Source organism: Helianthus annuus, chromosome 6, assembly GCF_002127325.2.
Source record: "Helianthus annuus cultivar XRQ/B chromosome 6, HanXRQr2.0-SUNRISE, whole genome shotgun sequence".
Taxonomy (NCBI): domain Eukaryota; kingdom Viridiplantae; phylum Streptophyta; class Magnoliopsida; order Asterales; family Asteraceae; genus Helianthus; species Helianthus annuus.
In genome coordinates, this window is record NC_035438.2 from 136,283,637 (window position 1) to 136,355,725 (window position 72,089).

General features: G+C 38.3%; 5 protein-coding genes and 1 long non-coding RNA gene across 10 annotated transcripts; 4 read left to right on the forward strand and 2 right to left on the reverse strand.

Moving 5' to 3' along the window:
• Positions 1-15,211: 15,211 nt before the first annotated feature.
• On the forward strand, positions 15,212-17,735 carry LOC110864205. Of its 3 annotated transcripts, none has more exons than XR_004861004.1 (5): positions 15,212-15,763; positions 16,042-16,213; positions 16,361-16,500; positions 16,635-16,694; positions 17,015-17,735. It is a non-coding gene; the product is annotated as an uncharacterized LOC110864205 (long non-coding RNA). The 3 variants fall into 3 exon arrangements; XR_002549720.2 differs by having other exon boundaries at positions 15,214-15,749; XR_004861003.1 differs by lacking the exon at positions 16,635-16,694 and having other exon boundaries at positions 15,217-15,749.
• Positions 17,736-24,820: 7,085 nt separating this feature from the next.
• LOC118479633 (extensin-like) lies at positions 24,821-25,737 on the reverse strand. Its single transcript, XM_035974267.1, has 2 exons — positions 25,722-25,737; positions 24,821-25,239 (listed from the first exon to the last, which is right to left on the reverse strand). The coding sequence occupies exons 1-2, from the start codon at positions 25,735-25,737 to the stop codon at positions 24,821-24,823; spliced, it is 435 nt and encodes a 144-aa protein (XP_035830160.1).
• A 1,443-nt stretch (positions 25,738-27,180) lies between these two features.
• On the forward strand, positions 27,181-33,966 carry LOC110865966. Of its 3 annotated transcripts, none has more exons than XR_004861005.1 (3): positions 27,181-27,931; positions 30,525-32,956; positions 33,531-33,966. XR_004861005.1 is itself a non-coding variant. In XM_022115312.2 (2 exons), exons 1-2 carry the CDS (start codon positions 27,785-27,787, stop codon positions 28,349-28,351), a joined length of 429 nt encoding a protein of 142 aa, XP_021971004.1. In that variant the 5' UTR covers positions 27,249-27,784; the 3' UTR covers positions 28,352-28,532. The 3 variants fall into 3 exon arrangements, 1 of the variants encoding a protein (XP_021971004.1); XR_004861006.1 differs by lacking the exon at positions 27,181-27,931 and adding an exon at positions 28,905-29,537; XM_022115312.2 differs by lacking the exons at positions 30,525-32,956; positions 33,531-33,966 and adding an exon at positions 28,070-28,532 and having other exon boundaries at positions 27,249-27,931.
• A 10,773-nt stretch (positions 33,967-44,739) lies between these two features.
• On the forward strand, positions 44,740-45,921 carry LOC110945089 (F-box protein At5g18160). Its single transcript, XM_022186725.1, has one exon. It carries the CDS (start codon positions 44,740-44,742, stop codon positions 45,919-45,921), a length of 1,182 nt encoding a protein of 393 aa, XP_022042417.1.
• A 10,102-nt stretch (positions 45,922-56,023) lies between these two features.
• Positions 56,024-56,965, reverse strand: LOC110945088. The gene has a single exon (XM_022186723.1). It carries the CDS (start codon positions 56,963-56,965, stop codon positions 56,024-56,026), a length of 942 nt encoding a protein of 313 aa, XP_022042415.1.
• A 14,349-nt stretch (positions 56,966-71,314) lies between these two features.
• LOC110945087 lies at positions 71,315-71,944 on the forward strand. Its single transcript, XM_022186722.1, has one exon. The coding sequence runs from the start codon at positions 71,315-71,317 to the stop codon at positions 71,942-71,944; it is 630 nt and encodes a 209-aa protein (XP_022042414.1).
• The last annotated feature ends 145 nt before the right edge of the window (positions 71,945-72,089 follow it).

Below are 72,089 nucleotides of genomic sequence, written 5' to 3' on the forward strand. Positions count from 1 at the left end.
ACTAAAGGAAATGGTAGTCAATGCACGTATCATGATAGCGCCTGATTGGAAACTACCTTTCGAAATCATGTGTGATGCAAGTGACTTTGCAGTTGGAGCCATCTTGGGACAAAGAAAAGATAAGCATTTTCATCCAATATATTACGCTAGTAAAACACTTAATGATGCACAAGAAAATTACACAACAACAGATTAGGAATTACTAGCCGTGGTATTTGCTTTTGATAAATTTCGTTCTTATCTTGTTCTTTCTAAAACAATAGTTTATATAGACCATGCAGCCATTCGATATCTCTTTAAAAAACAGGATGCTAAACCGCATTTGATTCGGTGGATTCTACTCCTCCAAGAATTTGACATTGAAATAAAATACAAAAGAGGAGCAGAAAACACCGCAGCAGATCATCTTTCCCGCTTGGAAGACCCAGCTTTGGAGGCAAGCAGGGACGAGCTAATCAATAAATAGTTCCCAATGGAGTCCCTGGAAATGGTGGATTACCGAGAAGAGCCATGGTACGCCGACTATGCTAACTACCTAGCTAGCGGTATAGTCGCAAAAGGATGGCCACATTATCAAAGAAAGAAATTATTTGCCGATGTAAAGCATTATTTTTTGGGAAGATCCTTATCTTTTCAAAATGTGTGCCGATAACTCATCCGTCGATGCGTACATGGTAGTGAAGCGAGAAGAATTCTCCGCCATTGTCATGAAGGTCCATACGGAGGACATCATGGTGCCGGTAGTACTGCACGAAAGGTATTTGATTCAGGATTTTATTGGCCAACCATTTACAAAGACACCCGAAGTCTTATCAAGACATGTGACGCTTGCCAAAGATCAGGTAATATTTCTTCCAAAAACGAAATGCCACAAAATGGCATTCTTGTTTGTGAAATTTTTAATGTGTGGGGACTCGACTTTATGGAACCTTTCCAACCGTCAAAAGGAAACAAATATATACTTGTGGCGGTAGATTACTTGTCAAAATGGGCCGAGGCTGAGGTACTTCCAACAAACGATGGAAGAGTCGTGGTAAGATCTCTGAAAAGATTATTCTCTCATTTTGAAACACCAAAAGCATTAATAAGTGATAGAGGTACCCAATTTTGTAACCATCAACTTGAAAATTTTTTAACAAGGTACGGGGTCTATCACCGGGTCTCAACAGCATATCACCCTCAAACAAACGGACAAGCCGAAGTGACTAATAGAGGTTTAAAAAGAATACTTGAAAAAAAAACCGTAGGGTTAAATAAAAAAGAATGGGCCAACAAATTAGACGATCCTTTATGGGCTTTTCGAACTGCATATAAAACAACAATAGGTACAACCCCATATAAGCTTGTCTATGGAAAAAGTTGTCACTTGCCGGTAGAAATAGCACACAAGGCCTACTGGGCAATTAAAAACGTAAACTTAGACTTAGAAATTGCCGGTAAAAATCGATTTTGTCAATTAAATGAATTAGACGAATTAAGGAATTACGTATACTCTAACTCTGAAATTTATAAGGAAAGAATGAAAAATTTGCATGATAAACACATTAAACCTAATGAATTTCGGATAGGAGATCAAGTTCTATTGTTTAATTCACGACTTCAATTATTTCCTGGTAAATTAAAGTCTAGGTGGTCGGGACCTTTTTCCGTCACTCATATTTTCCCACACGGTGCAATCGAAATTAAATCTCGGAATGGAATTCCATTCAAAGTCAATGGCCAACGGCTAAAGCTCTATCAAGGATTTATTGAGGATGGGGAGAAATAAATCTCGCTACAAGCAGCCAAAGAATGAAACGAAGGTTCAAGCATCAACATCATACCTTGTAAGTTACAAACATCGGGAAAACATCTAAATCGGTAAGATTTCTAAAACCAAGTTTCGGGAAACAGGGGCACTCACACGAGCACTAAAAAAAATTAAAAATTGCCCGCCCACGTGGCCGTGTCCGTCCGTGCAACTGTCGGGGATAAAACCCCTTTTCTTTCATTCTTTCATTTCAACACGCCCCGTTTCCCCAAAAACTCTCTGGTTCTGGCGAAATTTTCTGCAGATTTCAACGTTCCCCCATCTTCTAACAACATCAAGGTATGATTCTATCATTATAATTAGTTAGTTTAGGCACTTGCATGTAGTTTAACATCAAAAAAATTTGGGGAAAATCTAGGGTTCTTGAACTTGAACCAAATCAAACCTCAAATTTTTGCATAGATATGTTAGCATTAGTATAGATACATGTTATAGGAAGTAAATCAACTTGTATTGTTTGAAGATTTGCCCAATTTCTCACAAAAACCTCAAACCCTTGTTTTTTAACCGAAAAATATGAAATTGAAGGGGTAAACGGTTTGTTTTGAGAAAAACGGCACTTGGGTTTTCATTTTCGGGGAAAACCGCCCCTACTGGACCAAAAATTTTCAAGTTTTCAGGACCGGATCGAAAAATGAGATTTTTGGGGAACAGACACCTGGACACGGGGTCGTGCTCAGCGAGCACGGGGGCGTGTCCAGCTGATTTCAGGCAAACATCGGGTGTGTCCGTTGAACACGGGGTCGTGTTCAGCTGACTGTTTTCAGTTTTCTTCGAAAATTTCACTGTTTTGTGCTAATTGTTTGGTGTTTTCTTTCAGATGGGCAAGAAATTTACCAGACTCAACGCAAGTGAGTTGGCTGCTCTTGCACGGTATGAGGTGCTAAGAACTAGGCCTGAGGAAAATCCCCGACAGGTGTGCATGGACACTCTTGAAGCAGTGAACCAAATAGACCGCTTCAACAACATTGTTACCGGCCCACTACGAGCGGCTCTTTGCACTCGGCTTCACTCCGTGCATGAATACAACATGGAATTTTACAGCACGTTTGTCTTCAAGACATCCGTTTGACAATAAGGGGGTAGAGTTCCTATGTGCAGGGGTCCTGTACTCGATCCCAATCGCACAGTTTGGGGCAATTGTCGGGTTGTAATCGGAAGAGGATGCTGGAGAGGAAGAGAACACCGGTGGTCTCTACGAGCTTCTAGAAAATCAACGCCAAGCTGCTTTGGCTCAGATCGGAGAGGGCCACTATAGACCATGCAGCCATTCGATATCTCTTTAAAAAACAGGATGCTAAACCGCATTTGATTCGGTGGATTCTACTCCTCCAAGAATTTGACATTGAAATAAAATACAAAAGAGGAGCAGAAAACACCGCAGCAGATCATCTTTCCCGCTTGGAAGACCCAGCTTTGGAGGCAAGCAGGGACGAGCTAATCAATAAATAGTTCCCAATGGAGTCCCTGGAAATGGTGGATTACCGAGAAGAGCCATGGTACGCCGACTATGCTAACTACCTAGCTAGCGGTATAGTCGCAAAAGGATGGCCACATTATCAAAGAAAGAAATTATTTGCCGACGTAAAGCATTATTTTTTGGGAAGATCCTTATCTTTTCAAAATGTGTGCCGATAACTCATCCGTCGATGCGTACATGGTAGTGAAGCGAGAAGAATTCTCCGCCATTGTCATGAAGGTCCATACGGAGGACATCATGGTGCCGGTAGTACTGCACGAAAGGTATTTGATTCAGGATTTTATTGGCCAACCATTTACAAAGACACCCGAAGTCTTATCAAGACATGTGACGCTTGCCAAAGATCAGGTAATATTTCTTCCAAAAACGAAATGCCACAAAATGGCATTCTTGTTTGTGAAATTTTTAATGTGTGGGGACTCGACTTTATGGAACCTTTCCAACCGTCAAAAGGAAACAAATATATACTTGTGGCGGTAGATTACTTGTCAAAATGGGCCGAGGCCGAGGTACTTCCAACAAACGATGGAAGAGTCGTGGTAAGATCTCTGAAAAGATTATTCTCTCATTTTGAAACACCAAAAGCATTAATAAGTGATAGAGGTACCCATTTTTGTAACCATCAACTTGAAAATTTTTTAACAAGGTACGGGGTCTATCACCGGGTCTCAACAGCATATCACCCTCAAACAAACGGACAAGCCGAAGTGACTAATAGAGGTTTAAAAAGAATACTTGAAAAAAAAACCGTAGGGTTAAATAAAAAAGAATGGGCCAACAAATTAGACGATCCTTTATGGGCTTTTCGAACTGCATATAAAACAACAATAGGTACAACCCCATATAAGCTTGTCTATGGAAAAAGTTGTCACTTGCCGGTAGAAATAGCACACAAGGCCTACTGGGCAATTAAAAACGTAAACTTAGACTTAGAAATTGCCGGTAAAAATCGATTTTGTCAATTAAATGAATTAGACGAATTAAGGAATTACGTATACTCTAACTCTGAAATTTATAAGGAAAGAATGAAAAATTTGCATGATAAACACATTAAACCTAATGAATTTCGGATAGGAGATCAAGTTCTATTGTTTAATTCACGACTTCAATTATTTCCTGGTAAATTAAAGTCTAGGTGGTCGGGACCTTTTTCCGTCACTCATATTTTCCCACACGGTGCAATCGAAATTAAATCTCGGAATGGAATTCCATTCAAAGTCAATGGCCAACGGCTAAAGCTCTATCAAGGATTTATTGAGGATGGGGAGAAATAAATCTCGCTACAAGCAGCCAAAGAATGAAACGAAGGTTCAAGCATCAACATCATACCTTGTAAGTTACAAACATCGGGAAAACATCTAAATCGGTAAGATTTCTAAAACCAAGTTTCGGGAAACAGGGGCACTCACACGAGCACTAAAAAAAATTAAAAATTGCCCGCCCACGTGGCCGTGTCCGTCCGTGCAACTGTCGGGGATAAAACCCCTTTTCTTTCATTCTTTCATTTCAACACGCCCCGTTTCCCCAAAAACTCTCTGGTTCTGGCGAAATTTTCTGCAGATTTCAACGTTCCCCCATCTTCTAACAACATCAAGGTATGATTCTATCATTATAATTAGTTAGTTTAGGCACTTGCATGTAGTTTAACATCAAAAAAATTTGGGGAAAATCTAGGGTTCTTGAACTTGAACCAAATCAAACCTCAAATTTTTGCATAGATATGTTAGCATTAGTATAGATACATGTTATAGGAAGTAAATCAACTTGTATTGTTTGAAGATTTGCCCAATTTCTCACAAAAACCTCAAACCCTTGTTTTTTAACCGAAAAATATGAAATTGAAGGGGTAAACGGTTTGTTTTGAGAAAAACGGCACTTGGGTTTTCATTTTCGGGGAAAACCGCCCCTACTGGACCAAAAATTTTCAAGTTTTCAGGACCGGATCGAAAAATGAGATTTTTGGGGAACAGACACCTGGACACGGGGTCGTGCTCAGCGAGCACGGGGGCGTGTCCAGCTGATTTCAGGCAAACATCGGGTGTGTCCGTTGAACACGGGGTCGTGTTCAGCTGACTGTTTTCAGTTTTCTTCGAAAATTTCACTGTTTTGTGCTAATTGTTTGGTGTTTTCTTTCAGATGGGCAAGAAATTTACCAGACTCAACGCAAGTGAGTTGGCTGCTCTTGCACGGTATGAGGTGCTAAGAACTAGGCCTGAGGAAAATCCCCGACAGGTGTGCATGGACACTCTTGAAGCAGTGAACCAAATAGACCGCTTCAACAACATTGTTACCGGCCCACTACGAGCGGCTCTTTGCACTCGGCTTCACTCCGTGCATGAATACAACATGGAATTTTACAGCACGTTTGTCTTCAAGACATCCGTTTGACAATAAGGGGGTAGAGTTCCTATGTGCAGGGGTCCTGTACTCGATCCCAATCGCACAGTTTGGGGCAATTGTCGGGTTGTAATCGGAAGAGGATGCTGGAGAGGAAGAGAACACCGGTGGTCTCTACGAGCTTCTAGAAAATCAACGCCAAGCTGCTTTGGCTCAGATCGGAGAGGGCCACTATAACCCGAGCCGAACTAAGAGCACAATTGAGGGACCCTCTCTACCGCTACATCCACAGGGTCCTCAGCTACTCTCTCTGCTAGAGACACGACAGTGGTGGTGTTGTAGGGTTGCGTGATCTGCTAGTCCTCCATTGCATTCTCAACCGTATCAACCTCGATGTTCCATACCTGCTACTCCGTAACATGCACTTGAACCAACTTGCTACTCCTCCGACTCCTATCCTTTTTGGAGGGTGGATCTACCGCCTTTTCAAATACTTTGTGCCAAGGATGCCGAGGTCCTTTCAAAAGGGCCCGTGGTCGGGAAAAGTGGACCTTGTCATTTGCCGCTCCATGAACTTAATCAACGAAGCAGATGACGGGACGATCCGATTTCAAACATTTCAAGGGCATGCATGGAACCCTCAAGAAGCTCCCGTCCTGCACACTCCACATATCCGTCCTCCTCCCTAGTACCACTACCAGCCCCATGGTGATCCGGGTCAATCCTCCTCTCAAGGTGGTGGTTTTCCTAACTTTCAAAGCTTACATGATTTATTGCAGGAAAATATTATGTGCACCACGAACACTTAAAACATGGCCAGCAACACATATGCCCGGGTCGAAGTAATAGAAAGAAATATTTCCGACATGCAGGATGATATTGGGAACATCCGAGAGTATATGGCAGGCCATGGAGGGGATGGTGATGATGAAGATGAGGACATGGATTAAGCGGGAGGAGTTGGAGGTAGCATCACACGGTTGAAGGTCTAACAGGTTAACCCTTTTATCTCTCAAAAACAATTTCATGGCCTGCGTGCCACTTGTTGAACAATTTACTTCTCTTAACACTTTTTAATTTCCTGCATTTCTTTTCTTTTTAACTTGTGATGTGGATGATGAAACTTTGATAAATTAGGATGTTTTTTATTGTTTGGTGTTGTGTTTATTAGTAAAACAGGTACCTACAAGGATTAAAGCAATTAATATTAGTGCTACTAAAGCTGGCACAGCAGAACCGAAAGCCGAAACCTGTTTTAAATGATTGCAGATGGTCCACACGGGGTCGTGCCCAGCCAGCACGCCCCCGTGTCCACCACTCAGACCTGCTGTTTATTCAATTTCTGCAGATTACTGTTTAAGTTATGCTCAACACGGGGTCGTGTTCACCAGACACGCCCCCATGTCCACTTTCTATAAGTTCTCGTTACTGGCAATCTGACCACGGGGCCGTGCTCATCCGACACGGGGCCGTGTCCAGATGCCCAGTAACATAAATTTTTGTTTTTAACACACCTTTTTGCACATTCAATCAAACTAAAAACTTATTTTTGAGACACATTGAGGACATTGTGTAATTTAAGTGTGGGGGGATGCTAAAACCTTGAATTTTGCAAGTCCTAATTACAAGCGTTACACAAAACTCTATTGGAACCGCTAAACACCCCAATTTTTTTCAAAAACTTTTCATTTTTTTACTTGTCTTGGTTTAAGTTGGGAATAACAAGTTCTAAAAAGGTTATATTTTTACAAATTTACAACCGATAGCGTCGTGATAAAAAGAACCAACATAAGAAAATTATGAAACGACATGACAAATCTAGTTAAAATTTGATTATATATACTTGATCACATTAAAAAACTCATTCCCACAAAAAGTGAGTTTTGAGTCTTTAATTGAGCAAATAAATACACATCTTTAAACTAAATGCTCATCTTTCGTTTCTTGTGTGAATAGCCGCTTGGTTTCTTACGACTCTAGAACTTGCCATAACGATGCATTCCCGGTCCTTATCAACTTAAACCCAAGTAAGTAAATGATGGAGGCATTAGGACTAACCTTTTTTTCTTTTCAACACCATTATTTTTCATTTTTTTACCACCTACCCAAAATCCCCCTAGTTAACCCCTTTGAGCCTAAACCTTTTCATTTCTAAACCCACAAAACAAACACCCTTTACCCACCAAAAACCCTTTTTCATTTTAAACCCTTTATTTTAGTAAAAAGCTCGGTCTTCATGTGACATTCCTTATAAAAAAATGAAGTCTAGCAATAAACGAACAAGTTCCTCAAAAGAAACTTTTGTTTGAAAATGCTTTGTTTGAATAAAAAGTCACAAAAACAAAAAAGTTTTACGAAAACCGACGCTTTTTACGCCTTTCGCCCTTTTCTACTAACCACTAACCCAAACCACCTACCTTTAACCCAAGCCTAACCCTTCCCTAAGTCCTCTTGATATTTACAAAGGTTTTTAGTTAAAAAGGAGGAGGATTGATTGCTTGGCAAGCATATGGTAGAAGTAAGTTCCATGCCAGTCTCGAGTGTTACACAAAAATACATCTTCGGCCGAGTGTTGAGTGATCTCCCGTGAGGTATGTGAACTTGTATATAAATGGAATTTTAAAGAGGCATGTTATGCCCAAATAAGTAATTTCTCTTATGAATCGTTCTAAATAAATCATAACGAATAGGATTGTAAATAACATAAAAATAAAGCCTAAATAAAGATCTTGGAATCCCGACACTCAAGATAAGCCCAACAACTTCTCTTCTACCTATACCATTTGGGTGTGTAAGCCACATTAAAAAGAGTTTTGCTTGAGGACAAGCAAAGATTCAAGTGTGGGGGTATTTGATGTGTGTAAAATGCAACATATAAATTACATCAAATGAGGCATAAAACTAACCCTTTTTAGTACTAATGTTGGAAAAAGTGTGCTTTTGTCTTCCTTTTGTATTTTCAAGATTAAATGAGCGTAAATGAACAAAAGAAGCAAATATGCAGCAAAATCTAACATAATTACAAGAAAAGGAATAAACGTGGCATGTCCGAACCCTCGACAGCATCTTCCCAAGCAAAAACAAGAGACAAGAAGGCTGAACATGCCTCGTGCCCAGCGGACACGGGGCGTGCTCAGGTGTCTGCAGAAAAGACAAAATTGTAGAAGCTTCTATTTCCCAACATGTGGGCGTGCCCAGCTCAACACGGTCGTTGTCAACTCTAAGATTCGCAGAATCCAAGCAAATCTTGATAGTACAGATACGCTTCCGCACACGAGGTCGTGCCCAGCGGACACGGGGGTGTGTGGAGCTAATACAGACAAACTGCAATTAATGAAGAAAGAGAAAGTGGATGGACACGGGGCCGTGTCTGGGCTTCTGTGCAGGCTATAAATAGAGGTGCTTGGTTCACTTCAAAGGCGTCCCTTGGCAAACCACCTCTCTCCCACTTCACCCAAACTCCACCACCATCACAACACCCACATCCACCACCATCATCCATCATAGAGTGTGTGTAGTTGTCTCGGGATCCAAGATTGATAGTAAGAGTTCTTGACAATCAAAGGCCATGTTTGCCTAAGTCTCTTACATCACTTGGTGAAGACAAGCATTTAGTGTAATAGTTTTGTTTTTTTAATCTTTTCGCACTTTTTATTTGGTTTTGTATTAATTACTTTAATAACTAGTTTCTTATGTTAAAGGTGAAACTTCCTTAGCATTTGTCCATGGTGTCTTGGCGTTATTTTACTGTCTATAAAAAATAAAAGATTTACACCATTCATATCTCTACGGTCTATATAGAGATATGTTGGCTACCTGGTCAGGGGTTAAGGGAATGGTTTGGTAAGGTTCTTGCCTTGTTCAGTGTATAGATCCTGCAAGGACCTGGGTCAAGCTTACTAGGACCTCCTTCAATACCCACTGGTATTGGATGGCAGGTGTGCGAATGGCTTGATCCCCTCATATGTAAACTACTATTAATACATTAACTCGGCTAGTTGGGATTGTATCCCTGCTGACTCAAACCACTTAGCCGAGGGTAACGTCACCTTCAAAAGAGGGGCCTACCACATTACGCATTAATAACTTAATTAATTATCTTTCAATATTCCAACCCTTTAGGATTGTATCCTTGCTGACTTAAACTACTGGGTTGAGGGTAACGTCACCTTCAAAAGAGGGGCCTACTACTATAACTAAGGGGCTGTTTGGTAGCCTCTGAATGGTCATTAAGAGGCTACCTCTTAATGGAACCATTAAGAATTTTACCAATGAGAAGGTAGAAGAATGTCACATGTGATGATTTACCATTAAGAGGTTACCTCTTAACCATTCAGACTTGAGGTTACCTCTTATTCATTCAGATGTTTTAAACCATTAAGAGGTAACATCTGAATGGTCATTAAGAGGCTACCAAACAGCCCCTAAGATAATCTCTTAAAAAGTGCAAAAGTGCGGAAAACATCAAAGTTTACACTAAAGGCGAGTCGGATCCAAGTGATTCATCTTATCTATCTGTTTTAATTTTATTTTTATTTTCAGCATTTTTAGTTTTTATTTTCATGTTAAAACCTTTTTTCCAAAATTTTGATTTGCTTAGACGTTGAGGATAAACCGGTATTAAAAGCTCTTGTGTCATTGGACGACCTCGGTATCTTACCAACGCTATACTACGCTCATCATGGGTGCACTTGCCCATATGTGTGTTTAGTGTTAGTAGAATATCGTGTTTATAAATTTAAAACTTGACTAAAGTGTTAAAAAGGACTAAAAATTATATAACACACCGCACACATCAACGGGGGCTCGGCGAGTCGTGTTAATCCTCCTTCTTTGTATTTATGTTGGGTTCTGCTGTTTATTTGCTTGTTTTGTGCGTTAAGCTCTTTTGATCCTGTAAATTAAAAAGGAACAAAGAAACATGTTTTTTCCAACATTAGTACCGAAAATGGTTGATTTTACACCTTGTTTGATGTAATTTATATGTTGTATTTTACGCACATCAGTTGTGCTTTGGTGGAGATGCCGGTGTGGGGAGAAGTTAAACGAATATTACTAGATGAGGGTGTCGGCCCTCCGACAACCATTGATTTAGAGAATGTGGAAGGTCAGTTGTGGCTATTGGGGAGTCCAACCACCATCATCGTTATGGTCTCCAATGATCAGAAACCCGACTGAAGAGGTATGGTCCCAATCCTTTGCCTACATGGCAAGGACCACACCACTTTTCATCCAACATGGCGCTCACATCAGCAACAATATCCAGAAGCTTCTACAAGCTTCTGAAAGACGTCAAGGTGGCACCAAAAGATGCACCTCCCGACAGGAAGGACAACACGTGTCACCAGTTGTCACGACCCCCGACCCCCTCTAGCCGGAATCGGTGCCGTGAGCAGTCCAGTGGTACCGGTGATTATTTTTTTTAAAACATTGCAGCGGAAATTTCATCAGGACCGTGAGTTAGGAAAAATATCAGAGTTTAGAAACACCGGATTTTATTTAAAAAGATGGAATAAATTCCATGTTTTACAAAGGTAGCTTTTAAATAAAAACAATATTTCTTAATTTGAAAATAAGCCACTTCTTGAAGTCCTTCAGTGTCGGATCCAATCCTTACTCCAATCTATTGTAATTACCTGAAACGCGTTTTAAAAAGATTTTGTCAGCGGGAAATACTGAGTGAATTATTCATTTTACTGAAAACGACACATTTGTTATAATTCACAGTGTTAAGATCTTTTACAATGTTTCTGATATCAACCAATCTACCCACAGTACTTTACCACTCGACCCATTGGCCCATACGTCCAATGGTGTCTGTGATTATGGTCATATCACCCAATGGCTGCCCCAATGGTGAAGATTATCAAGTAATGTATACAATACCCCACATACCGGCTGTAATTTGGTGATTCACATAAACTTAATCACTGTAAGTTATAATTCTGAAAATAATTTGGAGTATTGTAAACAGTTAACAACTCACAAACGGTGAGAAAAGTTTATAAAAGAAGAATAACTCACAAATCAGCATGCAGGATTGAGTTAACAAACTTCCTGATTCTACTTCTTCCGATAATTAAGCATGTACTTTATTATTCTGGATCTTCTAATGATTTAATAGTTTGTTTGATTGTAAGGGTGTAGTTGGGAGTGTTTTTGGTAGTTTAACAGAATAGAATACGTATTGGTGTAAAACCCAAATCAAACCTTAACGGTAGTCATGAGATTCGAACCTTAACGAATTTCACAAAAACCGGGTTAATGATCAATACAGCTTTTACGATAACTCACGAGATCAAATTCTCACAATGAATGACAAAGTGCAATACTTCAACTCATTTATCGAATTGACGACAAACGACAAAGTATAGTACTTCAACTCATTATCGAATTATCGACAACGACAAAGTACAATGCTTCAACTCATTATCGAATTATCGACAACGACAAAGCATAACCCAATGTGGGCGGCACTTAAACATTCTTTGGATATATTGATCGCTCGGAAACTGAATCGTAATAGCGATCGAGTGATTATTGGTTAGAACACCAACGTATAGAGAGAAGAAGAAGAGAAATGAGCAAAGAAAAATGAATCCTAAGCTTCTTATTTATAGCAAGCAAGCAGGCAGCTCAATTCCTTTTCTGTTCGATGTGGGATTCAAGTGACGTGCTTGCTAGCTAGCTTGACGTGCTAGCTAGCTAGCTTAGTTATTTTATTTCAGCTGCTTAACTCGTTTTTCTTGTATAACTTTTAAAATATAACGTTTTATAAAACGACGAATATGTCTTTAGAACGAGCATATTTTTATCTACGTTTTAACCTAAGTTTCATTAAAAACGGAGTAAGGAAAAAAAATAATATATTTTATTATTAATATTAAACGTTCTTATACGACCTCATATATATCTATTTTTAATAGACCTTACTTAGCTTAATTAATCTTGTTAGCTTAATTAATATTGATTAACTAATTAATTAATCATACTAAACTTAATTAGGGTTTCCTTATTGCATAATTATCATACTAAATATTAATTTTTTTGTGAGGGTTGTTACACCAGTCACCAAGCGCCATGTGGACCTGCAACAAATCTAAGGAGTAGACCGACAGCAGCAGTACGACGTCTCCAGCATGGGCGAATATAGGCGCGCCACGTGTACCACCGCCCTGACCACAACAGAGGAGACCAAAGGGATATTCCCCTTGGTCGGACAGCTGGCGCCCTATAGCAGCTGGCAAGGTTGCTCCTCCCTCCTTCACCCTCCGGCTATAAATAGGACCCTTCATCATTCAGGTTAATTCCATTCTACTCTTTATACCCTCACACTCAACACACACTGTTTTACCCCTCAGAACAGTACTTATTCTCACGCCGGAGCCTGGTTAAGAGGGAAACCCCCATATTCCCCTCTTAACGAGCTAACGGTGTTGCTGTTTTGCAGGATCATAGTCGTTCGACGAGTAGAGAATGAGATTGAACCCACAGAAGAGACAATCCTACCGATTAACCTTGGTGTTAACCTGTGTTTCGTCATTGGCACCATCCGTGGGACTCGAATCCACGACCACGTGTCACCAGTCACCAAGCGCCATGTGGACCTGCAACAAATCTAAGGAGCAGACCGACAGCAGCAGTACGACGTCTCCAGCATGGGCGAATATAGGCGCGCCACGTGTACCACCGCCCTGACCACAACAGAGGAGACCAAAGGGATATTCCCCTTGGTCGGACAGCTGGCGCCCTATAGCAGCTGGCAAGGTTGCTCCTCCCTCCTTCACCCTCCGGCTATAAATAGGACCCTTCATCATTCAGGTTAATTCCATTCTACTCTCTATACCCTCACACTCAACACACACTGTTTTACCCCTCAGAACAGTACTTATTCTCACGCCGGAGCCTGGTTAAGAGGGAAACCTCCATATTCCCCTCTTAACGAGCTAACGGTGTTGCTGTTTTGCAGGATCATAGCCGTTCGACGAGTAGAGAAGGAGATTGAACCCACGGAAGAGACAATCCTACCGATTAACCTTGGTGTTAACCTGTGTTTCATCACCGACGAAAAAGGGTAGGATTTTTCTTACCCTCCGATCTTCAGCTTTGGTTAGTTTACCTTGTCGTCGCTCCGATGTGTCTCTTTCGGATGCCATGGCCCGCTCCACATCCTCTAGAACCTCCCTCTAGAACGTTCTCTCTCTAAGTCATCTATACTATACTATAATGCATGAGGCAAAGACATTTTAAGATACCCAAAAAATAAAAATTTTTCCCCCTCTTTATTTATAGAAAGACCCCTAAAATGAGGGTAGTTTGATCTTTTAAACACTATTTATTTTTTAGCCACTAAACTTATTACATTTAAATACTTAAGGTTTTAACAAATTTATAGATAATTAGTTACAATTCACCCCTCCACAACAAACTTATAATTTTTTTTACTTATTCTTGACATATCTTATAAACTATATTGTTTAAAAAAATTCCAAAGATAGCATGACGACCTACACATTTTTGTCGACGTTTCGGTAGTTGCCTTGTTCAATATCAACACACAGATTAAAAGGTACAAGTAGATAATCCTTTAATGTACAAGTGATTAAAGAAGAAAATAACAACTAATAATCTTTTTCGTACAATAATATGTAAATAGAAATAGCCACACGTTATCAAAACATAAATTATACTTATACAATTAGCAACTTGAATAATGACTTATTTATTTCAAAGTCACACTCTTTAGGAACCTTCTTTGGAACACACCGTTTCATTCAAGAAGAAAAACCATCCCAGTTCAAAATTAATGTACCCTCTCTGTTAAATATAATAATTCGTGGCTTTTTGTTTTCAAACATTGCGTTTATAAATCTGATGAAGTTGACTTATAACGGGTTCAATGATGATGATGAAGTCATCAAAATTAGAAAAACAAAATAACAATATTACACAGGTCCATTTTTTGTTTGATTTTGAAGGATTTTTAATAATCAGTGGGTCATAACTTTTCATACATTAACATCTTTTCAAAAAAAATTACATTATAAAAAGAGCATTGTATTCTCTGTAGTTTGAGTATAGTATTGCTATTTTTATAATGTAAAAAATTGGCATGTTACGTGATCAACAATATATAGGGGTGAGCAATAACTGAACCGTTGACCGAAGCCAAACAAAAAAACAAGCTAAACCGAATCAAAATCAATCGAGAAAACTAAATTAACTTAAAATCGGTTATTAGTTTTTTTGTACCGTTAGTTAACTGAAATTAACCAAACCGAAACTAAACCGTTCATATATTTTTAGATTTTATACCTTTATCTCATGTTCTTTTAAGCAGAAATTTAGCTAAAGTTTGGTTTTGAATATTAACCAAAATTTGCCGAAACAAACTAAAAACCGATAATTTAACTAAATAAAGCAAACCAATTAACCAAAATTCTTGGATTTAGTTTTCAAATTTCAAAATTCCCAAATAAACTGAACGAACCGAAAATCTACTATTTAACCAAATAAACCATACCATTTAATCAATATTCTCGGATTCGGTTTTCAAATTTCAAAATTCCCAGATTCAAATATTTAGCCAAAGCAGATTCATTGTGCACTTGCACTCTTCTACACTTCGTTCTCTCTTACTCTCATATTCAAATTTCAAAAATCATCTTAGCTCTCCCTCTCAATTTCTTTACATGCTCAACCAGCAACAACCGCATCAGCAACAGTTCCCTGGAGAAGTGTTTTGTTTTGAAATCATTCGTACCAGCACACAAAGAGAGAGAAAGGGAGAGAGAGAATGGGGGAGAATAGTGATGGTGGTACATCTAGGGTTACCCCGACACTGGTGGTGACCAGATCTGGCGATGTCTTTGGCAGCATCAATGGTGGAAGAAATTTTAGGGTTTACATATTCATCTGATGGTGCTACTCATGATATAGGTTAATGAATTCTGCCGTTATTTTTCTAAACTTCGTTCACTTAGAGACATTCACGCTTCAGGAACAAAGATGAACATATGGATGTTTAATCTTGAAAATTGAAACTAGGGTTTCATTTTAACCCTACAATAATTCAACTTTCATTGCAGATTCCTTTTCATGTTTTTTGGTGGTGTAATGATGGTATGTTGAGCAAGGTGAGCCTCATAGGTCAATTATTTTGATTTCAATTGATTGAAATTCGGTTTTAGGTCTTTATTTTCAATATTAAGCAAAAACATGTTAAACCCAGGAACGAGTACATTTTTGTTGATAAAATGAAGCAGATCTAAGGTCTTCAAAAACATTGATGAATTGATGTTTCCGGGTTGAGTAGTTTGTATATCAAGTGTAATCATGACAAAATTTGTGATGTTAGTCATTGGATTTCTTTGTTTGCCACCAACTGTTGAAATCGTAGAGTTGATTGACGTAGATGCCTTGGAAAAAAAAAGAGAAAAGCAGAGGAAAAGAGTTGATTTGCAGAGAGTTGCCGAGAAAAGTAGGGAAGAATACAAATTCACCGAAGTTTGTTTCCGGAGAAAGAAGAACAGAGGATCCCAGTTGCTTTGATACCATAACAACGGTGAAGCATCAGACTCTCTACGGTTTGTATTCAACTGAGTTAGTTTAATAAGATAAAAAAGGAACCATGGGTGAAAATATGGGATTCGACTATTTAAAAAAAATATACGATTTTTTTATTTTTTTGCTTTTAACCATACACGACTAAACTGTTTATGCGATTTTTTCAGGAAGGGTTGTTGTTGGCAGAGAAATAATGGTTGCCAAATAGGGACCTGGTGCTAAAAGAATTTGAGTTCTCTGGCAAAAGTTTGATCACAATCATGAACTTTTCTTTGATATGTTTTTTGGTCATACTAGCAATTACTTGGTACACTTTTCATGTCTTATTCAATTCATTCAATGATTTGTCGATTTGAATATATAATCTTACATCATTTTTCCTATCATTTTGTTAGCTTTAAATAATTTGGGTTTGTATATTCGTTTGCTTTTATTCACAAGGGAAGAATCCTGGAGCCAGTAGAAAAGTTGAAGGGGAGATCAAGGAACTGGAGTCTAAAGGTAATTATTCTTCTTTGCAAACATATGCTTGTTTCTTTAGCATTGAAATGCCGTATTTTTTTTTTATTGGAGTCATTGTGACTAAAAGAACTTTTATTTTTAGTGCCCCCTACTCCAAAATGTCTTTCACCCAGTGACAAGTCTGGCTCTCGAAGCCCATCACCACACTGATCTGGTGCGAGTATATTTTTATTTATTTAGTGTGATCTCTATGGTTTTAATATGGGAAAATCTGTTTTATTGTGTGGCGTTAATGATTTCTGCTCTGGGGTTGTTATCTTGTTGAAGGCCTTAATGATTTATATATTTTTATTTAGCAGGGCTCATCAACCATCATCTCATGTAATTTATTTGGAAACTGCTGGAGCAAATTGTTATAAACTCAAATAAAGATAGGCTGGAGCAAATTGTTATAAACTCAAATAAAGACAGGTGGGTTTGGAATAACCCTTTGGGTGATGAGTTGTCCGTGGATTTTGTTCAAAATTTGATAGCGACCGCGAATAACAAAGATAATGGTGGCAGTTGGTCTTTGTGGAACAGTTGGGCTCCCCAAAAATAAACTTCTTCGTGTGGCACGCGTCATTAAAATAAGATTCCGGTAAAAAGGAGCTAGCCGCAAGGGGTGTACGGATTCATAATGGTTGGCTTAAGTGATTCACATGGTGGCTTCATGTATGGTTGCGGTGGCAAGTTTTAGTGTGGCTTAAAATCCCCATTCCCCATGGTGAGTTTTCATGCAACACAGACTGGGGTCTTTTGCAGAATCTGAACGGCTCAAGAGATTGGAAGAAAGTGGTCAATGTAGTCTTCATGGAAACATTGTGGCAAATCTGGAAAGCGAGAAACGCCAAAGAATTCAAAGGTTGCAACATTCCGGTTGCAAAGGTTGTAGAGGAGATTACGATGAACTCGTTTCTTTGGTTAATTGGGATAGGTGGCTAGATGCCAACCTTCGTGATGTAATAACTTAATGTAGGTTTGCTTGTTTTCTCAAGTTTTCAGTTTCTTTCTGGTTGGCCCGGTTTTCAATATGATATATAGAAGTTTTTTCCGTTTTAAAAAATGTAATTTATTTTGTAGTGCTTGTTCAATTCATGTCAATTGGTATAAAAACCAGTTGAATTATAATATTATGATGAACTAATGTTTGAAATTGGCGAAACGTGGTCATTATTTCAATGGATTTCCTACACGTAATGTAAGGATAGACAAGTTTTGAGAGGTCAGGACGGGACGTGAATTTGGAGTCTTGTGATTATACGGATGTTTTTGAAAATTAGATTGCCATTTAAACCGTTCACCGGTTCAACTTGCATGAGCGAATAATCATTTATCATTTTCGCTCTGGTTGATTTGATATACACCAATTTATAAGTATATGCTCCATTAAACTATTTTACAGATTATATAACTATAGTTATATCATTTATATCTTATACAACCTCCAGTATTATAACCTAGCTTTATATATAATATGTGTTTTTGGCCCATTTAATTTTTATTTAATTTGGTTTTCCGTAATAATTTGTGTTCATTAACTTAAAAAAAAAATTCGTATACAACTGTGTTTAGTTTTTTTTCGTCTTCATTCCCATATAAATTTTGTTGAAAAGGGAGTTGTATTATTTTGGTTGCATAGACTATACAAGTGCCGATAAAGTGACACCGAACGATATCGATAACGGTACTGATATTTGTTTTTACGGTTATCGATCCATGTAAAATTTATGACGATATCATTTTTGGCATATAACGACTTGATTTTTCGTGTTTTCTTATTTGGTTGCGGTAATGAGTGACAGCACTATAACAAGTCAAACCGATATTGATCTAATTCCCGCCGCATAGAGAGGGGGAATCCCACTATAATATTTTAGTTCTAGGTACCTTTATAATATTAGTTGTAGGTACCATTGCGTTGACGTTTGTATTTAAAATTTGTCAAAAATCGATCTTCTAGCCGCAAAGCGCAGAGGAACCCACTAACGAATTGATAAGCTAACAAGAAACGAATATCGCGTTGTAAAATGTCGCCACCCACCGCATCGCGCGGGTTCCTTACTAGTATTAAATATATATATATATATATATATATATATATATATATATATATATATATATATATATATATATATATATATATATATATATAATAAATTAATATTAAGTGTTATCCTAATTTATTAAAAATATAACTTTTTTATTATTTGGTATACAAAATTATATTTATTCAACAAGTGTAAAATGCGGGATTTTGAAAAATATAACTTTTTTATTATTTATTATACAAAGTTACATTTATATAACCCGTGTAATACACGAAGTTTTTGAATATATAACTTTTTATCATTTGCTATGTAAAATTAGATTTATTCAACACGTGTAATACACGGAGTTTTTAAGGATATAATGTTTTTATTATTTGGTAAATTTTTCAACCCAACTATACACGGGTTTTTTAAAGATACTACGTTTTTAGTATTTGATATACAAAAATACATTTATTTAATATGTGTAATACACATGGTTTTTAAAGATATAACTCTTTTTTAGATCTATTCAACATGTGTAAGGGTGGAGGGTATCATTCAAACATTTTAGGGTGTTTGAGTTACCGTCTAGCCAATCATCTCATGCCATGTCAACTCCCCCCTTCACGGCTTCACTCCCCATTTTCTACTCAAACACTAGGAATGATTCAAACGCCTAGAGATTGGTAAAAAAATCTAAAAAAAATATGATTGGTTGATAGGGGTTGGGACCCACCATTCACCCTCTCTCTCTCTCACCTCGCCTCTTCTTCACCGGTTCGGTGAGTATACACCGAAATTGCAAGTCCCCACTCACCGAAAAAAGGCCGACGATCATTCCCCCAGCGGTAAACTCGGTCCCGATCCCACTCCCCCCAATCACTCCGACCCCCTAACATACGGAGTTTTTAAGGATGTAATTTTTTTTATTATTTGTAGATTTATTCAACCCGATTATACACGGGTTTTTTTTAAAGATACGACGTTTTTAGTATTTAGTATACAAAATTACATTTTAACCCTTATTTAATCTATGTAATACACATGGTTTTTAAAGATATAACTTTTTTTATTATTTGATATATAAAATTACATTTATTTAACCCGTACAATATACGGGGTTCATAAAAATATAACTTTTTATTATTTAATATATAAAATTATGTTAATTCAACCCGTGTAATACACGGGGTTCTAACATAGTATTTAATATAAAACAAAAGAGCTGACTAATTAATATAAAACAAAAGAGAGAAATTAGAGTGCCAAGAAATTAAAAAATTAAGACCAAAGGGTATGGGGCTCGGCTCCCCAACGTCTCCCACGTCCCGGATCATCCCACACCGCCCGCCTTCTTGGCGTCGCGTCTCCGGCGGCTTCTGCAAGACGGAGGATATGAGCTATTTCATTGGCTGAGTTTTCATTGGTGGGCCCCTCTCTCTCTCTCTCTCTCTATCTCCTTTATTAATATATTGATTTTTTTTAAAAGTGGGTAGTCCTCCATACCCTTGGGTAGTCTCCAAGGGGATGGTCCTCCTCCCGTGGTGATGTAACGTCTACGTTGCGGGTGGTCTCCAAATAGACTAACCAAACCATACCCAATGGTCTAACAACTAATGAAAAATAAGTACATACAAAAAAGGGGGAACGATCGAATTTGCACAAACAATGTATGTAAACAAAACAGGAGCACATTTGAAATGAGTGAGTCAACGAATTGAAACAATCAAATTTATCAATTAAAACCCTAAAATTCTTAGTCAATGGGGACAAGAGGGCGAAGGAACCTAAGACTATAGGGTGCGGAGGAAGCAAGTCCTTGGAGGACGTCCTTTCACATCATTGCCATATCAACATCCAAGGAGGATGCCCCTCCAAGGATGGACCAAGAGGAATAGAGAATGAGTCTCCCCTCATTTATTATGTTTTGTTTTTTAAATTCAACATTTATTAACATTTAATAAGTTATAAAATAAAATCATTAATATTAAAAAAAACATTACATAACCAAAAAAAAAATACTAGATTGGTAAAAATTAAAAATCTTAAGAATTCCATTCTTTATCGATCTTCTCTTTCATTTTACGCAACACTGACAGTCTTCTTCCGAATACGAGTTGATATCAGCTGTCATTATCTCCCATTCCTTAATTCTGACGCTTATTGCTTCAACCGAACCCGTTCGTCCACTTCACGTTGTTTCGCTTATGTCTTTTGGACTGTGACCTCGGTGTATGCTTTGAACTGGGCCATCAAGTCGTCCATTTTCGAACCGCCCCCGATGAGTCTTGTTTTTTTTTTTTTTTTGCAGCCGCTACCTTTTTGGCTTTGTCCCTTCACGGCGGACATCCCTACTCTCGAAATACGTGCTCTTCCTCGTCAAATTCCGGCTCGTCGTTTATATTTATCTAACATCGTATGTCCGAGCCCCAGCATGATAACTTCCAGTCTCTGAGGTTTTTGTTCGTTTAGTGCTTGCAACCTCGTTTGGAACCAGCGCCCACTTTTTATTGGTTCACATAACCTCCCATGTCCGGACGTGTGGGAAAACAACTTGATCCTCATCTCCGTATCTATGAATCGCCTCTTTAAAAACGTCTTCGTCACTCGTCCCATGCGACAACCGTAAAAAATAATGGTAATTCCATACAACTTAACAACTTAATTATACATTTAATTGTGTTCGTTACGATTTAATTAATGCGTGATTAAGTCGCGTAAAGTCTAGCAATCATAGGACATATCCTCAAGGCGACTACAGTTGACCTCGACCTATAACAATCCACCCCGCTCGAACTCGCCTTGTCCTCAAGGCGACTAATTAGGCAATGGCGGGCGCCACTCGGTTATAACGGTGATATCTGATCGGTTGTTAACAAGATGCCATGGTGGACGCCACTCGCGTCTCTCGGTTGTTTCATCTAGCGCCATCTTCATATCCTTTGCAAACATCGATTTCATAACTTGCTTCAACAGGTTCGGAACCACGGATAGTGCGTCATTTGGCTCCGGTATGGGTGAGGGTATGAGTTTTGACATGGCTACAACGGGGAATGGTGTGGTTTTTGGGGCGGGGTTTGATACGGGTTTAGAGAATGGTGTGTGCTGTTGGACTATTTTAGGTGTAGGCAGAGTACAAAGTGACACGGTGGCGGAAGGGGCAACAAGTGTCGGTATGGTCATTGTTTTTGGTGTCGAAGAGTTGGTTGAAGGGGCTTGTTTTGGTGGTGGTGGCAAGGTATGTAGTAGTGTTATAGCGGTTGGCTCTGGGGGGTTGATGGCAGTTGTTGATGGTGGTGAGGCGACAACGGGTGACGGGACTGGCGGTGAAGTGTCGGAAACACATGGTGGAAATGTAGGAGATTGGGCTTCCCACGCAGTTCGGAACGATTGGAACTCGTTGAAGACGGTTTGCAACTGAGATTCGAGCCTCACAAGAGATTCATTCATCCATTGGTAGAACTCGACTTCGGATAAAGTGTGAGCAACCATGGTCAGGGGGATCACGACAGCTCTGATACCACTGTTGTGGTTCCAACCGATAATCGATTGGCCAAAGCAAATAGGGAGAAAACCATAGAGAATTTAAGATGGGATTTTAGATCAATTTTTCTGCATATATTATCCAAACATGAACTCCCCTTATAAAGGATTACAAATAACAGAAATAAAGAAACACTACTACGAACGTGAGATTATGGGCATCCCCAATATCTCCCTTATTTCACACATGCAAAATAGGAAATACATACTACAATACTTAAATAAATAAACCACTAACTGGCTACCAAAAGTCATGCATGGAGATCATGGCTTCATGTATACGTGCAGCTCCCATAATCATGTGCATGGAGATTGCCATTTAAACCGTTCACCGGTTCAACTTGCATGAGAGAATAATCATTTATCATTTTTGCTCTGGTTTATTTGATATACACCAATTTATAAGTATATACTCCATTAAACTATTTTACAGATTATATAACTATGGTTATATCATTTATATCTTATACAACCTCCAGTATTATAACCTAGCTTTATATATAATATGTGTTTTTGGCCCATTTAATTTTTATTTAATTTGGTTTTCCGTAATAATTTGCGTTCATTAACTTAAAAAAATTTCCGTATACAACTGTGTTTAGTTTTCTTTCGTCTTCATTCCCATATAAATTTTGTTGAAAAGGGAGTTGTATTCTTTTGGTTGCATAGACTATACAAGTGCCGATAAAGTGACACCGAATGATATCGATAACGGTACTGATATTTGTTTTTACGGTTATCAATCGATGTAAAATTTATGACGATATCATTTTTGGCATATAACGACTTGATTTTTCGTGTTTTCTTATTTGGTTGCGGTAACGAGTGACAGCACCATAACAAGTCAAACCGATATTGATCTAATTCCCGCCGCATAGAGCGGGGAATCCCACTATAATATTTTAGTTCTAGGTACCTTTATAATATTAGTTGTAGGTACCACTGCGTTAACGTTTGTATTTAAAATTTGTCAAAAATTGATCTTCTAGCCGCAAAGCGCAGAGGAACCCACTAACGAATTGATAAGCTAACAAGAAACGAATATCGCGTTGTAAAATGCCGTCGCCCGCCGCATCGCGCGGGTTCCTTACTAGTAAAACATAAATGCTTAATGTTTTCCTGTTTTATTCCATATTTATTTTCTTTTTATCAATGTTGTTTTAGTAAAGAGAATTCAAATGATATTCAAATAAATTAAATAGTTTTCGAATTTGATCATACAAATAGAAATAATAGAGTGAGAAAGCAAGAATAGCGTTGGTAAAGTAGGGTGAAGGTGGGTTGTGTCACTTGTGTGTCAATTTTGCTAATTTCATATACTTGATTGTGATGGTGTTTTTTTTTCTTTTTTCTAATTTCATCGTTAGTATATTAAAACCTTGTGATCACTATTTCTTATGGGTTTTCATATGAACATGTTTTCTAACTTCTTTAAAAATAATTAACTAACTAAATTTATTTAATTCCAATTTCATGGTTAGTATATTAAAACCTTATTATCACTTTTCTTATGGGTTTTCATACGCACACGTTCATGGTTAGTATATTAAAACCTTATTATCACTTTTCTTATGGGTTTTCATACGCACACGTTTTTTTTAACTTCTTTAAAAATGATTAAGTAACTAAATTTATTTAATTGCTAAAAATATTATATGCAAAGGGTACTTGACAACGTACATATAGGTAAAGTGTTGGTTTTGAAATTGTTAGCCTTTGATTTATTCAAATAATATATATAGGTGTGGAATACGTGTATTATTGACCGGAGATGCTAACCGGCCTTCCACCATTGCCCTGGTGATCGAGGAAGCGTCCCCACGTCTAAGACTAAAGAGGTAGAAGTTAACTCAGTAGTAGGCCAAGACGTAACGGCTCGGAATCGAAGCCGTATTTATGTGGAAAATAATATATATAGGTGAAGTGTTAGTTTTGAAGTTGTTAGCCTTCTGTTTATTCAAATAATATTTTTCTCTGTTCATTAATTTTATAAAGAAAATTGAACATAAAGATTTGTTTAATTTTTTTCTATGCATTATTCTATAAATTTTGTTAACAGAATTTTATACAAATTGTAGTTTTTTGTGGTATCACATGCATATGAGTGCCGGTTCCTTAACGAATCAAACAAATTTTTAGGTCTCTATCACACGTGAATCGATAACGAGATTGACAATCAACCAAGGGTGCGAAATCCCCTTAGTAAATCTAATGAATACAGAAACAAGTATGTGTGATGAAGAACAAGAACAATCACTTTCAAATTGTCTTCTATTGATTATCCAACAAGAATATTTACAAACAATTCAAGACACACAAGAATTCTCATAGCGTATCTCTGTGTAATTCTCTCAACCTTAAAATAATTTTAGGGTCTATTTGGTATGGCGTAATGGAATAGACGGGTGAATGGAATGTACGAGGTAATGGAATGGACGATGTAATGGAATGGATCATTACCATTCCATGTCTTGTTTGGTTACCATGTGAAAATGAAATGAATCATTACTTTGTGTTGTTTGGTAGGAAAGAATAGACGAAGGAATAAAATCAGTGTTGAGTGACGGTAGTCGGTGGTGGTGGGTGGTGGTAGGTGGCAATGGTAGCGATGGTCGGAGGTAGTGGCGGTGGGTGGCAGCGGTGGGTGGTGGCGGGTGCAGAGGTAGGTGGAGGCGACAACAATTGTGGTGGGTGACGGCGACGGTGGTGGTCGGTGGTGGAGGTGGGTGGCGGCTGACGGCGGAGGCGGGTGGGTGGCAGCTGTGGCGCGATGGTGTCGGGGGTGGTGGGTGGTGGCGAGTGACAGCGGGGGCGGAGGTGTGGATGGTGGGTGACGGTTGGTAGCGACGAAGGTGGGTGACGACTGGGGTGGAGGTGGGTGGTGGCGGGAGACAGCTGGGGTGGAGGTGGGTGGTGGTGGTGGTGGCGGCGGAAGTGGGTGACGGCGGCGACGGTAGTCACGGCGGCAGCTATGGCAGTAGTGGTGTCGCCCGTGAGTGAGTTATTAAAACCAATAATAATAATAATAATAATAATAATAATAATAATAATAATAATAATAATAATAATAATAATAATAATAATAATAATGGTAAAAAAATAATAATAAAAATATTGATAATGATAATAATAATAATAATAATAATAATAATAATAATAATATATTTTTCCATTCTTTGAAGGAATGGAAAAAAAACACCACCTTACCAAGGAATGAAAATTATTATATTTGGAAGGTTTACATTCCTTGCGGAATGCTCCATTCCATTACCACTTGACAACCAAACATGTTTCTTTTCATTCCAATAGAATGGTCCATTCCATTCCGCCTTCTATTCCTTCGTACCAAACGCTACCTTAGGAAGACTAACTTTGAAGATTAACCAAAACACTAATAAAAACATGTTTATATACTATATGTTTGCATACTAAGCTTTGTACTGGGCTAGACCATTCTCCAACCCCATTATAACTCTAAACAAGCTAAATACAAAATACTAAGCCGAATACAAAATATCCAAACGAGTAAACTGCCATTTTGGTCCCTGAGGTTTGGGCAGTTTTGTCACTTTAGTCAAAATCTTAAACCTTTTACATCTGGGTCCCTGTTGTTTCAGTTTTATTGTCATTTTGGTCCAAAAATGAAATCAGGTCTTCTTTGTCTTATAAAACCATGCTATTTTGTCCTTTTCCTCGGGGGCAAAATGGTCATTTTAATACCTAGAACTTGCACTATATCAACAACAAATCCAGTGCAGACAAATCAATTACAAAAACAACTTCAGCTTTGCAGACAAATCAATTACAAAAACAACAACTCCTAAGCTTAATCTCAACAAATCCAGTGCAGGTTGACTGTAACCACTGTGAACTCGTACCTGTACAGATCTATAACCACTGTGAACTCGAACCTGTAATGGTGGTAACGGATGGATAGTGCGGATGCGTTGAGGTGAAGTAACGGTTTTGGTGTTCGGAGGTGATGGGGCGGCAGTATAGAGGTGCTAGGGTTTGAAATTGAGTGGTGGCGGCACACGGAAGTCGAGGACGTCATCGGAGACTTAGATCTAGTCGCCAAGCCATGCCCTCTTCCCTAGCATAAAAGGATATTAAAGTGTGTCCATGGTGGATTGAAGCTTTGATTTATTTTCAACAGTGATAATCAGTGGGTTTGGGTCCCACAACCACCACCGGAACAAACACCCTTGAACCCATCACCCATGTCCACCACCGGAACAAACACCCTTAAACCACCACCGTGTGACAACCGGTAATTAACGCCTCTTAATTACGCGATTAACAAATGTTTAGGACGATAATGAACAACGTTTAAGACATAAATAAACTTAATTAGGCCCTTAGTAATCTTAGGAACGCCTATTCGACTTTACAGTGCGCGTATGGCGAACTGCGGAGATACTGCTGGAAATCAGACGGTAATGAACTGACACCGTACAAATACTGACAACGCCGACAAATACAAATTTTATACGAATAACTTAAACATAAGGATATGCACAACTATAAATTTCATGTATTGTGATTCTATTAAGTCTAGATTTTATGCCTAAATTTCATTTAGACTTTTTATTGAAACTTCATGAATCTTTATTTTAAACATGGTTTATATATCAAATTTCTAGTTACTAATAAATAACATTCAAGAATCAGATACCATATTTTATTTCATCTATCATCTCATATCACTTTTCTTAATTTGTTGCTACCATCGATGGGATTAAAGAACAAAAGCAAGACCAAACTCAACATTATTTGCCATTGGATTATTTTATTATATCCACTTTACTTGAATAATGATTTATCAAGAAAAATTCGTTGGCTAGGCTTTAACAGCCACTTTTCATCACATGTTAATCCTCATTTTTTTTTATTTGTATATCATTATTATATTAGTTCTTGTCAAGCTTTGTAAGAGTTGGTCAACAAATCTCTAGCCATTTTCTTCATTCAACTACTAATCAGTAGTAGTAAAAGAAAAGAAAGACATGACAAAAAGCCAACATGTTGTTCATGCGTGCAAGTAATGTTAATACATAGGCAATACCCATATCTTTGCAATAAAGGCACATAACCTTATCCTTACCTTCATTTTTTTTTGAAATCCCAGACACACAACCATTCTGTACACTCCTCACCTTCACTCCCATTTGTGAAGAAAAACCCTAATACCCTATTATTCCCAGTCGACACCCCATCTATTCCCCTCTCTCTCGTGCAACACCTACTCCGGCGACGGAGCCGGAGGTGCCGGCTGGTGCCGGTTGTTCTTGTTCCGTTGTGATCTCAACCCCAACCACAACCACAAACCTCCTCCTTCCTCTCCGATCTAAACGAAACCCGGTCACCGGTGCCGGTCGTATACCGGCCACTGTTGTGGCCATGTTCTCCAGCGACAAACACACACCTATAACCCCTCACCCGTTCGTGTCTGACTGGCGACGAAAGTGGTAGCGCCGTCACAAGCGGCGGCGGCGGCCGTTGTTTCCGTTGAAGATGACGATAATGATTAAACTGATGACAGTGCTGGGGATTGACGAAGGTGATGGTGATGTTAATGGATCGGAGCGGCGGACGGCTGATAGCGGGTCAGCCGTTCACGGTGGTGGCGGCGGTGGCACTTATTTCCGACAAAATCTTACGGTAAACCCTCCCAAATCCCACTTTTCTGTTAACTATTTCAAGATTCGGGTGTTTTGACAGGAACGTTTTTCTGATTTTTTTTTTATTATTATTCCGGTAAAAATCAACGAGAATGAGGATGATGATGTTCAAGTGTAGGTAGTAATAGTGGTGGTGCTATTGAACCGGTTAGAGTTTTGGTCTCGGGTTTCAACCCGAGTCAGTCATGGTCGCATGAGTTCAGGTCAACAGGGGGTTCTCACAGTTCGGGTTTCGAGTTCAATGTTCGGGTCAACTCGGTCAACTGGTCAACCCGGGTCAAACCCGGTCAAACCAGTCAACAGCAGTCAACTGGTTAGCCGTGGTTCGGGTCAGGTTGTTTCAGTCTCGGAGTATGCAGTTTGGTTCAGTTCGAGCGGTTCGGTTTCGGGTCCCGGTTAAAACAAGGTCAACAGATTGTCAAACACGGTCAGATTCGGTCAACTTCAGTCAACGCAAGATGCGGTGAAGTTCAATCGACGCGGAATTTCTAATTATCTAGTTATAGATTTTTATTTATACGCGACCGAGCTCGAAACCGAATACATTAGTAAATTATTCACGCTTTTGCATTTGACGAAAAGTTATATATATATATATATATATATATATATATATATATATATATATATATATATTGCTTGTTGACAATTGTTGAGTTTTTGACAAAATACGACGACTTTTATTGTCGGGTTGTTCCAAAAACAGAGAAAACTCTGCCCGATTTTCATTAAAAACCTGAATTACAAACCGTGATTATATCTTAAAAACGACACCAATCGAAATTCTAGTTTTCTTATAAAAAAAAAATAAATATAGAAGTATATTTATTTTAGCGGTGTTATATAACATATAAGGCGGATTACTAACAAACATAATCGTTTATATTTACTCTAAACGTCGTTACTCGTATTTTTTTTTTATAAAATAAATATAATTGTTTATATTTATTTCAGATGCCGTTTATGTTTATAAATATAATTGTTTTATATTTATTTCAAACGACGTTACTTCGTGTTAGATTATAAAATCAATTTAATCGCTTACATTTATTTTAAAGGTCGACTTTAAACTTTCTTACGAACTAAATATAGTTTTTATATTTAGTTCAAACGACTGAATTCGGAGTTTATATTTTAAACTCACGACTTAAAATATATGTGTATATATATACACACACTTTTATTTCCATCTTACGAAAACTACAACGACATGAACCGCTATCCACCTACGTATGTCTATTCACGACGACTAACACGACATCGCAAGTATATATTTATATTTGAATATATAAATATATATACCTTAATCACTCGAAAACTAAGTCGATCTCGAGACTTAGTTTTATCCCGAATATATACGGGATCAAATAACCATCGATCGATTATCCTAAGTCAAGATAACAACTACCTTAGGGTCGTTTAATTAACGACTCGGTAGAGCTCGGACACGTAGTTTAGCTACGTTTAAATTAGAAAACTTATAAGTATTCCTTCGTAGGAATGTCATAGGTGCACGCTAGCTAATTCACGGTCTCGGAACGACACTACGGAATCACGCTAAGCTAGCTTTGCACAGGAATGTTAAGGTGAGTTCATAACCCCCACTTTTTACTGTTTTACATTTTTATAAATGTTTTCGGGGGTGGAAAGACATGCAAGTTTTGCAAAAATAAACAACTTTTCGTTGAACGAAAACTCATATTTCTAAACCATATTGCGAATGGATTTCAAGGAACTCAAATGGTTTACGAACGGTTTATATTAAACATACCGGTTTTACAAAACAAACGCGTATTTTCACAAACGTGCATGATTTTCATGACTAGTGAAAAGAATGTCCTAGTTACTACAACGGGACTGGGTTGTTCTGCGTACGAACAACGAGACAACCCAATGGGTTTATGTCCCCCTTTTTCTTTTGAAATACATATTAACTAGGGTATGATTAAGCTATGTAATGAACTCTTGGATCACGTGCGAATAGGCGCTAACTTAGGCACCATTAATCCTTTTAAGGACCACGGAACAGGGGGTAGATCTATCGGGTACGGGCGAGCCCCACTCACGGTCCTTGTGCGGCCACTTAGAGTGCTTTTGTGTCCCTGTCGAAGTGAATCGACACTTAAATCGTCTACCGGGTTGAGTGCTTCCTATGTCGGCACACATATTAATGTCTTAGCTACACATTAATGATCAACATGTTCATAGACGCATTACATACCTACTTATAAACTGAACTTTCAAATGTTTTTAAGATTCATTTGATGTAAACTCACAAATACATGGATTTACAAACTTTGGTAACGTTTTTCAAATTATACCTAAGTAAGAGGACGCGCTGATCCTGCTTACAAAGGTGCGTTTGGGCTCGGCCCATTCTCTCTCGTGCAATGCACAAAGATTATTGTGGGCTAGACTCACAGTTTTTCATATATCATGCCAAGAAAATAATTTTACTGTATTTTCTCAACAACTTTGAAACCGGTTATCAAAAAGATTTATTTTAAATCTTTTCAAAACAAACTATGAACTCGCTCAACTTTATGTTGACTTTTTCGCATGTTCTTTCTCAGGTTGCATTTTTAAAACTAAGGAACGGTTGGAATAGGAGAACCCATGGAAATTCGAGTACCTAGCAGGCGTTCACTGTTTAGAAGTCTTAGCCTTTTGCTTCCGCTGTGCAATGAAGATACCGGTCCAGTCACGCCAGCTCTGATATTTCGGGGTGTGACACACCGTCCACCACAAACCACCGAATACCTAAAACCACCCTGCCACCTTTCCAACGCCGACGAGCAGTTGCCGGGAAATCAGCGTCTCCGCCGTCTTCTCTGCTTCTCCGATCTCTCTCTCTCTCTCTCGTTGCCACCACCACAGTCGTGGCCGGCCATTAAATCGAGGCGGAATGGGGGTGGGGAGGTGTATTTGAGATGAAAAGGAGAAGAGGAGATTGAGGGATGGTTGTGGGTGTTCGTTGTCGACAAGACCAGGCGTCGGAGAGACAGAGAGAGATGGGGTGCAACTGTGGAGGTGTTGTAGCTTAGGGTTTCTTCAAGAATGAAGAATGCAGAAGAAAGAAGATGTCGGCTGTTATTTATTTATAAAAAAGAAATGACCGTTTTGCCCCTGATGAAAAGGACAAAATAATAGGGTTTTATAAGACAAACAATAGCTGAACCTGATTTCATTTTTGGACCAAAATGACAATAAAACTGAAACCACAGGGACCCAGATGTAAAAAGTTTAAGATTTGGACTAAAATGGCAAAACTGTCCAAATCTCAAGGACCAAAATGACAGTTTACTCTATCCAAACACTAAACTATTAAACTGTTGTCACAAAACATGCACCAACAACATTCATTTTTTTTTTTTGAACGGTTAACGGTTCACTCCCCTTAAGAAATTCGCCCGCACTGCAGGTTCGAATCCCAGGCCCCCCCTAAGGTCCAGCCGCACTGAAATTACTTAATATTGGTACCAGAGTGGACTCAAACCTGCACCCCTTCAGAAGAAACCCCCAAAAAGAAAACTCCTGACCTCCTCCCAACCACTTGGGCTGGGATCATTGGCAACAACATTCATTTCTATGGTTTTTTTTATTTGTTATTGCGAATGCCGGAAGTATAATAAAACCATATCGAAAAACGAATTACTTACACATCGAAGGAATCCCATTAAAATTTTGAAGTTCACACTTTCACACGAACTATTGAAACAAATCAACCCCCTTTCATCGATCGTAAACCCTATAAATTCATACTCATCTTCCAGAATCAAAATCAAAATGTCAGACAACGTGCCATTGGAAATCCGAGAGGAAATCATGAAAAGGCTTCCAGTAAAATGGTTGATTCAATTCCGCTCCGTGTGCAAAGCATGGAAGTCTCTCATCGATAGCACTGATTTCATCAACCATTATAGCGGTCAGACGCAATATCTTCTTGCAAGGTACAAAAACAGAGTTGATTATAAGCTAAAATATGCTTTATTCCCTGACGATCATACTTTCCCACATAAGAGACTTTCCCTGAATTGTCACCCATTGGTTAACATGCTCTACTGTCCTAAATCAATCGGCTTCTCTCACGGTTTGTTGTGTTTCTACGGTGATTATCAAGAAGGCAGTGATGATACTCCCTTCTCTGCAACGGGCAGAGCTGTTGTTTGGAATCCTTCTATTAGAAAAGCGGTTGCTGTTGATGTCCCTAATGTGTCGAATGAGTTAGTGTATGAAACCTTTCTAGGTTTTGGGGTTTGTGGTGAGACTAATGACCCTAAGCTTGTCAAGATTTCATATATTATTACTAGGTGGTAAGATAGAGAAAGTGTACCTGATAGCATCCCTTGGCAAGTAGAGGTTTATACGTTAAGCACGGGGGCTTGGAGACGTCCGTTTAGCAGCAATCTCCCTCGTAAATCAATTCACTTTGAACCTTATCAGGTAGTTATAGATGGAATGCTTTATTGGCTTGCTACTGATGGTACGATTGGTGTTGATGGTGGATATCAGTCTTATAATCTGATTATTTCGCTTGATATCACGAGTGAAGAATTTAGGGAAGTCAACCTTCCTCATGAATTAGCACACTTGTCTATTGATCTTTTGTCACTTTGTAAGCTGAGGGAGTCTCTTGTTGTGATTGAACTTGATATAGAGACCAGGAACCTAGTTTTTCGTGTATGGATGATGGAGGATATTGTTCCAAAATCGTTTACGAAGCTGTTCAGTATTGATATACCAGATAATGTATCAGAAGTTTATTTAAAGGGATTTAGGAAGACTGGCGAACCTATAATTGATAGTGAAGAACGCTATCCTGAGTGGACTGGATCACTTGCTGTTTATGATCCCTACTCAAAATCCATTAGTAGTCTTGGGGTTGATGGAAGTGATATTTCGTCTTTTGAGTATTCCTACATCGAAACCCTACTTTTGCTTTGATCAGACCGTTTTTACAATTTATAAAAAGAAGGACAAAAGGATTTTGAAGCATTCAAGCAAGGTATGTATGTTTCTTATTCATCTTTGTTTATCATTCACATTCGCAAATTGAAAAGTTTGTATTTTTATTAACTTTTGTGAAAAGTTGGAGTTAAGTTATACATATAGATTAATATATAAATATAAAAAAATGGTGTATAAACCTATATTTCATTGATTCAATATAAAGTAGAAATATAATAGATTCAAGTTAAGGCAAACATTAGGTAGCTACTAAAGTTGGAGGCTTTGCATTGCATGGTATGTATTATGTAATAGCTATACAAATAGAGGTTTTTAAAATGGCTGTTGGGGTCGGGTAAACACTGTTTAAGGTGAAAATGAAACTAAAGGAAAATGAATATATACACATTATTAAGTCAAAATAATCTGAACCAAGATGGATGGTCCATATAAATGTTGTGTTAAGACTTAAGACTTTAGCCATTATAGGATGAAAGATCATATATAAATGTGTAAATTTGGAGAGGTAGATGTTATAAGATCAAGGGGTGTTCTTAAATGGATGTTTTCTATACTTATTAATTGATTATTTTTTAATTTTGATAATAACTAGCTTTTTTTTTGTATTGTAGCCACAGAAGACCCTTTTTTGGATTAGATATCTTGGTCATTTTCTGATTTGATGAAGTTGGAATTGAACAGAAGGCGTGATTTGTTAAATATCATCCTGTCCAACAAGTTACTACATTTGCAAAATCATGAAAGGTATTACTACAGTTACCTGTAAAGTGGATCTCAACAAGTTACCTGTGTTACCTGTAAAGTGGATCTCAACAAGTTACCTGTGAAATATCGTTGGAATGTCCTCGGTTGTGTACTTTTGAAGCCGTTTCCTAATGTTACATGGTTGTATTCTGTTTGTTTCTTTTAGTTGGGCCTTTCTAGTTGATGGTTAAACCTTTTATCTCATGTTGTAATGTTGACATCAAAATTATTGTGTAATAATCATGCACTACAATATATCCCCACAATTAAGACTATATGGGTAACATCGCACCCTGTGCTTCGGTCTCAGCTCATGTGTGGTGTGTAGGGAATTACTCTGTTAAAATTGCATTGTTTAAACGAAAACCCAGAACTTGCGAGTCATGTTGGGCCACTATTGTGCTGAAATAAGCGTAACTCCACGACTAGGACTAATCTACATATGGCTTCATGAACTTCTTCGATATTATTATTGTTGTTATTGATTAGAGTAACTATGTTGGAAACCTGTGTATTACATATTTTGTTTCGTGAAGATGGAAATACTATTCATTTTGAAAGAGGCTATGATGATAAATTTTAATACGTCTGAGTGAATTCGAGCAAAGATGAGAGATTGTGCATCTTGGTGGGGCAGCCTGGATGGTCATGTGATGGACTCTGCATTCTTCCCGGTAAGTATGTAGCCATGGCGGATTCATTATGTTTGTTCGATTGTTTACAGACCTGAGCCTCGTGTATGTTTTCTTCTAATTCTTACTCACTCACTCTTTACAAAATGTTGATGTTTTTATGTGAATGTATTTTAGTTGTGGTTTAGAAAATTTTAATCACTCATAGTTTACTAGATTTTGCAATAGTTTTGTAAAAATAAAAAGACAAATTGGATTTAAATAATCCCAGTTTTCTCAATTTGGCCTATAATAATCCCAACTCAGTTATTGGCCGATAATAATCCGAACTGGTCCACTTTTGGTCAATAATAGTCCGCCGTTAAAAATAGCTTAACGGAGTTAAGCTTTTTTCCGAATTACAAAACTGATGTTTTATGGATTTTGATCAGAACAAGGATATGAGTCGATTTATGTAAAACTTACCTCGAAACGATGCTTCAAACGGCTTGATTTTTGTTAATTAGAACTTTAAACACCCGAATTGAAGCACCATTTCGTCGTTTGGGGCAGTTTTCGAGGTAAATTTTACATCAATCAACTTATGTCCTCGTTCTAATCAAAAGCCCTAAAACATTAGTTTGTAATTCGGAAAAAAACTTAATTTCGTTAAGCTATATTTAACGCAGACTATATGGTTAGTTGTTTTTGCCACTTTATATATGTCAGTGCTTATGCTAGTTGTGAGATATTTGTTTCTATTATCTATGAAGAAGCTGATATTTTTTGGGGAGACTGTGTACAAGTATGTTGTTAACTGTCAAGTTGGTGTAAGGGCCTTTAGTCCAGTTAGAACACAATTTCTTGCATATAATTATATAAATCCACACAGCTTATTTTTCAATGAATGTATGTAGCAACCAGTTATTCGTTGGTGTTTTAAGGGAATATACAATATTACAATGGACATTGAGGACTATTAGGGGTTTTTAAGTTGGCACGGAGAGTGGAAAATTCTTTTGAAAGTCAAATCTTCTAGTTCATGATGTTTATAAGTGTGACATAGCAAATGGAACTATTAGGGGTTTTTCGGTTTTTAAACCTGTTCGGTTTGGTCTTTCAGTTATTTCAGTTTTTGAAACAAAATTATGTACGATTAAAAAATAAAAAATAGTATAGTTTAAAATTTAAAAATCTTTCTTATATGTTTACGTTTAAGTTATTATATTTAACTTTCTTAATTAATATTGTTCACATATTGTTTCGGTACGGTTTTTTTGATTATTCCGATTTTCTGCTCATCTCTAGTTTCTCTATCTTAGTTAAGTTAAATAGCGAGCATTACCTACTTAGTTATCCTTATGTTTGGTCAGAATATCTATCCATCTCTCTTTTCATTTGATTGATATACTTGTCTAAGTATTAACATAAACGCCATTAAAATATACAAACATAAATGGTAATTAGACCAAGCGTACTGGGCGGTATCTCCCCCCAAACACGCCATCGCCTCCGCCCCCGCCGGCGTGTTTGGGCGTGTTCTTTCAAAAAATCACCGGCAGCGTGTTTTAAATCACGCTGAGATGGCTGGAGGGTTTGATCTTTGGACCAATGACTGTGCTCCTTGTTCTTTGTTTGGCCACTAACAAATTTTAATAGTTTTTTTTTATTTAAATTCTATTTTACATCTCTTTTAACATAATGCCCACATCCCCACTATACACATTATAGAAAACACCCCATAATGCTTCATTGTTGACTGGACTGTCACATGCCGTAAAACGTCATAAGATGGGGTGTTAACACATGGTCTTAGAGCATTCACATCCAACCCACTATATTTTTACCCTAAATTACACTAAAAAACACTACATTTTCTCTCTCCTTTTCAATTAAATAATATTTTTTATACCTTTATCATTACTTTTTCTCTCTCCTTCACTCACAACCACTTTCAAAATAAATTAAAAAATTATAGGGGGTGAACAGTGTCCCCCAAAATATACAGATGAACAGTAACATTTTCTCTCTCCTCCACTCACAACCACTTTTTATACTTTTTATATTTTAAAAATACCACACACATATTTTGATGCCATGGATGTTAGAGCATTCACATCCATCCTACTATATTTTCACTCCAAATTACATTAAAATACACTACATTTTCTCTCTCCGTTTCAATTAAATAATATTTTTATACCTTTATCATTACCTTTTTCTCTCTCCTCCACTTACAACCACTTTCAAAATATATTAAAAAATTATAGGGGGTGAACAGTGTCCCCCAAATATACAGATGAACAGTAACATTTTCTCTCTCCTTCACTCACAACCACTTTTTATACTCTTTATATTTTAAAAACATCACACACAGAATTTGATTCCTTGGATGTGAATACTCTTAGTGATTCACAATAATTCATCAAAATAATATCGTTACAGCTGACAGCTGACGTAGAATCTTAGTTTTTTCAGTATTCTAAGGGTGTAAGGGGTGCTCACCTAAGAGGTGAGTCCCCTCTCTTACGCCCAACCAATCCTCGAGTGTCACGTCAACTCCCCTCTTAAACTCCCCTAACATCCTAAATTGATGGCGGCACTCCCCTCTTAGATGAATTGGTTTTTATTAAAAAAAAAAGAAAAAAGAAAAGCATTGATTGGACCAAGCCTCCCTCTCTCCTCTCTCTCTCCTCCCCCTCTCTTCGGTGCCTCCACCCCCAACTTCTTCCCCGATTTCACCCCCCGCCTTATTGGCGGCACCCCCCATTTCGGCAAAACTGGTCCCCGATTAAGCTTCCCTAAGGTGCCCCGAACTCCCTAATGCTTTTTTCATTGGATTCCTTTCCATACAAGGACAAACAAAAGTTTCCTACACTTAACGACGTCGTTTTGCTTATCATCAGACAGTAGACTAGATCTAGATCCCCTTTATAAAAAGGAAACCCTAGAAGTTGATAGTTCACTTCATACCATAAGCAGCAGCCGCCACCATCGAAATGTAGATGTCACATAAAAGGCTTTCTCTGTAAGGTGTAATGATGATTCATTCAGTTGATTTTATACAAAAGGCCCATTCTATACACACCCCCCCCTCCTTCCTGATTACACCCCCCCTTGTGAGAGGAAAACTGTCGGTCCCACGCAGGCCCCACCTGTAAGTATGTGAGAGGAGAGGGGTGAAAAAAGTAAATAGGGGGGTGTAGAAAGTAGCACCCTATACAAAATGAAGTTTCAGTTGTATGTGATGATGATGCTACTTTCTCTCAACAAAAAATTCCATAGATGATCGATCGTCTTGTAAACTTTCTGTTGGGGGAAACTATCATCATCAATAATAGCAATTGATACATAACTTTGTTCAATCGGTCAACCGAATCATATTATATACCTTACAAGTAGAGCCTGCATCGATCTGTGGTGGTATAAATTTCAGCAATTTTTTTATTTTATTTTTGTAATGAAATAAGTGAGTGAAAATGAATGTGGAGGGATTCAATATTTTTGAGTTGTTATATGATCTGTCTGTCATTAATTAGATCTGAAGCAAATAGTCCATCTCCAACAGCGGTAGGCAAAGAGAAGGGGAAGTCTCTCATCGACAGTTCTTTACACCACCGTGCTTAATGTAAAAACCTCAACTACTGCTTTCCATGTCCCAAAACCTAGAAAGGTTGCATGCAAGTTGAGGTTTCTACATTAAGCACAGGGGCGTGGAGAACTCTGTAATAGTTTCGAAACAAACAAACACTTCTCGTAAAAACAAACTTCGTATTGTTGTAATGTTTTGGTGATTATGTTGTGCATTCAGTATTCTTCTGCTGTTCCAAGTAATGTGATCCATTTGTGTTGAGGACAAATTTTAGATTTCTTTGTATAATGTAGATGATGAGAGTACCCTTATTCTTGCTGACTTCTGATATTGCTATGTTCAAAGCTTCATTTTCATTTTAATTTATTAGGATTTCTTTCTAGTTTTTTTTTTTTTTAAATTTTTTGTGACAATGATATTATGGATTATGATATGATTCCATTTTGGGTTATGGGTGGGCTAGCTAGTGTTAGAGCATTCACATCCACTTTACCATATTTTCACCCTAAATTACACTAAAAGCACTACATTTTCTCTCTCCTTTTCAATTAAATAATATTTTTTATACCTTTATCATTACATTTTCTCTCTCCTTCACTCACAACCACTTTCAAAATATATTAAAAAATTATAGGGGGTGAACAGTATCCCTCCAAATATACAGATGAACAGTAACATTTTCTCTCTCCTTCACTCACAATCACTTTTTATACTTTTTATATTTTAAAACTACCACACACACAATTTGATTATTTGGACGTGAATGCTCTTTCATTTTTCATCTGGTGTACAGTAGGGATCAGCAAATGGTACCCGGTACCGAATTTACCGAACTAGGTACATTTTCGGTATCGATTCGGTACCGACTTTTGACATTTTTGGTACCGGTTCGGTACGGTACCGGTATTAACCGATTTTTACCCTCAAATACCGGTATCGTACCGTACCGTACCGGGTATATTCGGTACCGGTACAGATACCTACTTTTGGGGATTTTCGGTACCGGTACTTTTGGTTCCAGTACCGGTCGCTATCGAGCTCATCCCTAGTGTATAGTGTTTTTTGTATTGCCTTTTCGTATTGAAACAATATCAATGGTTAGGCTTCTTCAATGAAGATAGTGGTTTGAAACATGAAGGAGACTTAAAACATACCAAAATGGTCATTCAATGGTGTGGTCAAAACATATGGAGACTTTAATTTGGCTTATATGTCAATGTGATGTTTGTTGGGTTTCTGTTTGATACAATCATGCAGTTAACGATGTTGGAAAAATGTTAGTGGTAGACATAGTATAATGAGTTCAACAATATAAATTTTCATTTTTTGTCTTCCTTTCAGTATCTCGTGAACTGTGTAATGTATGCTCTATAGAGTTGGCAAAACGGACACAGAGGCTAACTTTTGGGCATTAATACTAAAGTGATGGGTTGATTTCCATTAGATACGAGTTTTAGTGGGTCAAAGCAGGCTAAACTGAAAAATTGGAAAAAGTAAAACGGGTCGGAATGGGTCAAGATGAGAAGACGGTTTCTACCAACATCATTGTAATAGATTCTTATAACAGAAGTTTAAGATTCTGCATCAAACGAGGAAGTAGAAGTTATATCAGAAGAAAGATGAACCATAAGTTGAAGAAATATCAGTTGATGAATGGAGCCAAATAGCTAAAAAGGACAAGTTGAATTAAAAAGACATGGATCTGGGTTTTGCATTTTAGACAAGGAACGTTCCATTGTCGCTGATGCAATGGCTCGTAGCCATTTATGTCAAAACCTATTCTAACCCGGACCAAAAGGACAATTTCTTAAGATGACCTAATTCGTCGCATGAAGCCCACTCGCACAAGGAAGAAGTACAGCAGACTTTTAGATTAATTCAAGCTCCATAACTCAATCAATTTGCACATTTTATTTACTTTGTTTACAAGTTCCACTTTCCATTGAGTATGCTGGCTGTTACCAGATCTCAAGTTTTTCCCCTGCAATACACTACTGACACGCTGAAAATGAATTTTCTGTTGAGAGCAGGGGCGGATCTAGACCACTTTTGTGGGTTCCCAGGAACCCATTTGGTTTAGAAAAAATGGGAAAAATTAGTGAGAACCTCGTATGATTTGGAAAAAAAATAGTGAGAATTAGTAAGAATCCACCAAAAGGAACCCAGTAAAAAAAGTTCTTAGACCCGTCACTGGTTGAGAGTAAGGTTGCGCTTGAGAGAGTAGAGTTACAACCACTTCTTAAACTACTTTTATGCAATGATTTTAATTCGTATTTGCAAGCGGTTATTCATTCTTGCATGATTTCTTCTTGTTTTAACTAATTCTTGGGGTGTGCAATGCCTCATAGACAAGGCTTACACTTGGTTCATCTACATCTTTATTTGTTACGAGGTTTGTATTAATATAGTTATGTAATGTCACAATCCTACTAACCTTAAGTGTTCTTATGCCTTAGGTAAGCCTACTGTCACGTCCCGCTTAAAAACCAGATCTTTTCATCGCGATTCCGGTACCTTCCAGGCCATTCAAGACACATTAGGGGGCCGTTGGAACACTCCGGCAAGTGCTACAGAATTCTGGACAAAACATGCAGCCCTGGAACATTCCAGATCAACCTTGAAGGGACTAGAAATGGGCTAGAAAAATGCTGAAACATCTAAGGAAGATACAAGGATCATCTAGGCCATTCTAGGCCATGGAACTCTCTAGAAAAACCTATAAAAATCAGCTCTAAATATCAAAGATATTTATGTAAGAAACATCTAGATGTTAAGGGTAGATATTTGTAAAGGAATGATCTAGATATGGAACTATCTAGATCATGTCCAAGTAGTATAAATAGGCATGTATGCTCTCATTTGTAATCACCCAACTTCCTTGTAAGAAACCTACTTGTAAACTTTGCTCTAGTAATAAAAACTCATCTTTGTTGTAGTATTGCACTACAAACATTACTTGTGTTCACACAAAATCAAGTCTTCCGCTGCCATACATATCCAAAGACGATCAAAAGGCTTAACTTAGACGAATTCTAAGTGCCGCACGAGAGTTGGGAATTTACTCCGTGACAAGTGGTATCAGAGCACTGTTCGATCCATTGGAGATGGCTGAAATAGAAAAGATGCAACATACAACGGGTGCAGGAGACGAAACGCGTGGACGTGACGACACTCGAAAAGGTGGAAAGAAGACCCGAGAAATGTCCAAAAACTTGGTTGCAAGTCTGGACAAACGCATTGAAGATGTTGAAACGTCGATTGCTGAATTCAACACTAATGTCGAAGGCTTCAGGGCTGAATTCGACACCTACAAAGAACATGTCAACGAATCACTACAGCAATTATAGCCTTTGAGTGCTGAGTTCGTTGAAATGCAAGATGCTGTCAGAGACGCCATGGCTATACTACGAAACGAGATGAAAGAACTAATCACGAAGGAGCTGGGTCAGATCAGAAGTAACGTAGAAAGAGAACTCACGGGATGTCAAGAAGGCATCAGAGACCTCCAAGCTGAAGTCAGTCTACTCAAACGGGCTGTAGCAAGCGGGGGAGACACCGTGAACATTACTTCCTCAAAGATTAAAGTCCCTCAACCCACGCCATTCGTTGGTAAACGAGAAGCACGGGCTGTAGACGACTTTCTTTGGGAAATCGGACAATACTTTGATGGCATAGATGTTGTGGACGATGACAAGAAGATCAAGACGGCGGTACTCTACTTAAAAGAAACGGCTGCATTGTGGTGGAGACGCAAACAAAAGGAAATTGAACAAGGTACGTGTATCATCACTACTTGGGCTGATTTCACTAAAGAAATCAGAAAGCAATTTTATCCGGAAAATGCGGAGTACGAAGCGAGGATTCGACTTCGTAATCTCAAGCACCGGGGTACTATCAAGGACTATGTCAATGAATTTACAACACTTATGCTTGAGATTCCGGATATTTCGCCCAAGGACGCCTTGGCGTACTTCATTGATGGCTTACAATATTGGGCCAAGAACGAAGTTGAACGTCGTAATGTTCAAGACTTATCATCAGCCATCATTGCTGCCGAATCCTTACATGATCGTACTGAAACACGATCAAAGTCCACGCAAGTGGAAACGAACAATGCAAAAGGTGGGGGAGCCAAACCCATCAACCAATTCCGGAAAGAAGATACCCGGAAACCACTCCAACTGGCCAACGAACCCTATAAGGGTTGTCTGATATGCGATGGGCCACATAACCCACGTTTTTGCCCAAAGAAGAATAGCCTTAACGCAATGGAAAAGGCTAACGAAGAACCTGCTGAAACCGAGGAGGCTCACTTGGGATCAATACAATTACAAGTCCTCAATGCCTTAACTGCATATGATGGAAAACGATTAAGGATGGCAGAATGTGAGCAAACCAAAGCCTGCCCGCTAACGAGAACAGACGACAATACAAATAAGGAGCCCAAAGGACTTCGATTCGCGCATATCGAAATAAATGGTCAACCCGGAAAGCACTCGTTGATACAGGGGCAAGCAACAACTTCATCACCCCAGAAGAGGCTACGAGACTTGGTCTACCGATCACATTTCGAAAAGGATGGATCAAAGGAGCCAATGGAGATCCCGAGCCAATACAGGGGCACTCATGGAATGCCAAGACGAGTATCGGTACGTGGTCAGGAAGGCTAGACTTCACAGTAGTACCCCTAGACGACTACGGCATCATCCTTGGGATGGATTTCTTCCGTCAAACCAAAGCCGTCATAGTACCGTTTACAAACACCATGTACCTGGTCAAAAAGAAACATGTATACACTGCCGATCTAGAGACCAAACCGGTGCGAAAAGGAGAGACCGTATCCGCTTTACAACTTACAAAAAAGAAGCCGAGGGTATCCAAGAATCGCAACGAGGGCGTTGCGAATTTAGGTGGGGGAGAATGTCACGTCCCGCTTAAAAACCAGATCTTTTCATCGCGATTCCGGTACCTTCCAGGCCATTCAAGACACATTAGGGGGCCGTTGGAACACTCCGGCAAGTGCTACAGAATTCTGGACAAAACATGCAGCCCTGGAACATTCCAGATCAACCTTGAAGGGACTAGAAATGGGCTAGAAAAATGCTGAAACATCTAAGGAAGATACAAGGATCATCTAGGCCATTCTAGGCCATGGAACTCTCTAGAAAAACCTATAAAAATCAGCTCTAAATATCAAAGATATTTATGTAAGAAACATCTAGATGTTAAGGGTAGATATTTGTAAAGGAATGATCTAGACATGGAACTATCTAGATCATGTCCAAGTAGTATAAATAGGCATGTATGCTCTCATTTGTAATCACCCAACTTCCTTGTAAGAAACCTACTTGTAAACTTTGCTCTAGTAATAAAAACTCATCTTTGTTGTAGTATTGCACTACAAACATTACTTGTGTTCACACAAAATCAAGTCTTCCGCTGCCATACATATCCAAAGACGATCAAAAGGCTTAACTTAGACGAATTCTAAGTGCCGCACGAGAGTTGGGAATTTACTCCGTGACACTACGCACAAGATGATGAATGAAGATCAAGTGCTCGGGACGAAGAACAAAGACACATCTCGAAGTCGAATTACACTTTGAATATATGTCAGGAATTTTTTTGAGTTAATTCATGGATTTCAAACTAATTCTTAAAGTTACATTTGTGTATCTTGTTAATGATTTGACGTGGAACCGAGTACATGATGTTGATAAAGATTAAAAAAAATTGGGACCTGTTTTTCCGTAATAAAATAACGATATCGAGTCTTTTCAAATATCGTGTGTTACAATTTGGTTCCAAACCACCAAGGCGATCACACAAGATGAGAAAAGATGTTCCCTGTTTGTTCTCCACAAGCACACAGCAGACACGACGAATCACTTACACTAAAGTTTCTCTTATTGAACGCGTGAAGAGTCGGTAACCTCTCCATTTCAGCCCGCCAAATCATCACATTACATTTTACCGAGATCCATTTGCACCACTCCACAATAAATAATTCCTCTCCACCTCTACCTTTATTTATAAGAGATATAAAACCTAGACTCATCCTTTTGCCCAAAATTGACTAACAAGTAATAAAAATTTTAGTTTTATGACCGGCCCACATTTGTTAGACTAGTTAAATTAAACTGGACCAAAATATCATTACTGGATCAATTAGACGGCCCAAACTGCTTATTACACTGGCACGTAGGGGTGTTCATTGGGTTTTTTCTTCGGGTTTCGGGTTTTTCGGGTCGGGTTGTTCGGGTTTTTCTCTGGGAAAAATTGACCCGATAACCAATCCATTTAAAGTTCGGGTTAGTCGGGTTTGGGTTATTCGGGTTCGGGTTAGTTCGGGTCGGGTTATTCGGTTTTCCGTTTAGATGTAAAATGAAAATAAATGTTTTTTTTTTTATAAAATATTATCAAAATTCATATTGTTACTTTATAAATATAATCAAAGTTCAAAGATTAATTGACAATATGCTATTATAATATTTAAAAAACCTAAAACTTAGTTTTCCATCTATTAAATACTCAAAATCTAAACATTTTTATAAGAAGAAAAACAATAAATGTTCGGGTTTTTTTTCGGGTTTCGTGTTTCGGGTTTTTCGGGTCGGGTTGTTCGGGTTTTTGGCCTGGAAAAAATGACCCGATAACCGAACCATTTAAAGTTCGGGTTGGTTGGGTTCGGGTTTCTCGGGTTCGGGTTTTTCGGGTATTCGCTAATTCGGGTTCGGGTGGCTTTGAATTCGGGTCGGGTTTCGGGTTTTGGATAAAAATAAACAGCCCTACTGGCACGTTCGATGACAAAACCAATCATCATACCTCTCTCTCCCCGTATCCTTTCACTCCTAGTAAAAAACCCTAGGCAAAATGTCAGACTACTTACCGATCGAAATTCAAGTGGAAATCCTGAAAAAGCTTCCTGTGAAATCGTTAATTCAATGTCGCTCGGTCTCTAAAGCATGGAAGTCTCTCATCGACAGCTCCGATTTTATTGCACATTATAGCGGCCAACAGCAACATCTACTTGTAAGTTATCATGATGATTTTGACCGAAAATACGTTTCAGTTGTTGATGATGATGCTTTTCCCCGACATAAAGTGCCTTTGACTGTTCCCGTACCTGTTGACATGCTTAAACATTCTAGAATAATCGGCAGCTCTCATGGCTTGTTGTGTTTGTATTCTGGTTATGGCGAGACCGCTGTTGTTTGGAATATTTCAATTAGAAGAGCTGTTGCTGTTAATGTGCCTAATGTAGGAGATTATTATCGATATGGAGCTGTTCTAGGTTTTGGGGTTTGTGGTGAAACCAATGACCCTAAGATTGTCAAGATTACGCCTATGGACAGTACAAGTAGCATCCCTTGGCAAATTGATGTTTTTACCTTAAGCATAGGGGCTTGGAGACGTCCTTATAGCACCAATCTGCCTCGTAAATCATTAAACTTCGACTGTTCTCTGTTAGGTGTAGTTGTAGATGGAGATTTTTGTTGGCTTGCAACTGATAGGATTACTATGGATGGTGAACGTTGGTCTGTTAATTTGATTATTTCATTTGATTTGACAAGTGAAGAATTTACAGAAATAAACCTCCCAGATGCTTTAGCACACCTCGAACGTCTTCATCTGTCCATGTCGAAACTTAGGGAGTCTCTTGTTCTGATTCAAGGTTACCTGTGCAATGAAGACGTTTTCCATGTATGGATGATGGAGGATGACGTTCCAAAATTGTTTACAAAGATGTTCACTATTTGTATACCAGGTGTAGTAGTTCTAGGAGTATTGGAATTTAGGAAGAGTGGTGAACCTATAATTGAAATTTTAGACTCTTCTTGTGATCCATATGAAGACGATTCATCGCTTGTTGTTTATGAACCTTGCTCAAAACACATCACTCATCTTGGGATTAGTGGAATGTGTTCATTTTTTTTGTCTTGCTACATGGGAAGTTGTCTTGGGATTAGTGGAATGTGCTCATTTTCTTCGTATTCTTACAAGGAGACACTACTTCTGCTTGATCATCCGGATCTTACAACTTATGACATTTGAAAATGGACAGTAAGAACTTGTAAGGATATTTTGCTTTTAACTTGTAAGGATGTTGTTTTGTTTGTGGTTAATTACACATTTCCCTAACAAATATACGTTTCTATTATTTGTGTGGAATCTGATATTTTTAATGGCCTAACAAATATACGTTCATGTGTTGTTAGTTGTGATGTTTGCATAAGGGCCTTTAGTGGAGTTAGAACACAATCCGTTTAATGCATATAATTCACACAACTTGTATTTATTTGTATGCTTGTAGCAAGTTTAGGGCACATAAGCGTTTAAAAATGTATTACAACGGTCAATGAGAGAGTAAAAATTCCATTTAAAGTCAATCTTTTTGTTCATGATGTTTATTAGTGTTACACAACAAATGGAACTAATATGTGATGTTACTCATTGTTTTAACTCCAGTATAGTTTTTCTATACCACATATGGTTTGGATATTTAAGTGTTAATTCCATAATGTTTTGGGTTACAATTTTCGAGGCTGCTGTCAGATTTTCCTAAGCTACTGTTCAGTCGATTTTAGATGCCTGTTGTTTTGAGGTTTTTGATGATGTTGAGTATGAATTTATCTTTCTGATGTTGTTGACCGTGGTGTTGATGATTTCTTCAAATGCTCCTTGTGGATCTTGTTTGACTTGATCGTATCATTTTGCTGCTGCTGGAATTTTTGTTTTGATCTTCTTAAGTTCTGATGTTTATCGATGTTTATAGCAATTTTCAGAAGTTTGATAGATTATATAACTATTCCTGATTTTATTTTTGATAATTATGGTTATTCCATATTTTTATTTCTAAATTGACCCGTTTTGACTGGAACCTATTGTAGCCAAAATCTACTTCATACCATAAGCAGTTGAGTTGTTATATGATCTGTCTGTCATTAATTAGATCTGAAGCAAATAGTCCATCTCCAACAGCGGTAGGCAAAGAGAAGGGGAAGTCTCTCATCGACAGTTCTTTACACCACCGTGCTTAATGTAAAAACCTCAACTACTACTGCTATCCATATCCCAAAACCTAGAAATGTTGCGTGCAAGTTGAGGTTTCTACATTAAGCACAGGGGCGTGGAGAACTCTGTAATAGCTTCAAAACAAACACACACTTCTGGTGAATACACCGGTTTGGTACCGGTACTTACCGGTGTTTTACCCGTAAACACTGGTACCGTACCGGTACTGGTACCGAAAAATGAGGAAAATGAGAACCGGAACATGTACCGAATATACCCAGTACGGTTTGGTACCGGTACCCGGTACCAAATGCTCATCCCTATTGCTATGTTCAAAGCTTCATTTTCATTTTAATTTCTTTCTAGTTTTTTTCAATTTTTGTGACAACGATATTATGGATTATGTTGTGTTATGGGTGCCCAACTTGTCTTACACATCTGTTGGAGTGTGTATTGGGTCAAAATGTTGATAGAGATAGCAAGCATGTTGCTTCTTTTGTTGCCTTTTGTATTGAAACAATATCAATGGTTATGCTTCTCTAATGAAGATAGTGGGTTGAAACATAAAGGAAACAAGCTTGTTTGTTTGTTCGTTGCTGAGAGTGGTCTTGGCCGGCCTCTCTTGTCTGCAGCAGCTTTAAGCACTAAATAATCGTGTCTCGTATCCACCTCAGTCCAAGGTGTAGAGGAGAGGGGGTGTTGGAGCTTGATCCCTCGGGTGTGTTGTCGGTTAATGCATTCAAGTGTCTCACAGATCGCATTAAGTGTTGTCTAAACCATTAAGAGCTTTACCAGTAAAATGTCTAAACCATTAAGAGCCTCATTAAGAGGTAAACAAACGGCCCCTAAGTTAAATTGTAAAGTATGGATTGCATCTTGTACTAAGAAACCCAAATATCGATTAACCTGACCGGAAGAAACCCGAAACCATGCAAATCTTATTTGGGTTGATAAATGGGCAGGATTCCTATTAACAAAAAAAAAAAAAAAAAAAAACTCAAATACCCCGGCCCAATTAAAAATCCCAAACAACACATGGTTAATTAACGTAGCTGAATCTTCCTATACTAATAAACAAAAATCTTTTTGTACACGTGTCACTCTTTGGTGCCTCATCCCTTTTAATAATAATATTACATATTAATTTTTATACACAAAATATAATATAATATTAATTAATATAGTTAGAGATAAACGTATAAATTCAAATTTAATTAATAATTATCTATAACAAATATAAATGTATCAAATAATATAATAAGTATAATATTATTTAATATAGTTAGAGATCAAACGTATAATTTCAAATTTAATTAATAGTAAATTACTTTTTGAGTCCCTATGTTTTAGTGGTTTTAACCACTTGAATCTAAAATCAAAAAATTTAACGGTCTGAGTCTCTAACCGCTCATTCACACCCCCTGTAAAAAATTCAAAAAACTTTTTGTAAGACCGAGTTCTCTAAGTTTTCACAACTTGTAGAAATGTAATAAAGTGTCAAATCACATGTACAAGTACTTATAGTATATAACTTAGAAGACTAAAATTACAAGCGGGTTAACTAAATAAAGTACCAAATTATCTTTAAAGCGAACACTAAATGGTTTTTAAAAGACATATATTTATTTTTTTGTTATTAAGTATATAACATTATATTTACTTAAACCGTATAATACACGTGTTCAATATTTTATTCCAATTTTAAATTTATGTTAATATCAATATGTTTTCATCTTAAAAAATGGTTCAACTTCCTAATAACATTGAGTTTTAAATATTAAACTTAGTTTCAATCATATTACGTAACTAAAAACATTATCATCATGCTAAATAAAGACATTATATAATATTATAAAAATTTTAATTTGAATATTTAAATGTCGACTACTAATTAAAAAGTTATTGTAGACGCTCAAATTTAAAACGTGTACTTTATTTTTAGTATGATTTTTTAAATGTAATATTTTTATACAATGATGATATTCATATATTGTCTCATGATCCATATATTTAAAAATAGTATTTATATCAAAGAATTTTTTATATCAGTAATATACATAGTAGAATTTAATTACAATTCATTTACCATAACCTAATAACTTATAATTATTTTTAAAAATACTTACAATTTTATGATTATTATTATTTTTTATTTTTTAGTGTTACTTCTTTTTAAGACATAAAATAAAATGGATTGTAGTATCTCAAAAGAGAAGTTAAAACTTAGAAAATTATTTTGAATAGCGAAAATATAACTGTTCTTTTGTTTAACTATTTTATCTAAATAAGTCATTTCATTAATAAGGATTATATACAAGTTTATAGTTTACATTTTTTCGTCACTTAACCCGTGTAATACACGGGGTTGTAAGCTAGTTAAATATTATGAGAAAATCACACCATACGGCTATATGTAATTACGTATAGCACATAGCCACTTATGATATTGTTTTATTGTTTTAACTAGTATTAAAGCCCGCGCGCGTTGCGCCGCGGGTTCAGCGCGCTAAACCGAAGCATTCTATAAGCCTTGTTAGATACAAAATAACAAAGATGATTAAAAAATTGCAACAAATTTCGTATTTCTTATTTAGTTTCACCTGAATAAAACCAGTGATACGATGATATTTCGAAGATTCCTTTGAATTTATACACTAAACACGTTATGGAGACCAAGTGAATATCAAGGTGTTTATGAGACCAAGTGAACATCAAGTTCTCTCTACAAACCAAGCTACATCTATAATTGAAAGTCAGTGAACCATTTAGCAGCCTCGCCTCCCTCGTCCAGTGCCAAGACAGACAGATCACTTCTAGTTCAACACTCCATCAGACCACAAACCTGGTTTTGCCAACTGAACAGTAGCAACAATAGAGCATATAGTTACCGTATTCTGTTTTTCATAACAGTGATAATTTGGATATATGGAGAAAATAAAAGTTTAGTAAGCACTTTAAAAGTGAGTAATCCTAAGTTATGTAATACGCATTTAAGTACATGAGATTGTAGTTGGCATATACGCAAATAATATATGGACCAATTTTTAAAAGCCATAGTTAAAAATATCATTAGAACTTATATGGAATAATGTGTGCGTTCTCACCTCTTTTATATGGCCTAAGTTGCTCTTGTTATCTCTATGTACACATGCTAAAAAACTTTGACAGATCACCATCTCAACAGTTATGCTTTCATCTCAACAGTTACGCTTAAAAGGGTCCGGAAGAAGGGGTATTGAAGCGTAAATCGACTTAAGAAAAGGAAAAGAAAAAAACTGGTTAAAGTTCAGGGATGTTAAATATAACATTTTGCTAGTTTCCCTTATTTATGTCATATGATTATTAGCATGGGGTAAACTAAAATGATATGGAAGATAAATAACTAGCAAAAAACAAAATCTTACCCAAATGGTCAATGTTCCGGCCCCTTCAATGTCATCTGGCGATCACTGTTCACAAACAACAAAGAATGATCTGATCAGTCAATGTAAGACCCTTAGTACTGGACGGGATTTAAATGATAATTATATGTACTTCATACTAAATCAGAGTTTACAAAAATTTTTCCATGTTTAAAGACCATACATATTTGTGATAGTGCCCCAAAACAACTCCAAGCTAGTACACAATACGTTCTAAGATACCCCTGCTAATCAACTAACACTAGTTTAAAGGATTCAAAACATGTTTTACAATCATTTACAACATGATTAAAGTCTAGACATAGTTAAGTTTTGTGCGGAAGCTTCAAAATGCATGTTTGGTTCTTGACAACGTGCTTGATCACCATCCTGGAGGACCCCATCCATACCTAGGGTCAAAACCACTAAAAACATTAGTTTTGACATTTATATAAAACATATAAACGAATTCCAACATCGAAAATTAAATAAAATACTAAGTTTCCTGCTGAAGAGTCTTGGTCTACCGTAACTCAGTAGAGGTTCACCGTAAAGCTTTTATTTTCCACCGTAAATTACGGTGGAGACCGTAATTTACGGTGGACTCTGTAACTTTGCCATTTAACTATTTTGTTGATTTCGCCCTAGTCCGCATGCTGTTTTAGGCTATTTCTTTCCTGTATGTCTGTAATTTCATTATGGACATGTTCATTTCGACTATCATACCAACATTTGACTCACTGATCATACGGCTAAAAGTTTCTATACTATCATTTATTCGACCCATTCTAACTATAAGTGTATAGTTCCAATTTCTTATACTAAAACCCCTTTTTAAAATGTAATTACCCAAATTCCCGGGCTTGTACCCCTTAGTGTGTTCTCGCCATTCGTGACTTGGTGTTTCCTTAGAATTTAAAAGCTCGTTTCCTTGGAAATTCAAACGTTCCGTTTCATGCGGCATTTACAACTTATAACTTGTTGTTGATCCATTATCCCGGATTTACAACTTAGTGCACCACGCTAGGTTTGTAAGAGAAATGCAATCCAACACTTAACAACTTACGGGACTTTCAAGTCGCTATTTTCAGAATTCTTTCTAAAGCATGAATTCGACCCGTTTGACTATCTAGTGAAAACCATCACTTTATTAACAAGTCAAACCCGAGTCCAAATCCTTACTTTGATCCGTTTGATGGTCGAATGGACTTTGCCACTTCAAGGACGCATCAAACGCATATATTACACTATAACTTTGTTTATACACTAGACCCAAACATTTACGCATAATTTAACGAGACTAAAGTTACGTACCTTCAAAGTACTCCCTTTCCACGCGTATCCCCTCCGGTGTGTCCGCTTGACGTTCCGGATTCCTTGCCTAAGGAGTTCAATTCATAACAAGTTTAGAACTCTTTCATAAGCTTTAACGCATTATTTCTTAACATTGTCAAATTTGCGTTTTCACCCAATTTTTAACATTTTAACCCTCATTTAGGCATTTTATCAAACACCTAGCGGGTCAGATTTCTACATGATCTAAACCAAGTTCATGACTTGAAATTACCACCCAAATTAACTTCAATTAGACGATATACACATGTTTTTTTTTAACATTAATAATTTCGAAGATTATCTCACAATTTCAGTTTACACTAGAACAAGAGTCTTCATCCTAGTGTTTATCAAATTCTACTAACTTATTAACCACCCACTATGGTTATTTTGATTCTTACAATCATCATGCAAGATTATGACAAGAAATCATCTAGGGTTTGTCCCTAAACCTTATATTACTTCCAATTTCCTGTTTACAACACATAATTAAGCTCCACACTCGATTTCAATCACATGCAAGAATTTAGGTTGAACCAAAATAACCTAATTCGACATAACTTATGATCTCCTTGACGAGGTGATCACGATTCTATATTCAGATTTTGATTTCAACGTGATTTGGGCCTTCAATTTGAGAGTTTAGTAGAAGTTAGGGTTTGGGGAGTGAGGGTGTCGCCCTCTCCTGTTCTTGATCGACCAGACCCCCTCTAATGGGGTGTTTGGCTTGTTTTTATCAAATATTAGTAACATAAGTTTCAATTTTGACAACCTAAGCCCCTCCACTCTTATTTAGTTTATATTTTTGGCTTTTTAACTCTTTCGTGTGTTACTACAAGACTCCTAACTAACTGGGTTATTTATCCTAGTTAGCTTTTTCTTGTTTATTATACCCTTTATAATTCTAATATAAAGTTTTATATTTTCGGGACGTTACGAGTCCACCACCCTTAAAAAGGGTTTCGTCCCCGAAACCGAATTATGTACCAAATAATATAGGGTAGAGCCGTTGCATTTCCTCTTCAGATTCCCATGTGGTATCCGCACCCTTCCTGTGTTCCCATTTATCCTTTACTTGTTTAATTACTTTGTTCCTCAAACTCTTCTCTTTATGATCTAAAATCGCAATTGGCCTTACCGCATAGTTGAGGCTGTTATCTACCTCGATATCATCGTAACGGATACGAGCAGTTTCATCTGCTAAACATTTTCGGAGATGTGACACGTGGAATGTACTATGAATCCCACTCAACTCCTCGGGTAGTTCGATACGATATGCTACTTTACCAACCCGTTCGGTGATTCTAAAAGGCCCAATAAATCTCGGGCTCAACTTTCCTATTTTTCTGAACCGTATTATTCCTTTCCACGGTGATACTTTCAGCATCACCTTATCGCCCACTTGGAATTCAATCAGCCTCCTTCGTTTATCCGCATACGACTTTTGTCGATCCTGTGCCGCCTTTAGGTGTGTTCGGACCAAGTCTATCTTCTCATTCGTAGCCCGGATTATATCAGTAGGTGCTAGTCCTCGTGGACCCACTTCTCCCCAACATACCGGGGTTTGGCACTTTCTTCCATATAACATTTCATACGGGGCCATTCTAATGCTCGCGTGATAGCTGTTGTTATATGAAAATTCGACTAAGGGTAGATGGACATCCCAACTACCCCCGAAGTCGATAATACAAGCACGCAACATATCTTCTAACGTTTGTATTGTTCTTTTACTTTGCCCGTCCGTTTGAGGATGGTAAGCAGTGCTAATGAACAGCTTAGTTCCCATTTGTTCTTGGAATTCGCGCCAAAAGTCCGAAGTAAACCGAGTATCTCTGTCGGACACAATGGATATCGGTACTCCGTGGCATGCCACGATTTCATTGGTATATACTTCTGACATCTTTTCGGATGTATAAGTCTCACGAATCGGGATGAAGTGAGCACTTTTAGTCGATCTATCCACAACTACCCATATAGCATCAAAACCACGGCTGGTTTTGGGCAGTTTGGTCAGCAAGTCCATTGTAATCTGTTCCCATTTCCAAACTGGAATGTCCAATGGTTGCAACTTACCATATGGCTTCTGATGCTCTGCTTTGACTTGCAAACAAGTCAGACACTTTTCCACATACTTCACAATATCTCTTTTCATTCCGGGCCACCAATAATTCTGTTTTAAATCATTATACATCTTAGTTGCCCCCGGATGGATCGAATAATGGGATTTATGGGCCTCGTCAAGTAGAAGCGCCTTGGCTCCACATGAGTTTGGAACCCAAATCCTCCCAAATCGAGTTTTCAATCCTTGGTTACCGTCCACCAAGTCTTTTAACTGCCCAATTATTCTTTCCCTTTTTACATTTTCTTCCTTTATTGCTTCAGTTTGAGAATTCCGGATTTGGTCAAGCAAACCTGATGTTACAATTAGTTGCATCGATCGCACTCGGATAGGCGTATAATCTGTCTTTCGGCTCAACGCGTCTGCCACTACATTAGCCTTCCCGGGGTGGTAATGTATTTCACAATCAAAGTCTTTGACGGTTTCTAACCACCGCCTCTGCCTCATATTTAATTCTTTCTGATCGAAGAAATACTTCAAGCTTTTATGGTCGGTAAAGATAGTGCATTTCACCCCATACAAATAATGCCTCCATATTTTCAAGGCGAACACCACCGCCGCCAACTCGAGGTCATGGGTAGGATATCTCTTCTCATGAGTCTTTAGCTGCCTTGAGGCATAGGCTATAACCTTGCCTCGTTGCATCAAAACGCAGCCAAGCCCCGAATGTGATGCATCTGAGTAAACTACCATGTCGTCTGTTCCATCCGGTAATGACAATACCGGTGCATGGGTCAGTTTTTCCTTAAGCGTTTGGAACGCCCTTTCTTGATCATCACCCCAGATAAACTTTTCGTCCTTACGGGTTAATTTGGTTAATGGCATAGCAATTTTGGAGAAATCCTGTATGAATCTCCGATAATAACCCACAAGCCCCAAAAAGCTTCTGATCTCCGAAGGATTCTTCGGTGGATCCCATCTCGCCACGGCTTCTATCTTTGACGGGTCTACTAACACCCTGTTTGCACTAATGATGTGCCCGAGGAATTGCACCTCTCGTAACCAGAAGGCACATTTCGAGAATTTTGCATACAGTTTCTCTCTCCTGAGCGTTTCCAAAATTTCACGTAAATGACTCAAGTGCTCTGCTTCACTCTTCGAATATATCAAGATGTCGTCAATGAACACTATCACTGATTTGTCTAGCATCCGCTTGTAAACCCGGTTCATGAGGTCCATGAAAGCCGCAGGCGCATTAGTTAATCCGAAGGACATCACGAGGAACTCGTAATGCCCGTACCGTGTACGGAAGGCCATTTTCGGTACGTCCTCCTCCTTGACCTTTAACTGATGATACCCCGATCTAAGGTCAATCTTGGAAAACCAACTTGCGCCTTGCAATTGGTCAAATAGGTCGTCGATTCTTGGAAGTGGATATCGATTCTTCACCGTGAGTTTGTTTAACTCCCGGTAATCGATACACATACGCATGCTCCCATCCTTCTTTTTCACAAATAATAACGGTGCACCCCATGGAGACACACTTGGCCGAATAAAGCCTTTATCTAGCAGATCTTGAATTTGAGACATCAATTCTTGTAATTCTGATGGCGCGAGCCGATACGGTGCCTTGGCCACAGGTTTCGCGCCCGGAATCAATTCGATCCCGAACCCTACCTCCCGTTCTAGCGGTATTCCCGGTAGGTCTTCCGGGAATACGTCGGCATATTCGCGTACCACCGGTACATCTTCAATCTCTAGTGATCTCTCGTCTGGTTCGTTCGCGTATATCATGAATGCCCTACAACCGTGCCTCATGAGCTTGCGAGCTTTTAGCATTGAACACATAACGGGATTACCCCCTTTTTCGCCGTATATGGTAACAGATTTTCCACTTGGAGATGTTAGTTTTATCTCCTTGCGGAAACATACGACTTTCGCATGGTGTCAGGATAGCCAATCCATCCCGACTACTACTTGGAATTCTCCCATCGACATAGGAATCAAGTCTATTGAATATTCTTCATCGTCAATGCTTATCTTACAATCTCGACATACATCACACACAAGGAAACTTTTGTTATCACCTATCTCTACTTCTAATGGCATAGGCAATTTTGTTAGTACAAAAGAAGGATGTCGAATAAATCCATGTGAAACAAAGGATTTATTCGCACCCGTACCAAATAACACATGTGCGGGAATTGAATTTATGGCAAATATACCTGAGACCACATCGGGCTCCATTTTTGCTTCCACTGCTGTTAACTGGAAGGATCTTGCTTTTGCTTTTGGTGCTTCTGCATGCGTACTCTTGTCATCTTTCTTTCCGACCAACTCCGGGCACTCAGATTTCTTGTGAGCATTTGTAACACACCGACACCTTCCCTGGGCACAATGCAGCCGTGTGCCCCGTTTTCCCACATATAGGACACGGTTTGTCCTTGAACCGGCACTCACCTTTGTGCCCTTTCCCGCATATCTTGCAGTTTGATGACCCGCTTTTCCCTTCTTGTTTCTTTGAGGATTCTGTTGTGCGCGCCTTTTTCATTGGGCTTAGATTGACTATCTGCGCCCTTCTTTCACCTCTTTCAATCTGTTTCTTCAACTCTATCTCCCGTTCCCGAGCAACGTTTGTAATCTCGGTGAGAGTCTCATACTTTGTAGGAGTCATAAACTTCCTATACTCGGCGCTCAACATATTATAGTAATAATATATTTTCTGCTCCTCATTCGTTATCAATTCGTCATAAAACTTCATCTTATCCATGAATATTCCCGTGATCTTATCAATAGATTCACCCTTGTGTCGAAGCTGCATGAATTCTTCCTTGATTTTGTTTATGACTGCCTTGGGACTATGATGTTTAAGAAACGGCGTTTTAAACTCGTCCCATGTCATAGCCTTAGCTGCTTCAACCCTGATCTCTTTCTTTTTATTATCCCACCAATCTTTCGCCTGACCCCTTAACTGACCCGTGCCATAAGCTACGTAGTCATCCGTATCGCAATGGGTCCTTTCGAATACTCCCTCCATATCACTTAGCCATCGTTGGCAAATTATCGGGTCAACCTCCCCATTGTAAATTGCCGGTTTGCATGCCATGAACTCTTTATAAGAACAAGGTTTTCGTCCTCCCGACTTCTCCTTTGCGACATTGGTATTATCCTCCAATTTCTTGATTCTTTCCTCCACCACTGATAATATCGTGTTTTGGATTTTGTCAATGAAACCCGACAAACTGTTTTCGATTGCTTTTCCTGCCTCTTCATCAATCACTTCTCTCATTTGCTCGGTGACTCTTGGCACCGCATCATCATTACTTTTATCCTTCATCTTTAACTGAAATGTTTACATCAAGTTTTTAACATTTCATCTATAGCATATGGTTTATTTGCTTCGGTTTATTCAAGTTCATAACTTGTTTTTACCGCTCTTATTTAATGCACTTTCTGGGTTTGAGTGTATTAACACGCTCTTCCCATGCATATTTATTCCTTATTCCCCTTTTTATACTTAATAATTCAATTTAGGACAATTAACTCTTACCGGATGCTTGATCAAGCTTGAACCAAACACTTTTGTTAGCAACCTTAAGCTCTGATTACCAACTTGTAAGACCCTTAGTACTGGACGGGATTTAAATGATAATTATATGTACTTCATACTAAATCAGAGTTTACAAAGATTTTTCCATGTTTAAAGACCATACATATTTGTGATAGTGCCCCAAAACAACTCCAAGCTAGTACACAATACGTTCTAAGATACCCCTGCTAATCAACTAACACTAGTTTAAAGGATTCAAAACATGTTTTACAATCATTTACAACATGATTAAAGTCTAGACATAGTTAAGTTTTGTGCGGAAGCTTCAAAATGCGTGTTTGGTTCTTGACAACGTGCTTGATCACCATCCTAGAGGACCCCATCCATACCTAGGGTCAAAACCACTAAAAACATTAGTTTTGACATTTATATAAAACATATAAACGAATTCCAACATCGAAAATTAAATAAAATACTAAGTTTCCTGGGCTCTACCGTAATTTACGGTATCTACCGTAAATTACTGTAGACAATGAAGAGTCTTGGTCTACCGTAACTCAGTAGAGGTTCACCGTAAAGCTTTTATTTTCCACCGTAAATTACGGTGGAGACCGTAATTTACGGTGGACTCTGTAACTTTGCCATTTAACTATTTTGTTGATTTCGCCCTAGTCCGCATGCTGTTTTAGGCTATTTCATTCCTGTATGTCTGTAATTTCATTATGGACATGTTCATTTCGACTATCATACCAACATTTGACTCACCGATCATACGGCTAAAAGTTTCTATACTATCATTTATTCGACCCATTCTAACTATAAGTGTATATTTCCAATTTCTTATACTAAAACCCCTTTTTAAAATGTAATTACCCAAATTCCCGGGCTTGTACCCCTTAGTGTGTTCTCGCCATTCGTGACTTGGTGTTTCCTTAGAATTTAAAAGCTCGTTTCCTTGGAAATTCAAACGTTCCGTTTCATGCGGCATTTACAACTTATAACTTGTTGTTGATCCATTATCCCGGATTTACAACTTAGTGCACCACGCTAGGTTTGTAAGAGAAATGCAATCCAGCACTTAACAACTTACGGGACTTTCAAGTCGCTATTTTCAGAATTCTTTCTAAAGCATGAATTCGACCCGTTTGACTATCTAGTGAAAACCATCACTTTATCAACAAGTCAAACCCGAGTCCAAATCCTTACTTTGATCCGTTTGATGGTCGAATGGACTTCGCCACTTCAAGGACGCATCAAACGCATCTATTACACTATAACTTTGTTTATACACTAGACCCAAACATTTACGCATAATTTAACGAGACTAAAGTCACGTACCTTCAAAGTACTCCCTTTCCACGCGTATCCCCTCCGGTGTGTCCGCTTGACGTTCCGGATTCCTTGCCTAAGGAGTTCAATTCATAACAAGTTTAGAACTCTTTCATAAGCTTTAACGCATTATTTCTTAACATTGTCAAATCTGTGTTTTCACCCAATTTTTAACATTTTAACCCTCATTTAGGCGTTTTATCAAACACCTAGCGGGTCAGATTTCTACATGATCTAAACCAAGTTCATGACTTGAAATTACCACCCAAATTAACTTCAATTAGACGATATACACATGTTTTGTTTTTTTTAACATTAATAATTTCGAAGATTATCTCACAATTTCAGTTTACACTAGAACAAGAGTCTTCATCCTAGTGTTTATCAAATTCTACTATCTTATTAACCACCCACTATGGTGATTTTGATTCTTACAATCATCATGTAAGATTATGACAAGAAATCATCTAGGGTTTGTCCCTAAACCTTATATCACTTCCAATTTCCTGTTTACAACACATAATTAAGCTCCACACTTGATTTCAATCACATGCAAGAATTTGGGTTGAACCAAAATAACCTAATTCGACATACCTTATGATCTTCTTGACGAGGTGATCACGATTCTATATTCAGATTTTGATTTCAACGTGATTTGGGCCTTCAATTTGAGAGTTTAGTAGAAGTTAGGGTTTGGGGAGTGAGGGTGTCGCCCTCTCCTGTTCTTGATCGACCAGACCCCCTCTAATGGGGTGTTTGGCTTGTTTTTATCAAATATTAGTAACATAAGTTTCAATTTTGACAACCTAAGCCCCTCCACTCTTATTTAGTTTATATTTTTGGCTTTTTAACTCTTTTGTGTTATACTACAAGACTCCTAACTAACTGGGTTATTTATCCTAGTTAGCTTTTTCTTGTTTATTATACCCTTTATAATTCTAATATAAAGTTTTATATTTTCGGGACGTTACAGTCAATGTTATAAAAGTGACAATGCAAGGCCATATTTATATATCCTAAAGAAAGGATGAGCATTTAATACCGAGTACCGGTACCCGGGGTTCTTGTTTTTCGAACCGTTTCAACATCATTGTAGGGTTCAACAGCTTCAGGCACTAATGAGATAGTTAAATGAAGATTACTGCAATTCAACATTAAAAATAAACCCTAAATAAACACAAATGAACACAAATTGATTGAAAAGAAACCCGTGTAACTATTTGTGACATCGAAAAATGCTTTTTTTTTAAATCTTAAACTATCTATTTATTATTTCGTCAAGTTGGTGAAACAACAAAAATAATGATTAAGTAAATGACAAAAAGAAACATGGATAAGTAAGATGGACTTACAATGGGATCAGGGGCAACATCTTGCTTGCTCATGATCCTTGGGACACCTATTCCTATACCTACAACCATCTAAGCGGCCCATTTTGGATAGGCTCTAGTCGGTGCCCCAAGTTCATACTCCACCGGCCCGTATTCCTTCTGAATCTGTCAAAATGTAGCTTGGTTATGCTAGTCGCTAGAGGTAGTGATTCTGATCCTTTAATGTAAAATGTACATGCATATATAATAATTAATAAGCATCCATTTATAGCAAGTCCAATTAGTAGTGGCAATTTTGACCAGTTTCTTATAAATGGATTGATTTAAGTTAGAGTTAAGAGCCACAATGGTCCCTGAGGTTGGCTCACTTTTGCCACTTTAGTCCAAATTCCAAAATTTTTAAATCTGGGTACCCGAGGTTTGCATTTTTTTGCCATTTTAGTCCAAATTTCAAAAAAGTCAAATTTTATCAATCTTTTTACTGAAATTTGTCTTTATCCTTATTTCAAATAAGGGCAAAATTGTCATTCTATATTATTATTAAGCAATTTATATTAAAGAAAATAAAAAAAAACCCTCTTTAAAAAAACCATCTCTCTCTTCACAAGCACCACCACCACCTCTCTCTCTCTCTCCCTCTACTCCTCTCTGCCGCCACCACCGCCACCGCCACCTCCTCATGCCGGCGACATTAAAACACAGATGAAAGGTCAGTGGGTCAGACATTAACGGATGAAAGATCAGTGGGTTAAAACACGGATGAAAGATCAGTGGGGATATTTGATGTAGGGTAAAATACACATATTTGTCCCGTGTAAATTGTATAATTATTGTATAGTTATTATTTGCTTTTATTTAGTTTTAGTATTATATTATATTCTTTTGTGTTTTGCCAGGTCCTGGTGCAAATGGAGCAAAAACGAGTAATATGGAAATAACCAGCCAGTTGGGCAGGGTGGAGTGCCAGTGACCGAAGTAAAATTGCAGCCATTTTCTGTGTGTGGGCCGATGCCACTATCTCTATTTTATATGTTAGAGGGCTGCCACAAAATATATATATTTTGATCGAGAGAAAGGACTAGGCCACATCAATATATAGTTTTATACTTTTAGTTCATTTAATTTATTGATGTTGGGCCGCATAAAGTTCGGGATTAGGTTCCACGGGCCGTGAATAAGCTGTCAGCCAAGCAAAGTTTACGTGACTTTGGACCATGAGAATAAACTTTTACATAATGTTAAACATCATAACCTCATTCTAATAATTCACATTGGGCCACAAAAAAATGACTATTTGGGGAAATCATAATTGCACGTGAGGGAACAGCATTATAATAGGAAAAAGGCTGCTGCTTTGTTATGCTATTGGGCCTTTAAATCAACATTAATCATACATATATGCGACTAGATCATCTGGGGACGTACACACATCAACTGGGACTTGCTGGACGAATTTTATAGGTTGATTTGCAAGAAGTTTTGGGCTTCGCAGGCCCATCACGGCACATGAGAGATTGATTATTCACGTGAAATTCCGTGGACAGCAAGGAATTCTTATTCTTATTCCATATAATCAGCCAACTAAATCATATATAAAAGGACGGCTGAGAAAGGAGATATTATTCCATCGCACAGACGAAGGCGCAGACATCAGAACAGGGACGAAGTTTAAAGATAAGAACAAGATTGGCGAGGGTTCAAGTCGCGATCAAGATTTAAGTCCGGGTTTGCAATTTATTAGTATTCAATTTTAAAGACTTTGTGTTCTTTTTACATGATAGTATGATTTGTTATTTATCTGAGACTTGTTTCTTGTTCTTGGTTATGATATTCGGCTAGACTTCTTTAACTACCTAGGTTATGACAATAGTTAAATAAAGTTTGGATTTTTATTCGGTTTTTGGCGTGGTTGTGGATTTTTCTTGTACTGTAAAAGCTATGGGAATTTAACTTGGTGCGTATGCGTGCTTGTGACTATTTTATTATTGATTATTGCTTCGTGTAATCCTTGGTGACGGTCTTTATCACATAATAGGGTTGTGCTAGGATTCTTGATTTAGGTGAGTGTCTATATCACGTAATAGGTCATTAATCCTTTAGGGTGAAAAGTGCATAAGTAACCTTAGAAACAATATTCGGTAATTTAATAAAATCAAGTGTGCTGCTAAACTCGTCGCTGTGAGGCTTGAGGGTATTAATAGGTCTCGGTTTGGTTATAAGCCCTTAACGTTCCATTGTCTATTAAACCAAGATTAAAACCCGTAGTTGCCTTAGACATTCGCGCGACAAGGTAGAGTGTCTTACATAGGCACTTTCAAGAAACTAGAGGACTAAAAGGAAAATCTAGAAAGCCGGTGAGCATAACATCCTAGGTAGTGCCACAAGAATCGCCTTGAGAGTGTTTGAGGGGCTTAGTGGTGTCTTAATAGGTTTAGCATTTAACGATCCCGGTTCCACACCACAAAATTATCGAATAGAAATCCATTCTGAGTTTAGCCTGCGTCTAACCTAGGTAGTCTTCATCACCACTGGTCAAAGCCTTCGTTCGAGTTCGTGTTAGTTATTTAGCTAATCTAGTTTTTCGTTATTTATATTTTTAGGATATTTAGAACCCCCCCCCAATCAAATACACAATTAGTTAAGTCGTGTCAGTCTAGGTCTAGATAGAGTCATTAGCGTATTCAGTAGAGTCTCTTGGGTTCAATACTCGGACTTCCTTAGGCTATACTACACCGATCGGTACACTTGCCGGTTGTGTGGTTTAGGGTTTAGAGAGTCCTAGTTTTATAAATTTAAAACTTAGAGAGTCTAGAATTAGGGTAATTTTAGTTGTTTTTTATTAACCCACTTTTAGCACATCATATGGCAAGACCCAACACTGTCGGATGGATCTTTCTCTTCTCCCTCTCTGTCTCTTCCGGATGGATCTAGGTTGTTTGTAGGTGGTTGGTGATTAGGGTTGTTTGCAGGTTATTTGGGATTAGGGTTTCGGTGAGGGTGGTGATGGTGGAGACGGTGGGGGGTTGTTTGCAGGTTGTTTGGGATTTGGGTTGTTGCAGGTTTGGGGTTAGGGTTCCGGTGGAGGCACCGCCACTGCCGGCAACCACCTTAGCCACCATCTCTGTCGTTTCCCTCTTTCTCTCTCCGACTTCCTCTCTGATCTCCTATCTTCGATCTCCCTCTCTCTCAAAGATTTTCGGTGTGTGTATGTGTATGTGTCTGATTAGGGTGTTAATGGGTGATGGATGTGTCTGATTGGGTTTTAAGTCGGTGGTGGTGGGTTTGTGGTGGCGGTGGTTCTCACAGAGGTAGCAGGGGTGGGGGTTTGGGTTTTGTGGGGATGATGGTAGTGCAGTGGTGGTGGTGCGGGGGTGGAGGTGATGTCGTCGGGGATGGTGGTTGAAGCCGTCGGGATGGTTGTGGTGGTAGGAAGATGAAGATGAAGTTCTGGAAGTTGGAAGTTCTGGATGTTGAAGATGAAGTTCTGGGTTCTTGCCCTTTTAAGGGTTTTTTTTTTATTTTCTTTAATATAAATTGCTTTATAATAATATAGAATGACAATTTTGCCCTTGTGAGAGATAAGGATAAAGACAAAATTCAATAAAAAATTTGACTTTTTTGAAATTTGGACTAAAATGGAAAAAAAAATGCAAACCTCAGGGACCCAGATTTAAAAAATTTGGAATTTGGACTAAAGTGGCAAAAGTGAGCAAACCTCAGGGACCATTTTGGCTATTAACTCTTTAAGTTATGTTTTCTTGCTAAAAGTTCAAACAGGCAAAATAGTTATGTTCCTTCTCAAACATAATGATTATGTAAATGACAAAAAGAAACATGGATAAGTAAGATGGACTTACAAAATTTAGCATAACCAAGCTAAATTTTGACAGATTCAGAAGGAATACGGGCCGGAGGAGTATGAACTTGGGGCACCGGCTAGAGCCTATCCAAAATGGGCCACCAAGATGGCTGTGGGTATAGGAACAGGTGTCCCAAGGATCATGAGCAAGCATGATGTTGCGATTAAGGAGCAGATTGTTGTGTTGGAATAGAGGGGGCAATCCTGACCCATAAGCTTCAATACGGGTCATTCTGGGCTTTTTAAAAACTAATATGGGTGGTTCTAGGTTAATTATTAAGTCAAAGGGTTAGACTGGGTCAATCAAAAAATACAAAAACTAAACAGACGGGTCAAATTGGGTTTGCCAAGATTGAAGGAGCGGGTCATTAGGGTTGTCGAAATGAAATCATGAAACCAAACCACCACGGGTCATTCCGACGATCGGAATGTGGTAAGAACAAATCGATCGGAACTAACAAAACATCTTCGTTCAACATCAAGAATTAAACCACAGGTCATTCCAGTCATCCGCTTCTTCATTCTAATAAGCTTCCTTCTTCGTTCTAATCAGCTATCATAAGTCATTCAGATTCGAGTGAGGACGATGATGTTATACTGCTAATTCAGATTCACGAAGCTTCAGGCTTTGGTGCGTTGTTCCAACTCCTCTTTGACTATCTTGTTTCAATTAGGGGTTTTCAAGCTGATTGATGAATTCGAGGTTAATCTCTCATGGGGTATGGTCCTAAACCCTACGCCGACTATTCGAGTCAGCCTCAGGTCGCGCGCGGGACCATACCCATATCAAACCAATTTGATAACTTGCTCGACCTCGGGCCGGCTAATCAGGTGTAATCAAAGCCACGCGCGAGGTCAGGAGCAGCACAAGATCAGGTTCGATACTTAACTCCTTGGATGAAAACCCTGACTTCCTTGACCTTATGCCGGCTGCACGAGATATTCCCGGGGGTCGCGCGGAGGTAGGAAGCGCAGGTAAACCTCGGACAAGTACCAAAGGTACGAATGGCAGAGTAGTGGGCCAATGAGCGTCCAACAGACTGTATCTGATCATGCTGCATGATGGACAATCGTACAAGAGACAAAAAGGTACACAAGGATGCACCTGCGACACCAATCAACGTGCGCCGACCACTACTCCACGATCTCCACTTAGCTGCTGATGACAGACTAGACAACAAGGATAATTGTCAGGACACGTCGATCCATTCAACATGCGCCAACTACCCTCTCGCTTTGAATCACCAACAGTCGTGGTAGAGGGGACATAATGGATATTCCCTGTTGTTGACTATAGGCCCAAAGCCCATCAACCAATCTCCTTCACAAACCACCTCGACTATAAATAGTGAACTCCACCCCTAGGTTTAAGGATCGCTCTCTTGCTCGCTCACTTTATACACACAATATTATCTTCAAAACAGATACTTATTCTCACGCTGGATGGTGGTTTCTAGGAGAACCCCCTATTATCCTCCTTGTAACAAGCTTACGGTGTGTTGACTGTTTTGCAGGATCTTCACATCAGTTTGGACGAGACAAAAGAATATTAACCTTTATTTGTCGAGGCACAAACCACAGACTAATCACCTGCTTAGTTTGGTGTTTCTTCATTGGCGCCCACCGATTTTTTAGAATCACTTTTCATCTCCTTTCTGAGCTGTTATTCTTGATCGATGGCTGATCAAGGAATTCTTTTCCCACCGTTCGATTCACTCTCTCAATTGCGTACGGCAGCAGATAACTCGCACGTCCAAAACCTACCTGCTAACGAGTACATCGAGGGGGAAGGCACAAACGTTAGAACCATTCGCGCAAGTGGTATCTGTACCACCCAAACAATGACTCCAACAAGTCACGGTGCTGGACCTTCAGCACCTACAATATCATAATTGCCTGCGATATCAGGATTACCAGAGGGGGAAACTCCCGCCTCGTGGTTTGCAAAAAGTCAAGCAACTTTGAATCTCATCTATGTGCAGCTGTGCGCACAACAAGGGCAGGTGCAAGCCCAAACGCAACATTCTCCAGTGGTGACGCTAACACCAAGGCAGCTGCACTATGAGACGACGCACCAGGAGCACAAAAAAACAATGTAAAAGGTCACCATCACCTTGTAGGCAAAGTGCTCGCAACACGCGCAAGACTTATGGTGACACAGAAAGTTACTATGACACCTACTCACAACCACAATGAAAACCTCTGTTGAGTTGTCGGCTCGGGACGCACAACATAAACGATGAGTGGGATCGAAACACTAATGAAGAACACTCCACGTACCAACAAGAAGTAACCTCATTAGTTTTTAACCGTTTGCAGAAGAATCATGAGTCCTACAAGCCAAAGCTGTGCACAACATACAATGAAGCAGCAGAACATGATTTCAGCCTTGTTTACAGACCAGCAACAGCAGCTGAACATTCCAAGTTCATCTGGAACATTGACTTGGCACCATTGGAAAAAGCTAAACTTCCACAAGCTTTGTGTAAGTTTAACGGCTTAACTTACCCGGATGATCACATCCAGCTGTTCACAAGTATTGGTGTGGTAGGCGGATGGACCATGCCTATGTGGTGCCATCTTTTGTGCAAACCCTAACAGGGGCGGCCCACGCGTGGTTCGATAGCCTCACTGCAGGTAAGATCAAGTCACCGTTTTACTTGATAATTGAAATGATTGGGGGTTAATGATACTGTGTCCGGACAACCCAATGGGTTAATCAAGTATGTAAATCTGGTAACAAGAATAAATCCCAATAAATATTTAAAGGATCACATATGGGTTTTCCATATGTATAAAACTCTTTTCGAAAAACGATTTCCCAAAGAGTGAGTTAATTGTATTTACTTGCTTTAGCTGACGTATTTTCAAAAGATTAAACCGAAGGTACCGAACCTTATTATAGGCTGGGAATACGGGTCGGCTAGAATGAAGGCTAAGGAATTTGCAACTCCTAATGCTTAAGGCCTATGATGTCTAAAGCTCTGTTTATCTAGATCTTGCCTGTGGGTTTGTATCGATCGCTTATAATACATTTATATATTCAAGCTTTATTTTAATAATTTTAATCCAATACTTCCGCTGCATATTATTATATTGTGATAACTGTTATCCAACCATCACGATTGTACCCATCCGGGCCCACCAGATATCGGGGTGTGACAGGTTGGTATCAGAGCTACAGTTTGAGTGAATTAGACACTAGCCTTTTGTGTCTAATCTCAAATATCACAAATGCAGATTCCTTAAAAACTCTGAGTCTAGACCTGGATATAAGACTACTCTTATTTATATAGTAGTTATTGATTTTATACCGCCAAGATGTCGCGGACAAGGTGAAGAATCTACAATGGATCGCAGACTCGAGGATCTCTACCATTGAGTAGCTTGAAGTTACATATGGTGAACTACATTATTTTGGATACGGTGACTCCGATATGAGGATACTAAAACTCGTCGATCACCTGATGATATATCTTTTGATATTCTTGTGATATCCTAATATCATTTATCTGAAGTCTATCACAATTGATAGACATTCCGGTGATATCTCACAAGCTGATTGAAACAACAACAACTATGGAAAGCCGTATCATGGCAAGCATATCCGTTCATTTTGGCACCAAATTCTATTCTTGATTAAAAAATTCTCTCATTCTAGAGAATAAGCAGAAGAAGGAATCCCCTTTTTCTGATTCATGCTTAAGGCATATAATTTCGAGTCTTCGAGCTCAATTAATTCAAACCCATTTGGGTATATTATATTATATATAAATTCGGCAAATCTTGCAAGCAAATTTCTCCAACTGGAGTACGACAATGATTTTTATTTCATTGATTTTTTGACAACTACGAATGCCAAACTTAGTTTGATAGAAGCACCATATGATAATTTGCAGTATCTTAGTGTGTCCCACATATTGCTTTCATGCCTGGCCAGTATGAAGGTTTAATGCATGGAACCACTAAGATCTCCCAACGGCCATATTATACTAATATCGGCTAATAGTAAGCATCTAATATATTTTGGCGATAGTACTGCCGTAAGAAAAATCGCTGATTTTATGGAGCCCATTTTATGATTTTCCTTCAAATGATATGAAGGTCACATTTATTGCTCCTACCTCATCAAACAGACCTCTTGATTGCGATAGACGAAGGCCAAAAGCACATGTTCCCGCCAATGAGTGGTTGAAAAAGTGCAAAATTTTCATCCAAATATGAGACGACATATCCCTAATCTCCCAATAAGGAGAAAGGGTATATTTTTAAACGGTGTACTATATTGAGCCGTATCATATACGTTGTACTTTATTGAGGCGTATCCCGAATCTCCCAATAAAGAGAAAGGGTATATTTTTAAACAGTGTATTATATTGAGTCGTATCATATACGCTGTACTTTATTGAGGCGTATCCCCGAATCTCCCAATAAGGAGAAAGGGTATATTTTTAAACGGTGTACTATATTGAGCCTTATCATATACGCTGTACTTTATTGAGGCGTATCCCCGAATATCCCAATGTGGAGAAAGGGCATATATTTGAACGGTGTACTATATTGAGCCATATAAAAAATGCTGACTGAATTGAGGCGTATACCAAATCTCCAACTAAGGAGAAGTGCATATAATTAAAACGTCAAATAAGACGAGTCATGGGATCTCTAACTGAGGAGAAGGACTAAAGGTGCCAACTCTATTGGGTGAAGACAAATTAGTCGAAGAACCGCTAGCAATCAAGCAAATAAATTTCTTTTAAATATTACTCGGTCTAATAGTAAATAAGACCATGATAAAAGATTCTGTCTTAAATTTCCCACCAATAGTAGTGGTTGAAAAGGTGATAGAAGTGGAAAGTTGATTCCCTCACACCCATATAATCTTAAAAATCTATTCGTCCAACTATAGGACGACACTTATCTAAGATCTCCAACTAATTCCCGAATGTGTGGAAAGGAGATAGAAATTCCATCCATCTATGCGTTGCTAATCATCCCCAAATCTCCCAATGTGGAGAAGGATATATATTTAAACGGTGATTGTATTGAGCCGTATCATATACGTTATACTATATTGAGGCGTATCCCCAAATATCCCAATGTGGAGAAAAGGCATGCATTTAAACGGTGACTATATTGAGCCGTATCATATACGCTGTACTATATTGAGGCACATCCCCAAATTTCCCAATGTGGAGAAGGGTATATACTTAAACGGTGACTGAATCAAGCCGTATCATATACGCTGACTGAATTGAGGCGTATTCCCAAATCTCCCAATGTGGAGAGGGACTCATATTTAAACGTCAACTTCGACGTATTCCCAAATCTCCCACTGTGGAGAGGGACTTATATTTTTAAAATGTCAACTGAGATGCATCTCCAACTAAGGAGAAGGATTTATATTCAATACGTTGACTGAAACATATCATTAAAACTCCAACTAATTCCCAACTGTGTGGAAAGGAGAAAATCTTCGTCAACTTTGTGACGATACTTGTTCCAAATCTCTAACAATTCCCAACTATGTGGAAGGAGAGGAATAATAATACAGCATCGTTAGTCAAAATAAGGATAGTTGTAACCTTATGGTTCCCTGTCCAAGGTGGTGAGCTATGCTCAAACCTCATAGTCTATATGATCAATGCGATCATGACTAATATCATCAATATGATGATCATACTTAACATCCTTGGAGATGTTTTGCCTACGGGCTATATTATAATGTCCATTTGTAACAAAGACAATTGTAATCTTTTGTGATTCCCTGTCCAAGGTGGTGAGCTATGCTCAAGCCTCACAATCTATATGATAAACGCGATCATGATTAATAACATCTATATGATGCTCATACATCCTTAGTGGTGATTTGCGTACGGGCTATATTATAATGTCCATTTGTGACAAAGACAATTGTAATCTTTTACGATTCCCTGTCCAAGGTGGTGAGCTATGCTCAAGCCTCATAATCTATATGATCAACGCGATCATGATTAATATCATCTATATGATGCTCATATTTAAAATCCTTAGTGGTGATTTGCCTACGGGCTGTATTATATTATATTGTCAATATGACAATGACAGTTGTGACCTTTTGGTTCTTTGTCTAAGGTGGTGGGTTATACCCAAGCCTCATAGTCTATATGATCAGTGCGATCATGAGTAATATCCTCAACATGACAATCATATTTAACATCCTTAGTGATGTTTCACCTATGGACTATATTATATCGTCCATTTGAGACAATGACAGTTGTGACCATTATGGTTCCCTGTCCAAGGTGGAGGGCTATGCCCAAGCCTCACAGTCTATATGATCAAGTGCGATCATGACTGATATCATCAGTGCGATGACCATTAATTTAACATCCTTTTGTGATGTCAATTGAGTCGCCTACAGGCCATATTATATCGTCAATTGTGACGACGGTAGTGGTCTACGACCCCTTATCCAAAGGTAATGAACTATGTTCAAACCTTAAAGCCCTTTGATCAAATGAGACCGCGGCTTATATATTTTAATTGTATTTTGTGACAAGGCTTTGTGCCATATTTTAACGTCCTTTGTGACCAGGCTTCTTGTGCCATATATTTTAATGTCCTTTGTGACAAGGCTTTAGTGCTGTATCATTTAGTGTCCTTCGTGACGAGGCCTTTGTGCCATATCTTCACAATCTTTGTGACAGGCCCTTGTGCCATATCTTTCATGTCCTTCGTGACAGGCCTATGTGGCACATTTTAATGTCCATCGTGACAAGCCTATGTGCTACATCTATAGGTCTTTTGTGATAAGCCTATGTGCTACATCCATATGTCTTTTGTGACAAGCCTATGTGCTACATCCTAAATATCCTTCGTGACAGGCCAAGATTCCATAATTAAAGGTCTTTTATGACAAGCCAATGAGCTATATAACTAAGCCCATTACCAACTACGGTAAGTAAGGCTAGTGAATATGATATATATAAGATCTGCAAGATCTAATGCAAATAAATTGATTTGATATTTAGTTCTCGAAATATTACAGATGGCTATATTATTTCAGTTAAACTTATGGCAAGCCTGAGTATTGGCAAAGCAAGTAAGAAAAACGGTGGTGACGATTTAGAGCATCAAAACCGTAATGACGAAGAGAATCGTCTTCGATCCATAGTTGCCGATGAAGTCGGTAAAGCCCTGGCTGGATTTATGGCCACGTTTAAAGGGCCAGAGCCATCAGTACAGAAAGATAACTCTGTTACTAAACCCCGTTCTAATACTCATAAGACTGAAAGGTCTCATTTCTCCTCAACTAAAAGTGAGCAGAGTATCAAGAGTATCAAGAAAGCTAAGTCTCATGACTCTAAGAAGGGGTGTACTTATAAATACTTTGCTTCTTGTAAACCCCGTGACTTTACAGGTGAGATTGGAGCTATTGATGCTCTAAAGGGGCTGGATGAAATGGAAACCATCATTGATATAAGCGGTTGTGCCGCCAAGGACACTATTAAATGCGTGTCCCAATCCTTCAAGGAGGATGCTCTGACTTGGTGGAAGGCACTAATCTAATCCACTGGCAAGATTGCAATGTACAACCTGAGTTGGTCTAAGTTCGTGGAATTGATCCGCAAGACTTATTGCCCACCTCACGAGGTGGAGAAAGTTGAATCTGACTTTCTAAGATTGACCATGAAAGGCCTAGAGTGTCGAGCTTATGTATCTGAATACAACTCTTTATCAAGACTCGTTCCGTATTTAATTACCCCCGAGTCCAAGCGCATTGCATGGTTTCTTGGAGGGCTCGCTCTAGAAATCAAGGGGATGGTTAAATCCTCCAAACCTGCGACTTATAGATCCGTTGTGGATCTGGCTCTTTCTCTCACTGAAGATGAAATAAGAGCAAGGGTGACTAAAGCCGAGGAGGATCACAAGCGAAAGTGTGATGATACCTTGCGTAAAGATTACAAAAAGGGTAAGACCGGTTCGAATTATAACCAGTCCAAGCCAAATGAGGCAAAACCCAAATGCAAAACATGCGGGAAGCAACACTTCAGAAAATGTCTCCATGAGCAGAACAAGGGTTGTGGCATCTGTAAGGAGATGGACCACAAGTCTCATGAATGTAAAAATTTGAAAGACGCCACCTGCTATGGATGTGGCGAGAAAGGGCATATAAAGACCCGCTGCCCAAAGAGGGCGACTGACAGGAAAAATTAGGCTACTAATGGCAAGAAAGGCAATGCTTGAGCCTTCCAATCTGCTACAGCAGAAGCAGATCAAAACGTATCATTACGAATATGTTTCCCGTAAATGATTTATTTACTATAAACTTGTTTTAAACTCTAGAGCTACTGATTTGACT

Excerpts from the sequence above, each read along its gene's own strand:
- LOC110945088 (XM_022186723.1), bottom strand. The coding sequence starts at position 56,965 with ATGAGAGAAGTGATTGATGAAGAGGCAGGAAAAGCAATCGAAAACAGT.
- LOC110945089 (XM_022186725.1), top strand. The coding sequence starts at position 44,740 with ATGTCAGACTACTTACCGATCGAAATTCAAGTGGAAATCCTGAAAAAG.
- LOC110865966 (XM_022115312.2), top strand. The coding sequence starts at position 27,785 with ATGACGATAATGATTAAACTGATGACAGTGCTGGGGATTGACGAAGGT. Across the intron at positions 27,932-28,069 it reads ATTTCCGACAAAATCTTACG|GTAGTAATAGTGGTGGTGCT; the intron begins GTAAACCCTCCC and ends GTTCAAGTGTAG.
- LOC110945087 (XM_022186722.1), top strand. The coding sequence starts at position 71,315 with ATGTACAACCTGAGTTGGTCTAAGTTCGTGGAATTGATCCGCAAGACT.